Source organism: Lactuca serriola, chromosome 5, assembly GCF_051521515.1.
Source record: "Lactuca serriola cultivar US96UC23 chromosome 5, Lser_US96UC23_V15, whole genome shotgun sequence".
In the NCBI taxonomy this organism is placed as follows: Eukaryota; Viridiplantae; Streptophyta; class Magnoliopsida; order Asterales; family Asteraceae; genus Lactuca; species Lactuca serriola.
Genome location: NC_136412.1, coordinates 272,169,622 through 272,241,710, shown reverse-complemented (window position 1 = coordinate 272,241,710; position 72,089 = coordinate 272,169,622). Strand labels below are relative to the sequence as shown.

Sequence of the window (72,089 nt, the reverse complement as noted above, 5' to 3'; positions counted from 1 at the left end):
GAGACCGTTGTATTCTTTAGCAATGCCAATCATCTTCCCCGAAGACTGCTCCTGAAATTCACAATGTGTAGGGAAACAAGTTACTATACAATTTTGATCTTTAAGAAGTTTAACGACTGAAATTAAATTAAACCGGAGATTTGGCACATATAAAACTGAATTTAGTTTTAAATCATCATAGATAGCATTCCCTATTCCGGTAACACAAGAGACTTTTCCATCAGCAACTGTTACAGTAATGTAATTGGTGCTTGGTTTAAAGTCTTTTAGTAAATTCTTACTCCCAGTCATATGGTCAGAAGCACCAGTATCAACAATCCATGCTTCAAATGATCCATTTTTTAACAGAAAAGAAGGTATTTGTTTACCTTGTTGTGCCCCATTACCTAATGGAGTGGAGGATAAACTGGTGGATTGTAAGAGTGACCTGAGTACTTCCATTTGATCTGCTGTAAAAGGGCTGGGAGAGGAACTATTTTCTTGTGAAGTCTTTGCAACATGTGCAGATGCGGTTTTGGATTGTACCCTTCGAGGAGTCCAGTTTGTGGGCTTTCCGTGAAGGCCCCAACATTGGTCCTTTGTATGATACGGCTTCTTGCAGTGTTCACACCAGACTTTGGCGTTTGAAGACTTAGAATTCTTTTGTCCTTCTGATCTGTAGGCAGCAAGGGCAGAACCTTCAACATCGATACTTGTTGGGGTATGTAGCATCACCTTCTTGCGACTTTCTTCTCGTCGAACTTCTGCAAATACTTCTCGAAGAGTGGGAAGTGGTTTGGTGGCAAGGATTCTGCCCCTAACCTCGTCTAGTTCTTTGTAGAGACCTTGAAGGAAATCAAAGATTCTATCTTTTTCAAGCATTTTTTCATGAAGAGTACCGTCTTGAGGACATGACCAGTTTATGTTGTAAAACACATCCATCTCCTGCCACGGTTCTGTTAGAACATTGTAATGTTCAGTAACCGATCGTCCTCCTTGGTTGGTACTCCGAAGAGCTGAACGAATCTCAAAACACTGTGAGGTATTTTCAAGATCGGAATACATCTCTTGGACAGCTTTCCAGATTTCATGAGCTGTGTTATAATAGAGATAGGTTCTTCCGATATTCGGGTTCATAGAATTAACCAACCATGCCATAACAATGGAGTTTTCTGCCTCGCATACTTTGTAGTGAGTATCCTTTTTGTTCGGGGCTTTAGTTTCACCGGTAAGGTACTCGGTCTTCCCTTTCCCTCTGATGACAAGAAGAACCGATTGAAACCATTCACGGAAATTCAATCCATTAAGTTTATGTTGGGTAATTTGAAGAGAGGGATTGATATCAGATGGTGGAAAAAGAGATGAATTTGGGTTTGAAGATTCAACAGAGCCCGACATTATGGTGGTAAAAAAAATCAAGAATAAGATGATCACAAATGGTTATTTGGCACCAACAACTTTAGCCGGCAGAGGTTGCACAGCTCTGATACCATGAAAACAAGGAGAATTTGAAATTTAAACTGAAAACTGCATCTGTATTACATTCAAGGCTACAATTTATAGACAAGAATAAACATGGAAAGAGCTCTAATCTAGGCAAGCTAGCTATACAAATAATCACATTAAAAATAAAGATCCCCTTTGAAAATTTTTAGGGATCAATCATGATTCTGATTTAACTTTCCATTCCAACAATTTAAGCCTAATACGCTTTGTTGGATTTGATCCAATAAGCCCAATAAGCCCATCAACTCATGAACAGTCAAGAACTCAAGTGAAAAAGGATTTGTCATTAAATTAGGAGATGTTGACTTTTTCTTTTTTGAACTACATTAAGAAGGAAAAAATAATGGATATAAATATTATGCAATATAATATGATATATATATATATATACATATATATATATATATATATATATATATATATATATATATATATATATATATATATATATATATATATATATATATGCGCTTATAAGAATACTTTCTCGTATGCATTGAATCTGTTGTCGACTTCATGATTTGTATCGTATATGTACAACTGACAAAATTTTGATAATTCGCCCTCCTCTGGTTGTAAGTTGTCTGCAATATAATGATTTTGTCCATGCATTCGATAAACATAAGGACCACCTCCAGAGTTAATAGCATGATCAATCTTACCAACCATAGATGTAAATGCAAACATCATATTGTATCAACGAATATTTTGTATAAAGTTTTGACTTTTTTCAGTAACGTCGCTATATAAATCAATCAACAGGTGAGGTGGGTGAATAAGAGTGGGTAATTCTACTTTTCCATTGTAACAACAAATGGAATAAAAAGTTTTCTTTAAATCTTTATCTCTTCTAATTGTTTCTCCCTTCTAAACCTTACCTTTACATACCGACCAAACATATACCGCATCACCAGAATCCAAATAATCTATAAAGAAAAAAAAAACTCATCAGATTAGATATACTATATGCCTAAAATAAAAAAAAGGGTAGAGAAATTTTTAAAGTATTTTCCTAATCGGATAACCAAAATCATAAATTTTAATTATAAAGAAATAATATCTTTGCTTATTCCAAAATATTTAGTCTGATTGTCAACCGTTACATCATTTTAAGTAATTTAAGTATAAGGCACATATGTTTGTCTCTTTTCTTTTGTAGAAGGATTAATAGTAATCTTGAATGATCCACATAATCTTCATTCAAATAAAAAAATGAATATCTTTTGTATTGAACTGTTTCCGTTTCCCTCTTATGGATTTAGTTGTGTTATTTTCTTGAAATGTATCACATTTGTTGGAAACAACTAAATCATTAGATAAGGTCAATGAATGTATTGGAAATGTTTGTGGAGTAATTTTGAAAGCCGAGAAAAGCTTTAAAGTAAAATATAGCGAACATAGATGTATGATCAAATAAAAAATAATATGTATTAATTAATAATGAAAGAATATGAAATCTATGACCATAGTTCAGATGGGCTTGCATGCATTTAAAGTCGTTGAATTTTGAATTTTTTGGTCATTTGAAGTTGGCAAAGTACTTGAACCATTTACAACTGTTCATTGGTTATTTTAAAAGTTAATAAATACTGAAATTATAAATGTTTTTATATGATTTACATTGTGGAGTTAAACATAATATAAAAGTAATTATGAAATATTTACCGTGACCAATTATTTATGAGAGTGGCGACCTTGATGAAATAAATGAATGTTGCATACTCGGGTGTATAAGTTATGAGGGGATAACGTTGAAAGTGATTTGATAACTTTCTGAGTAACTCGACAATTGGGTGGTATAAAGAAATTATTTTTTGGAAAAAAAATTGTATTGTAAAAGACAGGAAAAATATCAATATGTAATAATAAAGTATATATATTGAGAGTAAATTTATCATCAATAAAAGAAAAAGATATAATAAATAGTAATATAAGAATAGTAAACCTAATACCAGAGTTGTGATGCATCCTAACAACCTTGAAACTTGTGTCATTTTGATTTGTTCAGTCATTTGAAGAGGGTGATGTAGAAGAACCGTTTACAACTGTTACTTAGTTACCATAACAATTAAAAATTTTGGAAATTATAATAGTCGTTATATGATTTTCAATGGCATTGTAAAAATAATATAAAAGTAATTATTAAAAATTTAATCTTATTTGCTATTTGTGAAAGTTGCGACCTTGAAGAAATTGTTATAGGTTGCACATTCGGGTGTACGATGTTATGAGATGATGGCTTTGAAGGTAATTCTATACATTTTTGAGTAACTAGATGATTAGATGGTATGTAGAAGTTATTTTATTAAAAAAAATTAATTATGATAAAGTTGGAGGAAAATATAAATAAAATTAATACGATAGAATTATATAATGAGACTAGTTAAATTAGAAGTTTACCGTTTGTGATGTCCGACAGTGTCGTGCAAGGGGATGCTTTTGATTTGGTTATTCCATCGTTCGAAGTCATATACATTGGACTCTATAAGACGTAAGATGAACTACGTTTAAAACATTATTTACACCATCTGTTTAATTGTTTTAATATTTTCTCAGTTGATAATGTATAAAAATTACTTCTTTATTAGTCAATTTGAATTACATTTGTGCTTTATGGTTATAAAGAAAAAGATTGATACTTATACAACACTTGTATGAATTTTACCATTTTGCCTTGTTACTTCATTACTATTTTGGAGCATAACCAAAACCATGAACTTGCATTATGAGGGAACTGTTTGGTTTTAGCTAAATGGAGGGTAAAATGGTAAAGAAAACCTGAAAGAATACTTTGAGGTTCTCTGATTCCTTCTTAGTTCCAAACAAAAAAATCATCAATTTTACAATGGTAATCAATTGAATACTATTACATTATAACAAAAAAATAGGATGCTATTATAGAAAAATGTAATTTTACAGTAAGTTACTTGTCTTTTACTAAATAAAAAATCAAAATTTTACTAGAGATTATGTTGTAAATACTAATAAAACTCCAATAATGAAAACAATAACTCAAACAAAAATCTAATCCTATGATTAAAATATGGAATAGAAACAGTAAGAAGAACATGAAGAAGATGAATCATTGAAGTGAGAAGGATGGGGTAGGTTATGAAAATAATCTATGTAGATGGTATATATGTAACATTTCTATAGTAAATCATATGCAAATAATCTAAAAGGTTCAAAAGATACGAATTATTAGTTGGTAGGTTATGCATTTAAGTTGATTACGGATTATTAGATGGAAAATGTTGTTTATAATTAATTCGATGCACCAAATCCAAGTAATTTGGTTATATTTAACTTACTTTTATCATTATCCTTTTTAGTCAGAAACATATTTGTCCAGTTTATGGTAAGTTGCATATATATATATATATATATATATATATATATATATATATATATATATATATATATATATATATATATATATATATATATATATTTACTAATGTTATATTATTTTGTCTCTTAAAGAACAAAAATCCAAGTTAAAGAGTGAAAATATAATTTGTCAATTTTAAGAAATATTAGCAATAAAATAAGTCGCTTTGTTTTGGAAAAAGAGAATCTGGTTGTTATATCTTGCAAACTAACATTTATATTATACCATAATATTTTAAATTTATGAAATTTTGTTAGATACACAATTTTGCAAGTTCTTTGTTAGATATTTGTGATTTGAGGGATATAATGGTAAATTTATCAAAATGATCAAATTTAATGACTAAAAATCCATTCTTTGAAAACATAACATATTAAATTAACTCAATAATACGTTTCATTATACTTCATTTGTACATCCAAAACACAGTTGCAGTGTAGAATACATACATCCAAAAGTTTAATCTGGATTTTGATTGTAATTATTTGTTGTTAGTTAGATTAACATTTGTCAAAAAGTACGCTAATATAGTTTAGAAGCTAAAATAAGCTGAAAAAACGTAGTAGGGATATAATGGTAAAAATAACAACCTGATCAAAACAAATATCTAAAATGAAAATATTTAAACAGAAAAACATATACTTAATATAATTTTACCATTCATTCAGCTTCATTTAAACATCCAAAAGACAATTCTAGTGATAAACTGTATACATCCAAAAGAAAGCCCATAGCATGGACTTTAAAGCAAAAGAATATTTACATACGAAAAACAAGGAAAAGTAGATTGACTAAGGATACTGATGAATAGGACTTATGGCTAGTCTTCAGGGAGGCTCTTCAACAGGTCCTTGTAATGCTTGATCCTTTTCCGGTAGCCTTCGATAATGGATGATAGGTTGTTCCCGAAAGAGAGGTCGTGATAAATCCCCTCTACGAGGGTTTTCTCTGTAATGAGGAAGTTGTGGTAGTATTGACGGCATTCCATGGCGGATTCAAGCTTGAACATCATTGGTGTGCCCTCGTCAATTTTGCTTTAAAGTGCTTGAATGATTTCAATGACTATGTGGAAGTGGATGATCTGGTTGTAGAACATGGATTCAAATTCTTGGCTTTTCATGGTGGTAGTGAGAGTGTTTCAAAAGTAAATGGTTGGGTGTGTGTGTTTATCGAATGAGTAGAAGATGTTTTATAGGGTGATGACTGGACTTGGTAGTTGTGGCAATTTATTATTGCATTTAAGCTAGTAACATCTGAATTTAGATTGCAGTCGGCGATTGATATGGTTTTAAATGGTATAGATTGATTGCTTTCATTAATCCTTTCACTTTCCATTTAGATGTTTATTTATTTTTATTTATTTTTTCAAAATTGAATATTTAATAACTTGGAAACAGGATCATGGACGATCTTTTAAAGTTCTAAACCACTCATTATATTCTTAATCTATAGAAAGTAAACGTATATTAATCGCCAATAGAAACTATGTATACATGTATTTTATTTTTCCTATTTAAAATATGTTAATGTGTTATATTAATAGTATTGTGATTTAATAATACATGTGCTATTGGATGACATATTATATATGATTTCGATTGGATCTTTCATTAAAATATCATGGATTATTTAAATATTATTTATTTATTTATTTAATTTTGAAGTATACTTTGTTATTTTAGGGTTATGAACAAAAGCTATGTACTATCGATTTTTATTTTAGGGTTATGTCCTGAAATATATAATTTCATTAAGTTCTAGAAACTATAAAAAAAACTTATTAACAAAAAATAGTAATAGTAACCATTTATGTTATTTATAGAAACATACTTTAAGAGTATGTTGTTATTTTTGCTCATTTATGTTATGAACATATGTATTACACATATTTGAACCTATAAATGGATCTTAAGATTATATTATGTTCTATGAGGCATAAATTATATCACATATTAAAATAAAAGTATATATTACTTTTAAATAATCAATATAACAGTCTAAACAAAACTTACATCTTATTACTTTTAATGAGTGCATCTGTAATTGTCACGTTTGTCTAATGTGATATGTTAATAAATCAAAAGTAAAATAATAAATTAAAATATTAGTTTATTTTAATTTAGTAAAATTCTTACCTATTGGTCCATTAAAATCATATCCAAGCTGCACACCATGTATGAGTTGTTTTTGTAAGTATGCTTCCAAAGCATGACTACCTGGACACGAATATTTCATGTTTCCTTCGACGCATCAATGTCAACAAGACTATCAAAGACGATTTCATTGCCACTGTTATGTCTCATTCCACCTTCTGCAAATACATAATATAAGTGTATTTATGATTCAAAAGTACACTGCTATAAGGGCATAATAGTCGGATCACTTTGAAGAACAATTGAAAGTAGGATGTTATTTTCTCACATGTCATCATGGTTTAAAATGGTCCCTTTAAACTATTATATAAAAATTAAAAAAATGGTTCATGTAAACTGAATTGTTTAAAAATAATAATTTATCAAATCAAATGATTAACAAAAAACACAAACAAACACGTAATAACATTATTATTTAAACAAATGGTCATGTAAATTCAAATTTAAAACAATGGTCCTTAGTTCTGTTAATAGCATTGTAATCATAATAATTACATAAATAATCCTTATAAATCATAAAATATAAATGCACAAATTCAAAACATTAAAGATTAAAGTCAAAGTATATTGCTATTAACTTAATCTGTTAAAAACAAAATAGAAACTACAATCCACTTTATAAGAAGCAAAAGATGTAACACTTAATAGTCGTATAATTAAGTCATTATAAGTATGAAATTGTCTAAAACAACACGAATACCGTCGTGTTTAAACCAAATGAAAACAAACATAAAATTCAAAAACAAAACATATGACTTGTCACACAAATCCATAAGCAAACAAATTCAAAATCTCAAAAGAAGTCTTTAAAGTAAAATGTCCAATAATGATGAATGGGTTAAACTTACTCCAACTTTTCCATTTTTGAGATCTTCAAGATAGGAGTAGCAACACCATCTTTAGAAGAAGATCATTTAAAATATTTGGTGGTGGTAACAATCTCAGAAGGCCGCTTGACGGAAGTAGTTGTTGGTGTGACCGCATCAAGATCAACAACATCAATATTGTCACCATCAACCGAAACACTCTTATCCTGTAAAAAAAATAATATAACAAAATACTTTTATTACCAATGTTTAAATTTAAACTTATATGTAGTGAAGTTTTACCGTAACACGTTTGTTAATAGGAGTACCATCGGAATGAATATTGTTTTGTTCATATGCAGGTGAACTTTTGAAAACTACACCAACTACACCTTCATCATCACTCATCTTATGAATAGTGTAGGCAAGATAATTGTTCTGGAGATTAAACTTTGAAATCTAAGCTTTAAAAACAAACTTTCTATTTAGAAAGCTATTGAACTCATCATGGATATTTTGATGTCCTTGGTCCTAAATAAAAATATAATAAAACATTTGAACAATTAATACAACCTAATGAAAATAAAATGTAATAACAATATACAATTAACTTGTCGTATATACAAACTAAAAGAAATAATCACTAAATACATAAAAAAAAATAGATAGTTAATGTTTCCAATATCAAAAATGCAGAAAAAAAAATTAATGATGCATTTGATATCTTTTCCATCAACCAATGAATAGCGCGGTGAATAACATCTTTAACATGACGGTCAAACAATACAAAAGATGCATAACCAGTTTCATCTTGAACACGAAGTATGACCCTCACCCTAAAAATTATAAAATAACAATTTAATGAACACTAAAATAAACATGGAAACAATCTAATAAATTTTAATGTCACAATAAGTTTACACATGTAAAATTATGAACTTACTTGTCGTAAACATTAGAAATTCCATTGCAACCATCACAATTAAATGGTTCAACATTACTATCATCATCATTCTTATTTACTTTTTTCGAACAGTCACGACAATACAATAAATACCAGTTTTCGTCTAAAACAAAACCGATGACAGTATGGACAAACTTATTTCCTGGTTCAAAAATTGTAAAAAGAATATATAAAAAAATAATATCTTATATATATATATATATATATATATATATATATATATATATATATATATATATTTGTTGAGTTATGCGTTTATAAATTTTAACAATTAATGAAAAAAATATTAATAATGTTAAGTATAATTGAATTATAATCTGGAATATCATCAATATTGTTGATTGGAAAACAAATGTAGTAATCTTCTGTCTTGGCCACAACAGTATCGGTATTAAGCTGTGAAGTATTAATGGATGACTCAACATTCAAATTCATATCAGCAATACTACATATAAGAAGAAAAAAAAAAGTAAACAACATAAATAATTAATGATTAAGAATAATGAAAAACAAACCATTAAGCTATTATTTATTGATAGAAGACATACGCTTTTTTGAATTCTAAAATGTGAGGCATATCATCATTAATATGCAATCTCGACCCAAACAAACAGTTACCAACTTGAGGTTGGCCTGGAAATAAAAATTAAACTAATAAATTAATTTATCTTATTAAAAAAATATTAATGTAATGAAATGGACATATAAAATAAAAAATATTCTTACCACCCCAAGTCTTGAGCTTTCCCATACATAGTAGGATGATAACGAGGGCATTATCATTTTGATGTTCCAATATATAGTTGTTTAACTTCAATACAAAACCATCCCACAAAGCAACTTGAATTTTCATACTACTATATAAATGAATGATTGGGTTATATGGAGATAAATATTAAACATGATAAATAAATATTAAAGGAGATGTGAAAAGTACTTTAGATCTTGAGAAACTATATTCGTTAACCTTTTTTAACTTCCTTTGTCCATGATCACTCTCATGGGATCAGTAGAAACAAATTAACCAATAAAATCTACAAAAGGTAATATGTAAGGAAATATATTATTATTATATTACAAAATTGTTCTAAAAGTAATATATAATATATATATACATGTAAAGATGTTAAGAGAAAAAACTTACCAAAACGCAACACGAGGGTCAAAATTTATGGCAGTCAAATCTTGGAAAGTCACCAAATTGAAAGGATCGATCATATCAATAAAAGGAGTTGATACACGAACTGTCGTTGTTTTATAGAAATTTACCGTATGCCTGTGACCAACCAACATGTAATCTCCTTTGTGACAATCGTCAATTTTTGTCACACAAAGTCAACAAAAGTCAACTAGGTCAACTCACCTCGTATTAGAATTTTAGGAGAAATGTGCTATTCCCTAATGCTACTAATGCACTATTGGCAAGTTATAATTCAAAGTACCTCTCTTTTTACCAATTATTGAATATAAACCCAAATTAGGGTTAGTAACATAAAAAAAAATCGATAATTCAATTATATATTATTTAGGTATAAATAATATTCGTAACACAATGTAGTTGAGTACATAAACGGTATACTACATGACAAATTCATAAAAAATGTTACATATTCAGATTTTTGGTGAATTCGTCACCAAATGCGACAGATTCTATATCCGGCTTAAACACTCAAACTTTAACGAAAAGAATTCGGAATCATCCTAACTTTCGTGTAATGTGTTATTATTTTTTATGATAATGATTTTTTTTAATAATTTGAATTTAGATGATTCAAATTAAGCAATTATACATCATTTTTACCACATTTTTTATAAAAATCACAAATTCTTATAAAAATTGCCCACTTTTTTTATACAAATACACCACATGGTGATTAAACCTTTTATAAAGAATTGTTATTTCAAATCCGAGTCACCAATTGCGGTCAGACTCGACGAGTTTAGGCGCCAACTCGTCGAGTCTCCCTCAATATATCAAAATAAATATTTCAATTATGATACCTAAAAATCCGGATGTTACAGCATATGTTATGAAACTAGTTATAAATACCAAGGATTGGTTTTACAAAAAGAAAACCTAAAAATCCACCATTTTTATGTAAAGTTATGGTTTTCTAGCAAAAATGGTCATAACCAGGTTATGGTACCATTTTTGTGAGATTTGACCTAAAATATGTTGTTTTAAACATATAAGGTTAGCTTGACTTAAACCTCACAAAAAGGTAAAAATAAATTTTACAAGGTGTATAATTCAATATTTACTGTTTGGTGACGTAAAAAAGATCAAAAACTAGAAAATTGACTTTATCGTACTAAAAGTTCATATACTTGTGTTAGATGTATAATATATGTTATTTATGAACATCTGAACATGTTAACTTTTATATATATATATATATATATATATATATATATATATATATATATATATATATATATAGGTACAACAAAACATTTATAATAAACTATAATAGATATAGTTTATGGGTCATTAACACAATTATGACATTTTGGGACAAGACGAATAATTATATAAATATATATAATTTTTATACACTATATTAATACTATGGAAAAGTGATATTTACACTTACAAGGGTTTTCATTACACAAAACGTAAACTTGTTGAAACAATTATGTGAGACAAAGTCTTCACCGTACCTACCAGAGTACACACTAAAGTCTTGAATTATAACCAGAATATCGGTAAGAGAGTGTGATACTTGTATATAGATCTATACAAAACTGACAATCTCTCACCTAAGTTGTTAGCTATAGCTAGACCGGCAGGTCTGGGGTGACAAATGTCAAACATTCCGACGCCTGAAGAATGTCACGACACGCCAACTTCGGTTTTAGCATGGTTGTAATAACTCACATGGGAAATCAACAATACATTTAGTTTACGGGATAACATGCGTTCAAAAGGTTTTATATAAGAATAAAACTACATAATAATATTTTAAGTATAGAAAAACTTAGACATTTTTGGTCTTAGGGTTTTTAAGACTACAACTCGTTTTTAAGAAAATATTGGATTTTCTACGAACAAACACTATCATTTTACAAGGAAAGAGTTACAGATATTTCACATACAAAACTCTTATGAAATCACCAACTTAATTGATGACATTTTTCAAAACTACTTGTATTCTTAGGAAACCGTTAAACAAGTAGTTACAAGGCTTTTGAGGATGGGACATTACGGCGTCGTACTATTCATCTTTTTCATCATAATCTTGTCGACACGTTTCTTTGAGTATGGGAAACCATTAAACAGGTAGTCACAATTCTTTGATTCTTTAAATTTCAGCGACGATATCCCTTAATCTTGTAAATATGTTTCATATGATAGATATGAATTATTAAAAGAATATAAGAAAGGTGAGTGCTAAGAATATGATTTTAATAAGGAATGAACGAAATTTACTTTAAAAAATTATTATGAGGTTTAAATGAGTTGAATATATTCCTTTTATAAATGATGTTAACATTAAATCAGTTAGACAAACTTTCAAATTTAATGAATATTAATTTTATTTTATTATATATTAACAGAAAAACGAAAAAAGGATGATTTTCCAAGTATAATAAAAGTAAATGTGACAAAAAATACAGTTTTAAACTTCTCTAGATTAAATTCGTTTATAAAATGCATCCATTTAATATTGAATAAAAGATAAATACAAAAAAAGTAGGATGCTAACATGTGTGTATAATAAAGTAGGATGCTAACATGGTCCCTTTGAAAAATATAATTCCAGAAATGGTTCATGATTTTACAAACAGCACCTGAAATAAACATAGAGTCGATAAACTTCTTTTGACTCCCAAAAACCATTTTAATATCCATTAATAGTAATATAAAATCATTGACATGACATGAGGGTTGTATTATTCTAAAAGATGATTGTCGAAATGATTTTGAGTGAACATTATAGAAAGAAATCAAATATGATTGTGATAAGAGTCATAAAATACAAAAAAAAGTTATACATGAGACATTCATATTGACCTTTAAATAATCATAACAAGCATAAACATTTCTTAGTTATAATTTAACATAATGATATAAATGTAATAAAACATGTAACAGAAGTACAATAAAAAAACATAAGGGTTTTTTTGTCAAATTTGTAACTTTTCTTGCAAATTACAAAATACTAAAAAATTAAAATACAATATATCACGATAAACCTGTCTTGCTAATTTTTTTAGAGATTCTTGATCCATCAAAATGGTTATAAGTTGAGTTTTTGACAACACCATGTGCCTCTTCCTTATTCTTCTTGATAACAACTCATTTTACTAGCAAAACTTTCCCAATATAAAAATATTGGTAATACCTTCTTAGCTAATTCTTATGATATAACTACAAATTAAAAACACAAAGTATGTTGGAATCGCTTTAGATTATGAACTATCTGTTCTAAAATTTTAAAAAAACATTTAAGTATGTATTCTGAAACAAAGATTTTCCCCCAAAAAAAAAAGCCTTTTGAAAGAAAGCTATGATTTTCTTATATAAAATTAAAGCCTTTTATAGTCTTAAAGTCGCACCATCTTAAAAAATACAAATTAAATAAAATAACAGCTATAAAATTTTATAATATTACAACTATTAACACACAATCAAAGCACAACATCTAAGAGATTCTATAAAAATATCTTCATTTAGTGACCTCCCTACAAAAATCAAACAAAAAATCAAGGGCAGCTTCTATGAAAGTATATTGCAATTTCTTGCATTTAACCCAAAAGCTTGTACAAAAGTTTTTTTTTTGAACGGCGAAAATTTTATTAGAAACTAGCAAGGTGCTAGAAAAGAAACCATTACAATAAAATAGTAGCAGAAGAAGGACTATGTAACCAAGAAGTACGACTTATTTTTTCTTTGATGCACCTATTGGAAATTAAAAAAAAAAGCCCTATGAACAATATCATCAAAAATGTTAGACTTCCTAGGAAGAGCCATTCCAAAAACCACAGAATTACGAAAACTCCATAAAGCTGTAAAAATTACTGCTTCAAAAGCTTTTCGTTGGCCGCCCCTCAAAGAAGTCGATTCTGACCAAGAGATAATAGACTGCGCCGAGAAATGATTTGGAGTCTGGATATTCCACCAAATGGAAATACGAGACCAAATATCTACAAGCTCTTGACAAGAAGCAAAAATATGATCAACCAGTTCAATCGTGAGAAAACAAACAGGGCACATAATCGAATCCACCAAAATACCTCTATGAGAAAGTCTCTCTCTGGTGGGAATACTCTGTAACCAAATCCTTCAAACAAGAATGTTGATTTTTAAGGGAACCCAATCATTCCAACGTGTTTCACTACCACTAGAAAACAACATACCACCATCTAAATAAGCTCTAACAGAAGAGATAGAGAAAGTATCTGACACATCTAGGAGCCATCCCAATCTATCTGGAACCAAAGTATGATGAAATTCCTGCAACAAAGAGAGTAAAGTATGACACTGAGTTTGCTCAATGCCAGCATGAAGAGGTCATCTAAGAGAGTCAACATGCCAACCCACATCAATCTGATCTCTGACTGTATGATTTTTGTGGTTATCCAAAGCTAGGATCCTGTGAAAAGTAACTGACAAAGGAAAATCTCCCATCCAAACATCATGCCAAAAAGAAGTGAATCTCCCATCTCCCACCCTGATAAGATACATGGACTGAAGATCGTAACCTTTTTCTCTCAACTGGCTCAACATACAAATAATACCATTCCAAGGACCCGACCAAGATCTTCTAACGATATTAGAACCATACCCACCATTTGTACCATAAATAGATTTTATCACCCGGACCCACAATAAGTTAGGACAATGAAAGAACCTCCATCGCCATCGAAAAAGCATACCTCTGTTTAAGGAGAATAGAGAACCAACTCCCAAACCACCCTCTTATAGAGAAGCAAGAAATATATCCCAACGCACCCAATGCATACGTCTGTCAACCATATTAGCACCCAGAAGAAATTTGCTCACAAAGCCTCTAAGGAATTGATAATAGAAATTGGGGTCAAGAACATCGACATCAAATAACTCCCTAAAGAGCCGAGGATAGACTTGATCAAGGTTAGACGACCTCCAAAATAAAGGCCCTTAGCCTTCCAACCCGAAAGCTTGGACCGAAAGCGATTCAAAATAGGAGACCAAGCGGAAATCTTAGACATATTCTGACCAACCGGGATACCAAGATGAGTGAAAGGAAGATAAGTTGGGGCACACCCCATCATTCTAGCGACACACTCCACCTGGTTAAAAGAAACTCCAACTCCAATCAATTTGCTTTTGTACAAATTGATTCTAAGCCCCGAAGCCATCAAAAACATCTAAGAATGCAGATAATACGGTTGGCATTTTTAGGATCCCAAGGAGAAATCATAATAGCATCGTCTGCACAAAAACGATTAGATATCTCAATGCCAGAAACAGAAATCCCCTTGAACACACTAGCTTCCTTAGCCCTAAGAAGAGCAACATGGAGACCTTCCATAGACAAAATGAATAAAAAGGGAGACAATGGATCACCCTGTCGGAGACCTATCTGTATCTGAAACTCACGAGTAGGGGAACCATTAACCAAAACCAAGGCTTTAGCAGATCTCAAAAGCTCCATAATCTACCCACACCAAAGAGAACCAAATCCCATAATCTTCATAATCTCATAAAGATAATCCCACAATAGAGAGTCAAAGGCTTTCTCAAAATCCACTTTGAACAACATAAGAGGGTTCCCAGAGGCCTTGCTCCAAGAAATCACCTCATTCAGAAGAAACAGACCATCTAAAATTTGTCTACCTTTGATAAAGGTAAATTTCTTCGGAATCACAACACTGTTAATAACACCCACTAACCTATTAGCCAAAAGTTTATCAATAATCTTGTATTGGCAACCAATAAGGCTAATAGATCTAAAATCCTTTATTATTTTTGGGTCTCTAACTTTTGTAATCACAGTAAAAAAAGACGCATTGCACCCCTTTGGAATGGAGGGGTGTTGGTAAAAGTGTATAATAAAAGCCACCACATCATCTTCAATTAGATCCCAAAACTGATTAAGGAATCCAAAAGAGAAACCATCAGGACCCGAAGCCTTATTTGAACTACAATCCCAAACATCCCTTTTAATCTCATCACAAAAAAAGAGCCTCAATTTGTTGAACCTGCTGCCTGGAAAGTGTACTAAAATATTTACCATCAGCCTTGGGACGACGCCCCTTATCCTACGAAAATAAAGACTCATAATATCTCTGAAACTCCTCTTTAACATAACTAGGCTCATCCACCCAAACTCCATCAACCATCACCCTATGAATAGCAAGTTGACGCAGTCTACGGTTAAGAACACCATGAAAAAAACCTGAGTTTTCATCACCTTCTATGCTCCAATGAATCCTGGCTTTTTGCAGCATCATTAGGTGATATTTGTGATCTAGATCCTCTAAATCTTTCAAAAGGGTGACTTGTTGTTCTCTGAGAGTAGACGATCCATCATCCTCCATGAGGCGCACATCCCGAGACTCGATCATATCCTATAAAATTTTCTTTTTCAAATACAAATGATCACGTGTATTAGAACTCCAGACCTTCGGGTTAGATTTAAGATGTTGAAGTTTTTTCTTAAAAATAATCCAAGGATTACTCTCCTTTAAACCGGTATTCAAAAGAGACCAAGAGGTATGGACGATCCTATCAAAATCTTCCAACTCAAACCAAAAATTAAAAATCCAAAATGGAGTCTGACCATAATTAACATGATACTATGTGAAGTTCATCAGAGTTTACAACATTCAAAACACCTTTGAATCAATAAACACCCATGTCATGTTTCTTTTTCCAAAGAATCTCCTCAAACCATAAATGCACCTATACAATACAAAATCTATAAAAATAATAATAATAATAATAATAATAATAATAATAATAATAATAAACTATAAACTATAAACAATTACATATTTTGAGGTTATATAGTGATACAAATACCAAGATTAAGTTGCTATGAATCACAAATACACATAGACCTCACGCCACTATCATGAAGATCTTTTGTAGTTAGTGATTTATTTTCTTCTAGTAATTGTTCCAGATGTGCAACATGTTGTGATCTAATAGATTTTGGGGGTAAAAATATCAAATTGGTATGATATTATTGAGAATAAAAATGTTTATTTAATGAAAAGGAATGATAAATTACTAACCAAAGCATCATACGCTTTGCAATCTAATACTATAGACATATCTACTTGGCAGCTCACAGAATGAATTATATTAGCAAGTGAATTAATGCTATAAATATCTTTTTCCAATTCTTGTAGAGCATGTGGAGAAACCAGATCAACCTTGTTAAGAATTACAACATCCTACAAGAAATGATAATAGAAAAATGAGCATATGAAATTATTAAAATAATAATAATAATATCACTTACTACAAATGCTATTTGTAAGAAGGCTTCAAGAAATGTGGAAGAAGCTTGATGCTTTTGAGCTGAAAACAGAGATTTTTGGCATCTATAACCTCCATGAATAAAGTTTAGTAATTTAAAGATTTTAGTTTCATCATTCGATATAATGGAAACCCCCTTTCTTAGCCTATCTCACCAAAGAAATCAAAGAAACCAAGGTTAAAAATGTTATAGCCAATGCTATTTGTAAGAAGGCTTCAAGAAATGTGGAAGAATCTTGATGCTTTTTGAGTTGAAAACGGAGATTTTTGGCATCTATAACCTGTCCATGAATAAAGTTTAGTAATTTAAAGATTTTAGTTTCATCATTCGATATAATGGAAAACCCCTTTCATAGCCTATCTCAACAAAGAAATCAAAGAAACTAAGGTTAAAAATGTTATAGCCAATGCATCAAGCACAACAAATACAATCTGGTCCAAGAAACACAAATTGATTTAGGGCTAAAAATGGAAACCCAAATAAAAAATCAACCCTGGTTTTAAAAGTTTTAGTTTAGGGCATCGCTCATGTTTATATACATTAAAAGAATCGATAGAGATAATTGCTACCATATAAATCCATTGAAAACTACCATTGGTAGCTGTTGATTAGTTGTTGATTAGGAAAGATGCTCTTGTTCACAATTTCTTACATTTTGAATGGAAATCCATATATCGTTACTGTTGATTTCGAGGGATGGTGATGATCACAATTGATTTTGATATGAGGAAGCATTCGATTATAGACATATCGATAGAACATGGGGTGGAGGCATCGGTAGAAGAGGCATAATGGAATCCATTTAATCATTGAAATATTGGGATCATATGTAATCCGAGTATGGAAACTATGGACATGTTATAGAGGCGCATATGTATTGTTCAAAAGAAACAACGTTTGAATTTTCATGATGTCATCATTTTGATCTAATTTGATCTAAGGGTGGAAAAGTTAGAAGTTAAACACAATCAATGGTCTTGATTGTTGAAGGTGAGTCGTAAGGTTTCTTTTTTAATATATAGAGAGATCATCTAATTTATGAAATAATAGCAACTATAAATATTTTATCTAAACATGGACGGTATTGGCTCAGGAAGAATCGATTGGTGTGAAGTACCTAAGGGAACACCACCTTGGGTATCCCAGTATGAAGCTTTTGAGCCCTCTTCAGATTGTGCTTTCAGGCTTCCTTCTCTATTTTCTTCTTTTTCATCTTTTACTTTGTGTTTCTTTTTTTGTACCAAAATAATATGGATTAAAAGAATGAAAAAAATTGTCATTTCCATGAGTTTAATGACACGGCGGATGTAATAGGAAGATAGAGAAAAGATGTTTTCATGACGATTTGGTGTAAAGTGTAAAGGGTTGAATGCATGAGAATGATTGGTGGATATTTACCATCCTAATTAAGACATAACTATTTAAGAAAGATAACTCTAGACAACATAATTTTAAGTTTTTAACAATAAAATAATCATAATTATTAAAAAAAAAAGTTTCCTTGAAATACCTTGCATCATCTCTCCTACTAAAACACACATCATCGAATGTTTGTCTGTAATGCCTCTTATATACGTTTCCAAATGGCAAAAACTTCCAAACTTTAAAACTAATTCAAGTATACTAAACATGAAAGCCCTCGCGATCAAATATGCTACCAATGTACTCATCATTTGATTCGATTTTAATTTCTCGAGTAGCCTTAGGGAGAAGATCAATTTAAAAGAATATATAAAGCATTTGAAAACTTAATGTAGACATTATAGGACATGGTTCCTGTAATGATCGAAATTTAAAGATAAAACTTGATTTTTAACACCCACTTCCTTTTCAAGAGTCACATTCATCACTGATGTCGTAGACGAGTCTCATGACATAATTAGAGTCGATGTCTCAAAATGAAATAGTCTCATCTTCATCCTTCTCGTCACAGATGATTAGTTTGGATTCAAACAAACTCGGGAGGTACACCAATAGAGGATAACCATCTTCCTCCCCTTCGTCCTGGACGATCAAGTTACATTTGGCCTCCTACGTGTGTGACATTGATTTGGGTGTTGTGGACTTCCCAAAACACACTTTTGTTTGGAGTTCGGATCAATTATTTGATTTTGTGCTTTTTTTCGTTTAATTGGTTTTGTTTTATGAATCATAACACTAGTAGAGATTGAAATGGGACAATCAAAATCCACTCATGAATTAATTATTTTTGTTTCTTTTGCTAGCTCCTAGCTAGTTATTATAATGTTCCACGGTTCCAAAAAGAAAATAAGAGATAATATAAATCCAAAATAATTTTTTTAATTACGAGTAACTATTAAAAAAGATAAATCTCAACAAAATAACTTTAACAATAAAATGTAACATCCCAAAAATACGATCCAAAAATTTCGTTTTCAAAACATGTACTTAACAAAACATTTAGAAATAAATCATTCAATAACCAATTCATTTCACAAAAAGATGTTGCATGTGAGAAAACATGGTAATAACCATAAAAATATCAAAGTGCAATCTCCCAGATAGAGGTCAAAATGCGGAATACAAGCAGGTGTGTGTGTGTGATGTACCGTCTCCCGGGTATCCATAACATACGCGACGTACCCCGCGCATCCCTGCTGAAGGTAGCGCCTAGCTCTCGCTGCTGAACATACTACAGGCCCACGCTGTGGCCTCTCACCGTGGATCACCAACTCTCCCCCACTCGGGGTCCGGATCCGCACTAGCTGTTGTGCGCAATCTATCACCGCCCCATTAGGGCTCAACCAATCCATGTCTATAATTACCTTGTTCCCCCGCAACGGGATGGGAACTAAATCCACCAAATAGCGCTCCTCGAAAAGCCTCAGGACACAATCCCATAATACTGATGACGCTCGCACCGATCGATCATCGACAATCTCCACCTCTAAAGGGCAATCCAACATGCCCAAAGACTCAGTAAACCTCTTGCTAAGCGCAAGGGAAACAAATGATCGGGTGGCACCTGAGTCGAACAACACCTGGACAGGAATACCTTTCACATGGAACGATCCTAATGCATATACACAGAGCACATATCAATATCATAACATCATAAAAATAAAGTAGAGGGAAAGAATCATACCCGTCACCACATCGGGTGCGGCGCGTGCCTCCTCTGCCGTCAGCTGAAACGCCCGGCTCCTCACCACTGGAGCCTCTGCCTTACCCTGCCGGCCATCTGTAATCCGCAGGGTAGCTGGAGCTGGCGCCATAACCGGCGCTGATGCTGTCAACTGTGGGCAATTGGCCTTCTTGTGGCCCCTCTGGTTGCAGTGGAAACACAGCAACTCAGATGTCTGAATAGCCGAGACAGGAGTAGCACAATCTTTGCTAAAGTGCCCTGCCTTGCCGCACTTGTAGCAGCCTACTGATCCCATCCTACATGCTCCCTCATGCGTCCTGTCGCATTTCCCGCAGCAGCCCGGTCCTCCTTGGCCTTTCGGCCTCCCATCTGATCCTTTGCGCTTCTTCCCCGAAGCCCCAACCACTTGCCCCGCCTATGCTTTCCTCTTCCGAATGTGCTCTAAATCAATCTCCCTTTCCCTCGCCCTGGCAATCATGGACTCCAGGGTAGGGCAAGCTGTAAAGCTAAGATGCTCCCGGATGTCAGCCCGTAGCATGTCATGATAACGGGTCCTCCTCATATCCTCATCACCCACATACTGGGGCACCAACAATTCCCTCTCCCGGAACTTGGCGGTGATCTCCGCCACAGTCTCCGTCGTCTGCCTCATATCCAAGAACTCCCTGGCCAGCTGCTGAAGCTCGACAGCCGGCGCGAACTCTGCCATGAACCTGGTCGCAAATTCCGACCAAGTCATAGCCTCGACAGTCGAGGCTCCCAATGAGTCCCCTACAGACTCCCACCAATCCCTAGCTCGATCTCGTAGACACCCTGCTGTGAACCTCACCTTCGACCCCTCAGGGCAGAAGCTAATCATCTGTGCAGACTCAATGTCTGCAATCCATCGTCTGGCCGCTATGGGGTCCTTTGCCCCATGAAAATCTGGCGCACCACTGCCCCGAAAGTCCTTGAAGGACAGCGTGCGAGATCCCGACTAGCCAGATGCCATGTCGCTCCTGAATGCCCGGAGACGATCCTCCATCAACTCCAATATCCCCTCCTTGATCGACCCGAAGATGATGGGGGTCGACTAAAGGATGCCTCTGGTGATCTCAGACGCGATGAACTAGCGTAGCCCCTCATCTACTGGATCGGAACCTGATCCCAAACCCAATCCCTCTCCTGTACTGCCTATTGTTGGCCTCGATCGTAGTACCACAATTCTAAAATACAAAAGAAATAACTGTTAGCGATATTGATACCTCTGGAGGAATCACACTCACTACAAGTTCCCTGGTCTTATCTTGGCATTCCTCGATTCGGGTACGGATCCTCTGCTTTCAGTAGTACAGGCCCATACTGATGGGTTTTAGCCATAAGAACTTTCCTATGTGCGCATGCAAAACCCTAATGCTTGGATCTAGGCTTTCTAATAAACATGCTTTGAATCCAAGACTTCTAATTACTAATTAGGTTAAATAACAACATTAAAACAGATCTAGAATCATACCTTTGAGTTCCTTGTTGATCTTGAGGTCTTGGAGCTTCTAGAGTCACAAATGTCACTCCTCTAATGGCTTACAAACACCAAAGCAAGGAGGATGATTTGGGAGAGAGGAGAGGGGAGGAATTTCGACCAGAGTTCTCTTACTTAATCAGAGGTGTCGAATTCCCTATGCCATGGGGTCTATTTATACTTGTAGACTCCTTAAGGGTTACAACCTAAACCCTAATTGGATAATCTTCTCTTAAGGCTATCCAAATCCATTCCTAGATAACTCTAATGGACGATTTTAGCTATCCTAATCCTCTTAGAATTCGTCCATAGTATATCCAAATGGATTTACAGTCTAAAGCTTAACTATCAAACAATTGACAGTTTATACCCCTTTATTTAATTAATCTCTTTAAGTCACCAAATTAATTCTAATTAATTCTATGACTTATATTAATCAAATAACAATATATATTATTCATTATATTATTCCCATAATATATTAATAATATTTATTCTCTCTTAATAAATCATCCTATCAAGTTGCTATGGTGAAGGCAACCCAAAAGGACCATGCACAACCGGATATAGTTACAGCCTTAGACACTATTCCAACAGTCTCCCACTTGGATAAGTCTAGTAACTATACAAGTACAATTCGGTTTGCAATCGTAGCTCTCAAAGACGCTGTCAACTCTGATCTAATCAATCTTGTCCTTTAGATAAGGGAACGTACAGTCCTCTGTTAGATATCATGCTGACAATCCTATGGAATGGTTAGTCAAGCATTTAGGTTTCTCGATCTCTGATTTATTTGACATAGAACTTAATCGAACACATCAATTCAGTTCTGACCGGGCCCGGCACATAAGTCAAATCAAATCATCGAGCGGCCGAGATATCGCTTTTACCTTCTTAGATAAAAGTTACAGATAAACTTCGACTTATATGCATTTACTTATTCATTTACCAACTATACACAACAATACGTTTTATAACATCAAGTTACTGATGCGTTTTCGTATTATCAATGTACAATCAATTAACAAATAATAAACCATATATCTAGGTTTTAAGACTATATGATATTATCGTCTTGCGATCACCTTTTATATCTTATTCCATAAGGTGATTCCAGCAAGCGCGGGTTTATTCCAATGCTCAAAACTAGTTCATAAGCACTCATGAACGTTGCAGCAATCCTTTGCTATGTCTAACACCATTTAGACATTCTACACACCAATTCATGACAATCTTCTTTCATATCTACTTCCAATATATGAATGATTGTGGACCATTTGAACAATTCTATTATTCCTAATAATTTCAATTATTCTGGAAGTCAAAACATGCAAAGTGAAACAATAGCTAAACAATTAACATAAGATAGTAACATTACTCATAAATAAAACTCCTTTATTTAATCATCAAATGTCAATTACATTTATCTATTACACGTTTCTAATACTATCTAATCTATGCTAATATCATCCTTCAGCCCAATACTCCTAGCATGCTGCAAGTGCTTAACCCTACTCAGTCCCTTCGTAAGCGGATCTGCTGGGTTATCTTCTGATGATATCCTCTTAACTACGAGTTGTCCTTCTTCTACACGATGTCTAATAAAGTGATACTTTCTGTCGATATGTCTTGATCTACCATGATCCCTCGGTTCCTTGGTTAAGGCAACCGCACCTTCGTTATCACAGAAAATCTCCATTGGCTCCTTTATGGCAGGTACGACTCCAAGATCACCGATGAAGTTCTTTAGCCATATTGCCTCCTTCGACGCTTCGCTCGCTGCAATGTAATCTGATTCGCACGTTGAATCAGCTACGGTTTCCTGCTTGGAACTTTTCCATATCACTGCTCCTCCATTTAGGGTAAAGACCCAGCCCGACTGTGAACGGTAGTTGTCCCTGTCGGTTTGAAAACTGGCGTCACTATACCCTCGCACCTTCAAGTCATCACTTCCTCCGAGGACTAAGAACCATTCCTTCGTCCTCCGAAGGTACTTAAGGATATTCTTCACCGCAATCCAATGTGCTTTGCCAGGATTCCCTTGATATCTGCTAACCATGCTCAAAGCGAAGGCTACATCAGGTCGAGTACAAGTCATAGCGTACATGATTGAGCCAACTGCGGAAGCGTATGGTACTCGGCTCATTTCTGCTATCTCAGCTTCGGTACTCGGACTTTGAGTCTTACTCAACTTGGCTTTACTTTGTATCGGTAGTTCTCCCTTCTTTGAGTTTTCCATACTAAAACGTTTTAGTACCTTCTCTAAGTAAGTATTCTGACTAAGTCCAATTAGTCTCTTACTTCTTTCTCTTATTATCCTAATTCCCAAAATGTAAGAAGCCTCTCTGAGGTCCTTCATAGCGAAACACTTCCCGAGCCAGGACTTTACCTCCTGCAGAGTCGGAATGTCGTTTCCTATGAGTAATATGTCATCGACATATAGAACGAGGAAGCTTACTATACTCCCACTGGCTTTGACATATACACAAGATTCGTCTTCGCTTCGTACAAATCCAAACTCTTTGACTTTCTCATCGAAACAAAGATTCCATCTGCGAGATGCTTGCTTAAGTCCATAAATGGACTTCTCAAGCTTACACACTCTATCCGGATGCTTCGGATCCACAAACCCCTCTGGCTGAGCCATGTAAACATCCTCAGCCAACTTTCCGTTAAGGAAAGCGGTCTTGACATCCATTTGCCAAATCTCATAATCATGAAATGCGGCAATTGCTAACATCACTCTAATAGATTTAATCTTCGCAACTGGTGAGAAGGTCTCATCATAGTCTACTCCGGGAGTTTGAGTAAAGCCCTTCGCGACCAATCGCGCTTTATATGTGTGTACGTTCCCATCCACGTCGGTCTTCTTCTTGAAGATCCATTTGCACCCAACGGTCTTACGTCCGGGCACGTAATCAACCAAATTCCAAACTTGGTTATCATACATGGATTGGATCTCGCTATCCATTGCCTCTTTCCACTTTAAAGACTCCGGGCCTGCCATGGCTTCCTTGTAGCTATTAGGTTCATCAAGATTTACTAGTGTACCATCACTAATATACGTGTCCCCTTCGGTAGTAATATGAAAGCCATAAAACTGGGGATGAACTCTAACTCTATCGGAACGTCTAAGAGGTAAGGATTCGTCAATTGGTTCAACCGGAGTTTCCTCCTCGGGTTGAGTGCCAGCGGTAGAGGTTCCTTCATCCATCGACTCTTGAATCTCTTCAAGTTCGATTTGCCTCCCACTGTCTCCTTGGCTTATGAGTTCTCGCTCTCAGAAAACTCCTCTCCTCGCAACGAAGACAACATTGTCCTTCGGTCTATAGAAGAGATATCCAAAGGATGTCTGCGGGTAGCCGATGAAAATACATTGCTCACTTCGAGGTTCAAGCTTGTCGTGAGTATCTCGTCTTATGAAAGCCTCGCAACCCCAAACCTTGATATGTGCCAACGAGGGAGCTTTCCCTGTCCACATCTCGTGAGGTGTTTTGGCAACCTTCTTAGTAGGGACTCGGTTAAGGATATGGGCGGCAGTCTCTAAGGCATACCCCCAAAAAGAGATTGGTAGTGAAGCACGACTCATCATAGAGCGAACCATATCCAATAAGGTTCGATTACGCCTTTCTGCCACACCATTCAACTGCGGTGTCCTAGGAGGCGTCAATTGCGAAACTATTCCACACTCCTTGAGATAATCGTGGAATTCAAGACTTAGGTACTCTCCTCCTCGATCGGATCGAAGCATCTTGATTTTCCTGCCCAATTGATTCTCCACTTCATTCTTGAACTCTTTGAACTTTTCAAAGGTGTCTGACTTTTGCTTGATTAAGTAGATATACCCATATCTACTATAGTCATCGGTAAAAGTCACATAGAAGCGGTTCCCATCCTTCGTGGTTGATCTAAACGGTCCACATACATCGGTATGTATTAAGTCCAATAGACCATCGCCCCTTTCACAAGTACTCGTGAAGGGCGACTTAGTCATCTTTCCAAGCAAACAAGACTCGCATGTGTCATCTTCCCTAAGGTCGAATGACTCCAACACTCCATCCTTTTGGAGTTGGGCTATGCGTTTCTTGTTGACATGTCCAAGACGACAATGCCACAAGGATGCTTTATCCATACTAGTGGAAGAATCAATATTCAAAACATCATTTCCAAAGTCATCAACAATCATAACAGTTTCATATATTCCATTACATGGTATAGCTTCAAAGTAAAAGACACCATTTAGATAAGCCAAAATAGAACCATTCTCATTATTAAAAGAAAATCTAAATCCTTGTCTAAATAAACCATGAAATGAAATGATGTTTCTTGCCATTTCTGGCGAATAGCAACAATTGTTCAAATCTAAAACTAAACTATTCCTAAGCACTAAGGAATACACTCCAATCTTGGTTACAGGCGACGATCTTCTGTTCCCCATGATTAGATTGATCCTTCCTTGCTCCACATCCCTACTTCTTCTTAGTCCCTGCAAATTAGAACAAATGTGATAACCACAACCGGTATCAAGAACCCAAGAAATAGCATGATTAGAATCGTTAGATTTGATTGTATATATACCTGCGAAAGATGGCTTGATCTTTCCTTCTTTGATTGCTTGCAGGTAATCCGGGCAGCTTCTCTTCCAATGTCCTATCTTGTGGCAGTGGTGGCACTCTGCCTCCTTCGGGTTAGAGCAGGGCTTGGCGGGATCAACTTTGGTCCCACTAGAAGAGGCACCATCTCGGGCTTTCACCTTGCGATAGTTCTTCGATGAAGCTTTCCTCTTCTTTCCCTTCCCTTGTCCAATAGCCAAGACAGGAGCAGCGGGCGGATTGGGAGTAGGTGCAACAGACTTGTCTTTGAAGTTGCTCTCAGCAACCCTCAAGAGACCTTGGAGCTTGCTTAGGGTGACCTCTTCTTTGTTCATGTGGTAGGTCATCCTAAATTGGTTGTACATCGGAGGTAAAGAGTGAAGCACCATGTCGATCGCCAAATCCTCACCGAAGTCAACATTTAACTTGCGAAGGCGGTCGACATACCTTTGCATCTTTTGCAAGTGCACGGTAAGAGATTCTCCATGACCCATCTTCGCGGAAATCATGTTAGTGAAAATCTCGTACCTCTCTTGTCTCGCGTTTTGGTGGTACCTCTCCAATAGGTCTTGGTGCATCTCGTACGGGTACATGTCCTCGTAGGACTTTTGGAATTCGGAGTTCATGGTGACGATCATGATGCAATGTACCTTCGTTGCATCTCGCTCATGAGTTTCAAAGGCGGTGATTTCGGCTGGAGTAGCGATTTCGGTATTGATTTTCTCGAGCTTCTCATCAAGGACATACTCTTTGTCCTCATAGCGAGCAATGGTGCGAATGTATCTTATCCATTCGCTAAAGTTCGTTCCATCGAAGGTGACCTTTTGGCAAAGGCTCATCAACGTGAAAGAACTAGCAGCAGCGTTGTTTGCGTTTGACATCTACAATTAGAAAAGGACAAAGATAGATTAGAATAAGAATCCCTAATTATCACCCAATAAGAAAATTAGGGCTAGGATCCAACAATAACATTTACATACTAGAAAAGGGATGTCGTAATCTAACATGCAAATAAATTGAAGGTAAGTGAATGACGATTCACTAATTCTCCATTACGAAACTTAAACTATTAGTCCTAAGTGTTTTTGAGAATTCCTAGGTTCGGACGAGATTCATTGAAACTATTCAATGGCATGTTTAAATCTCGATATGCCCCTCTTGTTTGTGACTGGGATGCCGAGGATCACAAAGCGGGTGTGAATTACCATGCAAATTCACATGGCGCCTTCATTGTAACAATCACCTATTCGATGTGCCGGTAAACCACACACGCTCCATTGAACTATGATAAACAACGAATCACCCTTTGCCACCTTCGCTTAGAACCAATTAGTGTGCCGGTAAACCACACACGCTCCACCAACATCTTAGCAAGGTGCAAAGTGTAATTTCATGGGATTGCATCAATTCACTTTTCCTAAAGTAACTAGGATTGGGAAATTTTAAAATATGTGTAGTTACTTTGTATTTCTTATTATACTTTTAATAAGAGGATGAGGTTGCCCTATCCTACCCGTTCGGCTAACGACCCTCCACCAATCAAGCAAGCGGTGGGTGTGAGTGTACACCCATTAAGCGCCATTTTATAGGCCGCAACCTTATACCCACCTTATAGATCGGCTTCGTGAATGAGGCCTACTAACGGTAAGACTAGCATTTAGTTATGCATATATATATATTATTCTAGTAATATCATATTAGTATAGGGTTGTATTTTAAAACTTTTAAAATCTAGGGCTTGAAATTTAAGTTGTCTAAATTAAAGCTTTTAATCACAAAAGTAAATTTCAAAACATGAGGGTAGGTTTTAAACATTTAAAACATGGAGGATCAAATAACAAATAATTCCAATTAACAATTAATATCCTAATTATCTATATTTGATTTATTCAAGATTTCTTTTTAAGATAATTACCAAAATAATCAAAATAATCAATTAATTATCATATAAGGAAATTAAATATTTAATTAGTTGAAAATTACCTTTAACTAGATCAAGATAATAGTTATATTTATCAGAAAAACGAATTAATATTGATCTAATTAGTTTATGGTAAGTTAAGATAAGATAAACACAAAGAAATCCCGAATCTGGCCATTCCTGACGCCTGGACTCGCCGAGTGCACAAAGGGACTCGCCGAGTCAGGCCTACTCGCCGAGTCCACTTTGAGACTCGCCGAGTCCATGACTCAGAAACCAAAAAATCGAATTTTGCAGGTTTGTTTCAGTTAATCAAGCAACAATTTACAGAAAACCAAGCTAGGCTCTGATACCACTGATGGGTTTTAGCCATAAGAACTTTCCTATGTGCGCATGCAAAACCCTAATGCTTGGATCTAGGCTTTCTAATAAACATGCTTTGAATCCAAGACTTCTAATTACTAATTAGGTTAAATAACAACATTAAAACAGATCTAGAATCATACCTTTGAGTTCCTTGTTGATCTTGAGGTCTTGGAGCTTCTAGAGTCACAAATGTCACTCCTCTAATGGCTTACAAACACCAAAGCAAGGAGGATGATTTGGGAGAGAGGAGAGGGGAGGAATTTCGACCAGAGTTCTCTTACTTAATCAGAGGTGTCGAATTCCCTATGCCATGGGGTCTATTTATACTTGTAGACTCCTTAAGGGTTACAACCTAAACCCTAATTGGATAATCTTCTCTTAAGGCTATCCAAATCCATTCCTAGATAACTCTAATGGACGATTTTAGCTATCCTAATCCTCTTAGAATTCGTCCATAGTATATCCAAATGGATTTACAGTCTAAAGCTTAACTATCAAACAATTGACAGTTTATACCCCTTTATTTAATTAATCTCTTTAAGTCACCAAATTAATTCTAATTAATTCTATGACTTATATTAATCAAATAACAATATATATTATTCATTATATTATTCCCATAATATATTAATAATATTTATTCTCTCTTAATAAATCATCCTATCAAGTTGCTATGGTGAAGGCAACCCAAAAGGACCATGCACAACCGGATATAGTTACAGCCTTAGACACTATTCCAACACATACTACCTTCCACATCTATTTGTACCTTCTCCAAGGACTGCCTTGACTCCACCAGGTCCCTTCACTACCGCTGATCTCTGCTACTCCTATCCTAGGCTTACCCTAGGAAACCTCTTACTCCATTCAACCCAGTCCTCAGCTGATGAAGGCCTCTTGGTGATGCCAATTAGCTATTACCTGAATACAATCACATGTGACGAGGCTCGGATAATCCTTCGAGTAAGGGACTCATACCTACCACGGTTAGGACTCAAACAAGAGCTACGCAATAGGGTCAAATCCAACACTCTGAGATTATTCAACCTTGATCACATGTGACTTTAACGTATTCACCTAACAGCTAACTCCCATCACTTCAAAGCCCACATAGCACAAAGCAAACAACATTTGGACCTAAAGAAAACAATCTCAAGCAACTCTATCCTCGTAGGGAAAAACGGAACTAGCATACAATGCTAAACTCGCACTATCAGGAATTATCTAAACAGGCCATCCTACTGATGTCTACTCAATTCTAGCATGCAACTTTTCACACACTGAAGCACATAAAGCAGGCACATAAGGCATCACTCTTAGATCCTTAGTCCTATTCTAGCATGTTGTTCTACTGAAACTGATAAGCATAACATAAGCTTGTATGGGTACTTTGGGGAATACTTACTTGAGCTTGGCCGGTCACGCACATCACACACTTCGTTCTTTTCTTAGAACCCTATACTAGCTTTTTAGAAAACATTTTCCTTTTTTTCCAAAATCTTTTAATCCCTCGATTTGAGCTCAAACACTCCCGAAGGTGTGTTCGAATCCCTCAAACCAGGGCTCTGATACCAACTTGTAACATCCCAAAAATACGAGCCAAAAATTTCGTTTTTAAAACATGTACTTAACAAAACATTTAGAAATAAATCATTCAATAACCAATTCATTTCACAAAAAGATGTTGCATGTCAGAAAACATGGTAATAACCATAAAAATATTAGAGTGCAATCTCCCAGGTAGAGGTCATAATGCGGAATACAAGCAGGTGTGTGTGTGTGTGATGTACCGCTACCGCGCCAGCTCCTTCCCCTTCGACGAAGAGGTACCTAAAACCAAAACAGAAAACTGTAAGCACGAAGCTTAGTGAGTTCCCCCATAATACCTCATACCATGCAAGCATACAACGTACAACTAGGAGATACGGGCCTCGCCCACACTCAGGAAAATGCGGGCCTTGCCCACACTCCGCTAGTCGGGAGATACGGGCCTCGCCCACACTCCACTATCTTGGAGATACGGGCCTTGCCCACACTCCACTCTCGGAGAGATACGGGCGTCGCCCACACTCAGCCGCTATCCCATAATATACAAGTATCACACAGACAACGAGTATAGACATCTCTATCATACTGGCATATATCATAATCAACTCAACCAAGAGATACGGGCTCGGCCCACACTCTAATACTAACATCTCGTCTATATGGGCCGGCCTTGGCGCCTTAGACCCGTTACTACTGGAAGGAAACTCACCTCAAAGTCCCTACCAATCTGTGTGGGGAACCGACTGTCTGCTGCTATTGCCGCTCCGGAAATCCTCCGACTATAATTCCCACAAAACCCTTAGTCAAATACTGCTAACCGACTTCAGGGTAAATTGACCATTTTCCCTTACAAATCAAGAGTCAAGTCACAGTCAACTGCCAGTTGACCAGACTCGCCGAGTTGGCTTGTCAACTCGCCGAGTCCCTTTCCCATAGTCTGACCATAAATTTGTCTCTACTCGTCGAGTTAGACGTAGACTCGACGAGTTTTCCTTCTATACCCAAGGCCAATAGTCCTTCATCCTACTCGCCGAGTTGTATGAACAACTCGCCGAGTTCATCTTCATTCGATGAACACTTTATGCTATGACTCGCCGAGTTGTATGAACAACTCGTCGAGTCTGTTCTTGATCTAAGAAGGTTGCCTTGAACTCATCGAGTCATGGCATTGACTCGCTGAGTGACTTCATGAGTGAGTCTAGCTTCCGACCCACTGAGTCACACCTAATGACTCATTACTCCCAACCCACAATTGTGAAAAGGGAGGAAACTCGAGGACTCGCGACTCGACTCGCCGAGTCAGATGAACGACTCGCCGATTCGGCCACATGCAAAAACTATACACGCGATTCTGCTTGGATTCAGCTCATGCCATTCATAGATCTGGGTTCTTAGGGCAGGATTTTCACGTAAAGTTTCCAACTTTACGTGTAGAAATGCATAGAATAGGGATTAAGGGCGAAATAAGGGCTAAGAAGCTAGATCTAGGACATTCAAGCAATTTACTCCCATAAAGGTTATAGATCTGAGCTTCTGGAGCTCAACCGTGACTTGATCTAGTGGATAATCAACCTATTACGAATTCTACTTCATGCACAGGCTTGGAAAAAGGTTCAAGAAGAGCTCAAAGGTGCTCTAATGGGGTTATAAGCATACAAACAGAATGGAGTAGAGATATACCTCAGAGAACTCTGAAATATCACCAAGATATCTGGTCTCCTTCTCTTCTTATTGCTCCACTCTCCTTCTTCTCCCAAAAACTTCAAGGAATCACTCTAATAACTTCAATCTCACAAGAAACGAGTTAGGGTTTGATGTAGGGCGCTCTGAGGGTGAAAGGGGGCGAGCTTGGGCCGCACAAGCTAGCTTAAATAGGGGGCAAACCCTTGGAATTAGGGTTTCATCAGACAGCGGTGACTCACCGAGTCCGGAATATGGACTCGCCGAGTCGCCAACTTAAACACGCTCCGGATCCCGTCTCTACTCGGCGAGTCGGACCCACAACTTGCCGAGTCCAAGGCTAAAAATGAAAAATGCAAAGATAAATTTTACGTACCAGAAGCAGGTGCTACATAAAATGATATTAGGGGGGTGTGTGGATTTCTTAATTGAAGTGTTTGTTAAGTTAATAGTGTTTGACATGGATAATAAGTTATTTTAGGTGTTTGGATATAAGAATAAGTTATTTTAGGCATTCCGTCATTAACTATTGACTTATATATATATATATATATATATATATATATATATATATATATATATATATATATATATATATATATATATATATATATATTAACTATTGACTTTATATATATATATATAGAGAGAGAGAGAGAGAGAGGTAGAGATTCATTTGAGACCACCTATATTTTGTGAGACATGGGGACCAAATCTGAGCCTTTGATCAAAACTGATCTTGTGGCTCATACGAAAACGTGATTAACACTAATTAATCTAAAAGATTAGTTAATTAGGGGTAGATTATTCACTAGGTTAAATTTTAGATCATCAGATTTGTTATCTTCACATTATCACGAAACCCAACTACTTCGATTCTTTCTACCAATTCACACTAATCGATCAACATTCCTTCATCTTCGATTCACGCTAATCAATCTTCTATTTGCTTTTATTTGAGTGATTGAGGTTTATGTTCATCTATCGACATCAATAGTTCATTACGATATTTTTATCTATTTTAGCTCTGTGATCATCGATTTCATCCAAGGTAGAAGTTCAAGTGTTCGGTCGATTTCTGCTAATCTTCATCTTCAAAAATTGCTAATGATCTTTCAAGCTGTGCTTTTTACTCTACATCATGATTTCATCAATTGATCAAGGTTTGAGTTTTATTCCCCTGAGCTTTCATCGGTTTCAAATCAACGATTTTTAGCCATTCATCAACATGGGTAATCAATCATCAACTGATATCGATTTCCATCAGATTGATGCTTCGAGTTTACTATCAAATTAGGTGTTTTATCAATTTAACTTCATCTTAAATCTATTATCATTTCAAGTATTTGATTTCAGCCATCTATTATCAATTTCAAGCTTTTGGTTTTTTCTGTGCATTCGAGCACATATTAAATGAAGATAAGCAAGCAAAAATAACCTATCTTCGTGTTATTTTGGGCTCATTCTATAAAATCAATGAGGTATGTACATAATTATTATTGTTCTTGATCCAATTATCTTACATTATACGCACACTCTACCTGTTTGATGAAAGTCTTGAATGAATAAAGAGTTTGAGGTAGAGGCTGATATATCACTCCTTCCTTCCCACCCTTAAACTTTGTTACTCTTTAATGATATTGACCCCAAATTCCAAGTTGATTTTTCTTAACTTAGTGATGACTGGTGTACTTCTTCTTTTTTTCGATGATTAAAGGACATACAACTATCATCAATGCAAATGTTCAATGCATATGTTGGTGTTGGATTAGATTTCTAAGCCCATAACTATTATTGGTATGTACTTGACTCGAGAGTAGCATAGTCCATTTGGGTTGCATATCATCAGGACATTTTGTTACGATGGACTTTAGAGAGAAGGTGTTATATATGATTTATTAATATATTATAAGTTATAATATATTAATATGAAATCATATGAGTTAATTAGTATTGATCAAGAATTAATTTGGAATTAGTTTAGTGATCAATAGAGGCTAATTAAATCTATGGGGACTAATTATATTAATTAGTTATATTTATGTGTGTTGGGCTTATGATCCATGTTGGACTAACTTTATGTATGGATACATAAAGAGTTGGGCCACATGAACCATGGATCATAAGACCCATGGGTATGGATTTGGGTTATATCCATGACCCTAGAAATCCCACATATAAATACATACTTCATTGCTCAAAATCGCCACTTGATAATTCTTGGAGTTCATGGTGGTTTTAGAGTGCATGGAGATTCTCTCTCAAGTCCTACCTTTGTCCTTGATGTGTTGTGACTTCATTTGAGGCTTCCACACTATTGGGGCTAATTTCTTAAGGCCAAATACATCAAGACCTCCAGCCACACAAAAAGGTATGTTACATTATCTAATATATTATGTAGTTTGTATGACAATTTCATGCTAGCTATAGGTTCAATACCTTGGAAACCATTTGCATGTATAATTAGTGAAAACATAGATCCAAGGTATTTAGGGTTGTATGTGCACCATAGGATGTTGTATTATACCAAAACCCAATAGTTGGAAGAATCATATCATCCATATCTTGCCACCATTAATTAATGATGAGAACTTCAAGAAGCATATTGCCATGTTGGTTTCAATGGTGCTTGGTCCATAAAGAGTTAAAGTGGCTATAAAGTTGATGGATGATGAGGACTTGGTTCATCTTTAGAATCAAAATCTATAATGAGGATGTTGGTTTAATTTACTCTCTGCACTCTCTTTATTTCTTTCTTGATGAAAATTTTCTCTACATTTGTGCAACTTTAAACATTGTTATTGCAGCAGATATGTATCCTAATACCCATCAAACCCCTTTCACAGTGTAAAGTGGTACATACAGTTATGAAATTAGATAGAACGTTCATTTTTTTCTATCATTACAACTTTTTAGGTAAGTCTTGAATGGAACTGTAGAGAATGTAGCTCAATAATAATTTCCTGGAGTGTCTCATTCAATGTAGTGGGATGTTGTAAATTTGCTTATATTTTTTTGTTTGGTTTCAAGTGATGTATTTGAGGTAATTGAATAAAACGATAACACCCCTTTCACAGTGTAAAGTGGTGTGATTCTCTACTAGTGTATATTATTCTGATAGACTAACTTAATTCTATCATTGAAATGTTATGAATATAATTTTGTAAATCTTAATCCATCTAAAGTTTGAATCACTTGTAAAAACATAGTATTTATTTTAATCCATATCTATTCTAAAAATTCGTTCATTTTTGTTGCAGAGAAATTTAGTTAATGAAGCCCAGCTCGAAAGGAACTTGAATGTTTCAAATTAGAAGTTCTTACGTCTTACGACATATGTTGAGATTAAAGATTATGTAATATCTTAGTGAAAGGTTCAAGTTAGTCATAGTCCTCTTTGTCAGTTGGATGTTAAGTAAAAGATGCATTGACTAGTTTTGCATGAAGTGGAACAGGTTCAGGTTAGTCATAATCCTCCTTATCATGTAATTTTTTACTCTATTCATTAAAACATGACTGAACCTATAATGTTGATACCATATGTTAAATATATCTTATAGTATTAACCATAACTAGAATATTATGCTACAAACTAGAATATTACACCACGAAGTAGAATTTATAACTTTGTTTCAATAATAATTGACATCGTTACCGTGTTTAATGTTATACATTTGTCTTTTATCTGGTTTTCTATAGAAACCAACTCTTTAATACAATGAAATGGTTTTTTTTATTTCAAACAAAAAAAGATTAAAGTTTTTTTTTAGCATAAATTTGTTTAAATATATATAGCACTACATATTTTCATAATTAGAACAATCCTATGTTTAGTGTTTTTATGTTAAGTATTGGTGATTCAGATATTCTCCATAATGAGGAAAATCAATCGAAAACCCAATGTAATTTTGTTACCAATATCAATTATTCTTATAGAATATTGATCATAGATTTATAAATTCCAATTATCAACACCGTGTTGCTGATTAGTTCATGTTACTGCATATTTACTTATAGAATATTGAACATACATTTATGATTAAAGTCATATGAATGCACATTATTTTTATTATATGTTAATATGGTGGTATACTATTTTTTGTAGTTCTAAGTGACAAGGTTGGAGCATAATATGGCTCTTGCAAACAAATCATTTGACCATATGGTTATTTCTTTTGGATTCCAGAAGTTGAAAGGAAGTTGAATTTTTGAAGCTAGACTTTTTCAACTATAAGTATAGAGATTAATGGATATGTAATAGATTTTATATGTCACAAACATGTAATAGATTTTTTATGTTTTTTGGTACATTGTTATCTAACTATAACTTGATAAGACTTTTTGAGATTCATATTCATCCTTTTGTCTAACAAGGTAACCATATGATGGAGATTTATGATACTATCTTGAAATGTTGTTTTCAAAATTATCAATGGTTTTCTAATCATTGAGATTCTTTGTTTTAGTTTCATCGACTTTTGGCTTTTGATTTTGCCATTTATTCAATTCATGTACATAAACAAAATTAATATAGATACTCAAGATTCAACAATATTATGAAAAATATCTCTTTATAAACAACACATTAATAAATAAACTAACAACATTCTTGTAACATTAACTATTAATTCTATAATATTACATATTTTAAAATTAGAATATGACACATAATTTTAGAATACGACACATTACCTCAGTATTAATAAAGTGCTATCACAATACTTTACAAAGAGGTTCAAAACAAATTGTTTCCAAAGGAAAGCAAAATGTATAAAATCATATATTACATACTATTTAACAAAATATTCGAATACATAACACAAATTGAATATCAACATTTATAGATCTTATATACTAAAATTACAACTATATTGTCATATATATTTGTTTCGTATTCTGTTGATCCGTCTTCGATCAGTTGACGATCTATCAGACGAGGTACCGTGAACTAATACGTTTTTTCCTTATCTACTTTTGATGATAAACATTGTTGTACATTCTTTCCTTTAGGACAAAAACTCATTTTGCCTTAAATTTGGTAATTTCTTCATTTCCCTGCATCAAAAAATAAAACATGCTTTTGTTAAAACAACAAAACTATGATATAAAGAAGAAATTTATTCTCAAACAAGACAATTATGTTCCGAACCTATTATAAAATAAAATGTAATGATACAATATTCATAAAATTCTAAGAATTTAAAATAATGAAAAATCATTTAACAAACAATTTACAATTAAGGAATTGCATGTTGTTATTTCTAGGTACGGTCACAATATTTTAAAATACTTCACAAAAGGTTCAAAACATCTTATTTCCAAAAAAATATAAAGTCTAACATCATATATTACACATTACTTAACAAAAAGGTTCAAAGCAAGTTGTTTCCAACAGAATCAGAAATGTTTAAAATTGTATATTACACAATACTTAACAAAAATGTTGAAAGCATGTTGTTTCCAACAAAATCAGAATGTTGAAAATTCGAATATGACACAAAATTTTAGAATATTTCACATAAGTTGATACTATATCAAATATTATCATAATATTATACATTACTTCACCAAAAGGTTCAAAGAAAGTAGTTTCTAACAAAATATTAATGTCTAGAATACTTTATCCATACTTGGTTTGTTTATTAATACTGAATTTATCCGTCCAGCCTTACAATTATATTTTCGTTAAGCCTTTGGCTATACCTAACTCATTATTGGTTTCCAACAAGATCAAAATGTCTAGAATATTTATACAACAATACCTATATCACTATATTTTTACCACATCATTTAATTAAACAACAAAATGTCTCGAAAATTTCATAAATAATATCATAATCTTACAAAATCAGAATACATAATGCCTAGATTTTTCTAATAATACTTGTCAACATGATACTATTGTGTTAAAGTTTATACTTTTTCCTTGAAGTTTGTGTTCTAATGACATGTTAGATTTAGAAGTTAAATCATTCTTATTTGTTGGGTTTTTTTGCTTTTAATTTCTTCATTATTTTACTTTTATCAACATCAATAAATTATTGTTAATGTAAATAATTCCATAATTTTAAGAATATGGATTCATATTAAAAGTTACAACTACACGTCAATGAAAACTAAAACAAACTAATATACTATGTTGCTAAATCAATTAAAACTAAAGTAAAATATCTGAATACTAACATAAATTGATTACTTATATCAAATGTTATTAATACTCTAAGAGCAATTAGGATTACAGACCAAAATAGAATATCATAATACTAGTGTTGTTATAAACCTAGACATATATTGAAACTTAACATTATATAACATCAATGATATCCAATTAGTCTTGTTATAGATTTTGTTCTAGAATATTTGATACATAATTTGATGTTATTCTTCAACAATTATATATAAATGTTTGGTTTAAACTTTTCTGAAATACTAACTCTAATTTCAAGGAATCAAAATAATAACTTTAAAATTTAATGAAACGATGAATAATTAGTTAGATTATCATAACAATTTTGTTGATTTTGAGTTTTCATAAGAACTCAAAATCTTTAATTAGAACACTTTTGAGTTACCCGTAGAGTTAAAACCTAGATGTAAATCTCTTAGGATTTTATATATTCTAGATGTAAATCTCTTTATGATTTCATATATTCTACATAAATATTCTATAAATATTTATAAGCATAAAAATTGAATATATAACAAGTAATATATTATGTTGTTAAATCAATCATATCTGAAAACAAACAAACTTAAATTAATCACAAACATCAAACATTAGTAAAATTTACAACTTTACAACATACAAGAGATTCCATTAGCTACCAAATCAAAAAAATAAAACCAATAATCAATGAATTTATTGGATTCAGAATCATATAACAATGTCTATAATATTATATCAAACCCTATTTTACTAACTTAGCACTAGATCATGTCATTAATTAACATATTAGCATCTCAAATTAAAATTACATATCATCAATAAACAAACTGAAGACTATTAAGAATTTTTTTTAAAAAAAAAAAAGATAAATCTAATTTATCAATTACTGAAACCTAAAATACCTACAATAGTTTTAACTTCTTCATGTTTTGGATCTTTTAATTTATCAACATCAAACATTCTCCTAATAACATATAAAGAGTTCTTCTTCGAATAATACATAAAGTTATGATAAAAGAAAATGTAAAATATTAGAATGTTCTACATATATACATTAACTTTACACAATAAAGTCATTGGTGTATGAATTAATTTTACTTATCAAAGTAAGCAGTAACATTTGGTTAATCAATAAAATAACATCTGAAATCAAATTAATGAAGTAACACCTAGCTTAACAAATAAAAATACCAAGAATATTAAGTTATCAAAGACTATTTTACTAATATTTTTACTAGATCATCTAACTAATCAAACAAAGTAACGTTTGAATCAAATTAAGAAGTGTCATATGAATTATCAAATCAGAATACTTTGAATATAAAGTTATCCAACAATATTTCACTAATTTTTTACTAGATAATCCAATTACTCAAACAAAATAACATCTAAAATCAATTTAAGAAGTAAGTTATGTCTTATGAAATTAAATTCATATAGAGATAAATTCAAAGATTGTAACACATTAACTCAAAATCACGCACTAAGATAAAACTGTGAAGAGATTATAGTATTATACATTACCTAGAATAACTCTAGATGCAAAATCTAAATCCAATTATCTAGAATAAGCCATTTGCTGGAATAACAAGCTTTAATTTCTTTTATTTAGGAATGGTTGATGATCCAAAACTTGATATGCATGGTTTCAGAATCAGAATCAAAAGGTTTAAAATCCAAATGAGAAGGAATCATAAATTGTGTTAAATCAAAATGCCTAGAATAGTTATGTATTAAGCCTTATTTCAATGTATGTGTACTGCATTATCTAATAAATCAACAAAATGACATAAGAACTTAAATTTTATTAATCATAATACTAAGAATATTATATATTTTAAATTAGAATATGATATATAGTTTTAGAATATATGTCATTACTTCTTTATTTTGACTAAAAACTATTCTATAATCAGAAGACAAAGCTTTATAGAATATTTTATAGATGAATACATTAACTCAAAATCATACAGAGAGACAAATTCGCCGATTATATCATAGTAACTCAAAATCACACGCTAAGATAAAACCATGAATAGATTAGAGTATTATATGTCACCTAGAATAACTTTAGATGCAAAATTTGAATCTGATTGTGTTGAATAAGCCGTTTGTTGGAATAACAAACTTTAGTTTCTTTTATTTAGGAATGGTTGATGATCTGAATCTTGATATGGTTTCAGAATCAGAATCTCAATGTTGAAAATTCGAATGATAAGGAATTAGAAATTATGTTACATCATTTTGCCTATAATATTAATGTATTAAATTTTATTTCCATGTATGTACTGCATTATCTAATTAATCAACAAAATAACATTAGAACTCAAATTTTACTAATAATAATACTTAGAATATTACATATTTTAAATCAGAATATGACACAGAATTTCAGAATATATGACATCGCTTCATTATTAATCAAGAACTATCACAATACTTCATTAAAAGGTTCAAAGAAAAGTTGTTTCCAACAAAAGAAGAATGTCTAAAATCAGATATTACATATCATTTAACAAAAAGGTTCAAATCAAGTTGTTTCCAACAAAATCATAATGTCTATAGCCATAATATGACACATAATTTAAAAATAGTTCACATTAATTCATAGTAAAAGGTTTAAAGAAAGTAGTTTCTAACAAAATAACATCTAAAATCAAAATACGAAGCAAGACCTGACTTATCAAATCAAAACATGTATAATATCAAGTTAGCTAGCACAAATTTACTTATCTTTCACCAGATCATCTAATTAATCAAACAAAATAACTTCTAAAATCAAATTATATTTAAAATACCTGCAATCTAAAATGTGCGATTTGGTTCAATCTTCTCCCCAAAATATGATTCAGTTGAACCATCGATAATCTATGATGAACGTGTGAATTCTGATGTTCTTCACTGCTAAAACTTGAATAAAAGGCTAGGGTTTTTCAATCCTATGGTTTTGTCGATGCTAGGGGTTTTTTGAATACTGGTCCATTCGTTTTGTTGATGATGAGTGCGATTATTAGGGGATTTGGTGGAAAAACTATTGGATGAAGATTGACGAATGATTTTGATCGAGAAGAATTTGAAGGGGGAGAAGGATATGAATGAACTCAAAGAAATTGGGGAGAAGAACGATGTGAATGCTGAAGTGATCAGATCTAATCTATTGATGCTCGAGCAATTTCACAATCAAAATCAGAATGAAAGGTTGATAAAACCAGAGCTTTCAAATCCGAATCTGAAAGAAACAAAAGATATTGATGATTGAGATTGAATCAAACGAGTTTTAGTGTTTGTCTCGAGCGTTTTTAGGGTTTTATGAATCAAAATGAAGAAGATTTAGAAGAATACCAAGTGTTTTTGCGATCTGAATGAAATAGAATGTAAAATTCCATTACCGCCCCTCCATGCCTTATTCTAATCCCAAAGTTCCATTTAATCACAAAGATTTAGAAGAATACCGAGTGATTTTGATTTGTATAAATCAAAATCATATACAAATCAGAATCATATAAGAACATTTGGAATACTAACATATTAATCCATATTATACAGATTTAGTACCAGGTCATGTCATTAATCAACAAATCTACTTCTAAAATCAAAACTATATTTCATCAAATAAGCAAATCCAATATTATTAAGACATTACAAGGAGATAAAACCTAATTTATCAATTATTGAAACCTAAAATACCTGCAATAGATGTAATTTCCACATGTTATGGATCTTTTAAGTCATCAGGGGAAGTTTTTTGTATGAAAACTTAGATTTGAAGCCTTTGATTGAGAATCAACTACTTCTGGCGGATCATCACACAAACCAGAGCTAGAATTAGAATCAATTTTAGCAAAATGAGCCACGATTAATGCTCGATTAGAAAACAAATCTTCAAATTGCTGTACCCGAGCTTTGATTTGGTTGAATGAAATCGTAGATTTTAGGATAAGAATCAGAATCAATTTCTTTGTGTTTTTATTGAGAGATTGGAAACAAAGTTTAATCATGAACGAACTTTGAATCGATGAAAGCAAAATGTAATCATGATTCAACATCAAAATATGAATCAGAACATTGAAAATCAAAATGATAGTGAATCATAATCGATTTTTTGGGTTTTAATGATAAGAAATTAGAATATTTTAACTCAAAATCACTCACAGATATAAAATCAAGAAGAGATTATAGTATTATACATCACCTAGATTAACTCTAGATGCAAAATCTGAATTCAATTCTGAATGACCCATTTGTTGTAAAACCAAGCTTCGATTTCGTTTGATTCAGGAATGTTGATGCTCGAGAACTTGATCCGATTTTATGATTAATCCGAAACAAATTTGTGAAGGAAGCAGAAGATGTCGATGATCGAGATTTGTATCAAATGGGTTTTAGTGTTCGTATCTAGGGTTTTTAGGAAGAATACCGAGTATTTTTGTGTGTTGAATGAAAATGAATGTAAAATCTAATTCCTGCCCCTCGGTGTCTTGATCTAATCCCAAAGTTCCATTTATTTACAAAAATGCCACCGCCTGTTTTATGGTTTAATCTAAATTAATATCAGCCTTTGATTATTCAAGATGAGTGATCAAGACTTGGTCTCCCCGTCTCACAATATATATATATATATATATATATATATATATATATATATACACACACACACACTAGCCGTTTGCCCGCGCAAAGCGGCGGCAACGAATAGTTTCTTTCAAGCAATTAGTTCCATTCGGAGACATGTTATATTTCTAAGAACACTTGCACCGTTATTGATCGGTTTCACAAAAATAAAAAGTGCAATGTCAAAACCAATTAGCTCTTCAGAAAAAAAATGAAATGAAAATGCAATGTTGTTTAAAAAAAATGAAAATGTATTGCTATAACTGGTTAATTTTTCAAAAAGATTGAACATTAGTACAATAACTGGTTAGTTTTTATGAAAACTTAAAAATTGTTAGTTTTTTACAGAAAAGAAAAAGGAAAATGCAATGCTATTATTGGTTAATTGTTCAAGAAATTTGAGAGTGCAATGTTAAAACTGGTTATGCAAGGGTTTGCTTTTGGCGATTAAACTTGTTGTTTTGTTTAACTTTTTTGGTTAGAGATATAAATATGATGTTTTGTTTAAAAAATAGGAATAAATTTTTTTTTTGAGTTAAATTAAGAAGTTGGTCGCCATTTTTTATTAAATATTTGTACATCGATTTTAAAAATACATTGTAATTGTTTCATGGTATTTGAATTGCAAATATGATAAGTGAGTGTATATTTGTGGTTTGAGATGTTCATTTAATCAACAATATATTGTCAAGCAATAAAAAAAATTAAGTGATTAAACGCATAAATTTCAAACTGCATTGTAATTTATAGAATAAATGTTATATGTAATGATTTTCTAAAAAAATCAATGTCTTAATGTTCAAATAAGAGAAATAATTTTTCTACAGTAAGACTGAAAAGGTTTCAAAATGAAGCAATATTTATATATATTGGCATTGTTTGAAGATGTAATCTCAAATAATAATTTCTATAGGCGTTTGAATTTTAACTATTTAAGAAGTTAATATCAACACATTGCATTTTTTCATTGTTATAATTCCATAGGTTTAGGTAACTATTTTTTCATAAAAACGAAATTAAAAATATAATGCTATAAATATCTGAACTTACATTGGCATTCTTGCATTTGAAATATTATAAATTACAATGTTTTGAAAGAAATAAATAAAAGTATGATGTTATACGACACTAACGAAATTACATTGGCATTCTTGCATTTAGGCCTTTATATTACTTTTGTTGTGATTTTTCTTCTATTTTCTTTCGTTTTTCACCATATTTACGTATCGTCGTTCTTGCATTTAGGCCTTTATATTACTTTCATTGTATTTTTCTTCTCTCTTTTTTTCTTTTTTTCACCATATTTGCTTTGGGTCACTTGTTTACCTCTTATGGTTATCTGCAAGCTGATTGTTTACACATACATTTAGTAAAAAAGTGTTTCTTATAAACGATTTATTTTATATTTATTGGACCTGCAATCACTTATTTCGGTAGATAATAACAGAAACTTAGGAAATTTGACATGTGAAGTATAAGCAAATCTTTAGGATATTTGAGCAACATTACAATCTACTATGATATAGGGTATTTAGATTCGGAAGGAGAGACCCCTTAGAAATGAGCATCAAATACAAAATGAAATAATTAGTTGTATTATATGAAAATACCTCAAAATTTGTAGGTTTGGCTTTTACTTTGTATTTTTTATTTTAGGTGTTGCACCTGTAATGTTAAAAGGGAAAACATGATAGTTGGATGCTATTATCAACAACCCAATGAAAGTACATTGACATTTCTTGCTTTAACCTAATATTTTAAACATGTAATTAATTGCACCAATGGTCTTTTCCACAACATTTTCCCAAATAAACTTGTATTGTGTTTTATTGGGTTAAACAGAAATGAAATAATAATGTACTTTCATCTGTTAGTTTATTATAACATCAGGTCCCAAGAGAATTGGCCATGTGAGTGTATGTGTGTATGTGTAGAGAAAGAGAGAGAGAGAGAGAGAGAGAGAGAGAGAGAGAGAGAGATACTGTGAATGGTGGCCATGGAGGCAACTGATGGTGGTGTCAACTTCAGTGATGACAGTCAATGGTGGTGGTATTGCTGACGGCTATGGTTCCCAACCATAAAAAATACAAAAATGGTTTTTATGGATGAATTTCTATTAACAAATATATACAATAAGTAAACACACTCAAAATCCTCACCAATCGAATCACTTATTGCACTTTAGGCATCCTATCAAATAGATACCAGAATAAATGATAGTCAGAACCAAAAAGGGGAATGAGAAGAGGCAATAGAGTAGTTATAGTTACCTCAAAGGAGAACAGTGAGGGGGATCCATAAATGATGGTCATCTACAAATATCATGTTTGTCATAAAAAAATAGATTTCATTTGTCGTTATATTTAATACCACAACCTATCATATTAAAATAAAGAATTTTACAATTAAATGCAAGTGAATTAGTATTAACAGGTCTAACAGCATGATGACGGGTACATTACCCAAGAAAATATTAAATTGGTTTAATACAGGAAAGAATACCAACAATATTATCATGAGGATCCTCAAGACCAACTTAGTTTGTCCAGTTCTTTAATCTGAAAATAAAAACATGAACATGATCAGGTTACATAGCTGATTCCAGTAAAAAACAGACACCAGCATTGAATCTTATAACGTGACATGATTGACCTTGAAAACATTAGAATACACATGATCCATATATGATTTAAATATGATAACTATATCATTTATGAAAACAATACCTAACTGAAGAACTCAGCAAGCACGGATCTCTGGACTTCTTTTGAGGTCCAACTTTAACCAATTGACCAAAGTTTTCACACTAAAAGACATGAAAGATGAACCCAAAATTGGCATATGAGTCATTCCTTTGGAAGTGATGATGGTGTTCCCACTAAAAATCGAAGCTGTCATATTAGAAAGACCTGAAAGATAACCCACAAGAAGCAACATTACCATAAATAAAATTTTACATCTTTCAGTTATTATGCACAATGTGTATGTGTGTTAGAGAAATGTCAAATAAGAGTTTAGCAAAGACTAAACTAACCTTGCCAACACCTGGTGCTTCCTGGGCACTGTTAGTTGTTCTTCTTGATAAAAAAAAACATTGAGTCAATAATTTGTTATTTTGATAAAAAAAAAAAAAAGATTTAAACATCGATTTGCCACACATCGCAACCCATTCAAATCCAAAATCGGTATGAAAATGGTGATGGAGTAACGTCTAGGTTGATAGAGACAGGAGGGGAAGGAGGGTGAGGAAAAAGGTGGAATCAAAAGAGAGAGGAAGAGAGCGTACCTAAAGTGGAAAAGCTAATCTATTTTAAAGTCGATCATGAGAGAGAGAGGTGGCATCTATAGAAGTGGTGCAAGAGCAAGGTTAAAAACATGAGTCGGTTTGAAGATCTGTAAATCGAGATCTAATCGAGATCTAGTGGTGGCCTCGCATAGACGAAATCTCGGAAAAAAAAACTTTGATCCTTTTGAACGATTCTTCTCATTTTTTGGATGGTGACCTTTCATAGATAAAAGAGGAACCGGGTGAACACTCACAAAGAAGAGAGGTGGGAGATAGCAGTGAGTTTTAAAGGCCAAAAAATATTGTAGTGGTGGATTCCATGGAGGAAAAGGAGATGAAGATTTGAATTAGTCTCCAGTCAACTATATTTTATGCAAAAAAATTAGGGAACTCCAATTTGAATGAGCTTTTAAATTTCAAACGATTTGTCGAAAAGAAGTGTTTCAGATTTTGAATGCACCAGATACCAGAGAAGAGATATTTTAGAAGTGCAAGTTGGGTCAAAATTGATGAAAATACTAATTCAATCCCTAAAAATAAGGAAATACTAATTTAAATGTGTTTTTAATACTTGTATCCCTAAAATTATCATTTGTAAGATATATATTATAATATTATTATATTGATAATTGGTTGTATTTTAAGCTTAAAGACTTGAACGTCTTAAAAAAATATTATTATTATATTGATTATATTTATAGAAATAGTAAGATTTCTTTTATATGGTAGTGTATATATATATATATATATATATATATATATATATGTTCTATGGAAAACAAAAAATCCTAAAAAAAAACCCCTAAAAATCATAAAAATGCATTAAAAAATACTTAGAGGTCACAAAACTTTTTTTTGAATTTTTTAATGAAAAAATCGCTACTTTTACTATAGATTCGCTGAAAAAAGTTTGAAAAAAAACAATTTTTTTTTATAAAAAAAATGATTTTTTTTCAGCGATTTTGTTAAAAAAGTAACGATTTTTTCATAAAAAAAATTAAAAAAAAAAAAAAATTTGTGACCTCTAAGTATTTTTTTATGCATTTTTATGATTTTTAGGGTTTTTTTTGTTTTCCAAATAACCTTATATATATATATATATATATATATATATATATATATATATATATATATATATATATATATATATATATATATATATATATAGGTGGGTTCAATTGATAAAATAAAAAAGGTTGAAAATGGGGGAATCATTCTCAGCCACTCATTTAATCTAAGCATAAAAGACACGGTGGCAAACTTATAAATATCGTAATAACATTCAATCTCAAATACGTAACTATAGAGAATTCGATAACTGTTCGTTCATCATCAAAAATTTTCCTCCAACCTTCAATAATCATCCAAATTTCTTCAATTAAACCGGAATTTCTTCGTTGTTCATGAAATTGGAATCGGAGTTCTGGACTCGCAGTCACAGTCGACATTGAGGGACTTGGAATCGGTACTCACAGGTTCCTAATCGGATTTTCGAAAATCAAAATCAAATTGAGAAATCAATCAGAGATAGGATGTCGCATCTGAAGTCGAAATAGGAAGTATATGATGATTTGGAATTGATAACTTGATGTTTTTAACATTTTTAAAATAGTTAACTTGTTTGCACTCCAACTGTTTGATGAAATGCATAAACTAAATTACCACATTATATTCACATATGAATATGTTTTCTCACCTGAATCAGTATATGATTATTAAAAACACAAAACAAATATGCAAGTCTATATGTTATTCATATGTGAATAACATATAAAAATTATATATATTTGTCAAAATACCTTCAATATTCATAAGTGAATATACCTTGTAATATTCATATGTGAATATACTGTGTAATATTCATAAGTGAATATATCATCTAATATTCACAAGTGAATATATTCTGTAATATTCACATGTGATATACCATTTAATACTATGTAATATTAACATATGAAATATCATTTAATACTCATAAGTGAATATATCATCTAATATTCACAAGTGAATATACGATGTTAATATTCACAAGTGAATTTATCGTCCAATATTAAAATATGAATATACTATGTTTATTATATCTTATGTTCATATATGAATGATACTTAAATTGTTAAAAAAAAAAAAAAAAAAAAAAAAAAAAAAAAAAAAAAAAAAAAAAAATCATACTTTTTATTCATAAGTGAATAACGAATGTACTGTAATAAAACCTGATGCATTGTTACTCATTTATGAATAACGATAGTTGAACGTATAAAAAAAATAAATTTTTTATTTTATCTTAAAACTATATCAATATGGTTGTCTATTTGTAGAAAATAAAAAATCATGAATTTTGGTATATTTAAAATCATTTTTGATAAAAATAGCTTATAAAAATTAACAAAAAACAAAAAACAAAAAAAAAAAAAAAAAAAAAAAAAAAAAAAAAAAACTATGTTTTTGTATATATTAAGGTAATGATTAGCACAATTTAAGGAAATATGTTATGTTGGAAAACACATGTGCATTCGTTTCCCATTTTCGTCGGTACGTTGGAGGCTTTTGCGGCAAAAATAAATGATTGGCTGAGAATGATTCCCCCATTCTCAACCTTTTTTTTTCTTAATTGAACTCTCCCCTATATATATATATATATATATATATATATATATATATATATATATATATATATATATATATATATATATATATATATATATATATATGTGGGAAAAGTGAATATACCCTTAAGGGTATATAAGCTTAGGTACCCAAATCCACTATAATATAATGTTTTGTTTGATATATTCATTATAATGTTCTTAAACTTCAACCCCTAACTTGACTTACTTTCAACATTTCCAAAATTTCACCATTATCTTTCTCTTACATTACATCTTTTTGTCGAACACTACTAGGCTATATATATTATAGTTAAAAATAAAAATTATGTAAGAAGACAATAAATGTGAAATTTATAAAAATGTTCGAAGTAAATCAAGTTAGAAGTTGAATTATAAGAACATTAAACAATTACAATGTATATATATGCTACAAAATGACGTAATATAATGTGTTTGGGTACCTAAGCTTATCTACCCTTAAGGGTATATTCACTTTTCCCTATATATATATATATATATATATATATATATATATATATATATATATATATATATATATATATATATATATATATATATATATATATATATATATATATATACCATTTCATTACATGTATAAACAAAATTTTGTCAAATATTAAAAAGTAATTTATCATTTTATTACGTTTTTGGTATCGAATAAGTTTAAAGACACTTTTAACTTCGTTTGAAACCGCGATAAACTAGTGAATACTTGTAAAAAACACATAAGTTTGTTTTAAACATCCCTAATTATTAAAAAGACATCGTTGACGTTGATCGTGCGTAATTAATATACAGTTATTGATTAAACATTTCACTGGACTAACAAAGTCGGATTGTATCGGATATGAATATTTTACTCTTTGTGGGTTGTTTCATGTCTCTAATATATATACCCATGCATCGTGTTTTAAAATTTAAAATTTATTTTGTTTCGAATATATATTGACCAGGCCCGGCCTTGACATTTCGGAGGCCTTGTGCAAAAACTAAAATTAGGCCCCACAAAAATTTCTTGTAAATATTATTAACTACATTTGTTACCACTAATTCAAAACATAAAGTTGCTAAAAAACATCTCATAAATTCACTACCACAAAATAATGTCTTCATCACTAATTAGTAATCAAATAAAACTGTTATAAACAACTTTTCAACAAAAAAAAAACAACGCATTACTATTTTCTAAACATTGACCTTCTAGCATTTTTATAAGAAAATTCATCTATGAGAGTTTCATAATCAATATTCTCAAGAAACTCGTTCTCAATCGAAATCAATGTCAAAGCGTTTAATCTCTCTTGAGACATGGTCGAGCGCAAATAAGATTTTAAAAGCTTTAATTCTGAAAAACTTTTTTCCGTTGATGCAACTGTAATAGGAACAGTCAACAATATTCTGTATGCTAGACAAGAAACTGGATAAGTGTTCATCATTTTTAGGAAATTTAGTATTTCGTTAACTGTGTTGTGTTCAACCGGTAAATGTTTTTGTAACAACTTCAGTTTGTTGAATAAATCATCAGCATTAATGTCTGAGATATGACCATTTTGCAGCCTATTTTCCAGATTTTTGCAACATGACTTTAACTCGCTAGTATTCATTGACTTCAACTTTTCTATTGTGAATAAGAAACCAAAAATGTCTTCATATTGTTTGTATCATTCAAACCTTCGCTCGAATGAACCAATAGCTTGATCAACTATGTACACAAAATATTGAATCCTAAATGACTCTTGAGGTGAAAGTTCATGTACCGCTCTGATGACCCAATGTCATTCTCATCAAAATGTCTTTTTTTAACAATTTTTCTTTTATTATTTTTCTCAATGAACACCGGATAAATTTCCAAATCATAAGCTATAGCTCTCGCACAATCCAAAGCCTTCCCAAACCCATTCTCTCAATAGTCTTTAAAAAACTCAACAAGTGCTCCCACACTACTCATTGCCTCATCAATACGCATACTCTCAGACTGAAGTTGTTAGCTCAGGTTATTTACTTTAACCAATATATGATATCATATAACCATACCTGTTATAAAGTTAAATCTGTCAAGTTCATACTCTGCTAGACAAGTAGCTTCACTTATGATTTTTATGTATATCTCTTCTTCAACAAGTTTATGCAGCGCTTTTACTATTTCAGGAGCTTGAGTAACTATTGTTTTCACCCTTTTAATCCTACTTTCCCACCTTGTAGTTGACAATGATTTTAAAGTGAGACTTTGTTTCGGTAATTCAAATGCATCGGAGGCCAAATGTTAAAACGCATCTAAAATTGGAACCAAAAGTTATCGGGCTAATTTTATTTATTGATAAAACATAAAAATAGATTTTACAAAAATAACAATACTATAACTATAAATTATCCTAAAAATTGGAGGCCCCCTAAAATCGGAGGCCTGGTACGACCGCACCGCCGGCACCACCCCAGGCCGCCACTTATATTGACCATGCTTTTTTATCCAACCGAACCCCAACGATAATTAGAAAGATGCCCGCCATGAAATTTTAAAAGGTTATATACATTGTATTTTGATAATGATATGATTCATCCTATGAAATTCCTCTAGATAATGATCATGAGTTTTTTACTTTTTTTAGTTATGAACTTTGAACTACAATTTATACGTAGGGGTCTCCTATCACACACACTCGACATGAAGAAAAAAGAAGTTAAAAAACACATCTAAATTTGTTTTTACCAATATCATTTGAATCTCTAGTCTCTTTTTCAACAGTAAAGTAACTCGGCCACAAGCTGAGCCCACCATGATCAGGCCCACTTGTATATATACACCTCAACATTATCCTTTCTTTTTTAAACAGATTATCCAAGATTGTTATTTATTCGTCACTAGTTTTATTAGATGTTTAATGATACATACACCTTGTCTCATTAAGCCTGGGTTAACAAGGAATTAAGTTAGAGATAATCCATTACACTGTGTTCTAGGCATAAAACATAATGTAGCGGTTCTGAAAGTATACATATTGTTCAGTTTCGTAAGAGCCAAAAACTAGAGTATAGTCTTTATTTATTTATACCCACGAATCATGAACCGGATAAGGATGACAAATCACCATGACATATCTCTCTGACACTGTTTATTCCGATTACATCACTTATCCTTTGTTTTTTTTCAACCTTCACAATTGAGGTTTTACAGTTACAGGTCGAATATATTATTAATTGGGATTTATATTTATTTTGCACCTTAGGACGACCGGAGTGGGTATCAACCCATACCGCGGTATATGATGTGTCGCCGTGATGATAACGTCTGGTTACGAGAGGTGCGGTAATGCCACCGCACAAGAAAGATATATCGCACTTTTTTTTTTCTTAATGTTGCTTGACCGTTTTCTAATGGACATTTCTCAATATTTTTGTTTTTTTCCTCTTATTATAAATAAACATTTATACTTCACATTTTAAACCACCAAACAAACATCAAATACTTTTATATATTTTATAGATAAAATTACAAAGTTGTCCATATGTTTAGTCAAAAATTGTCCAAATAATTTGAAAAAACATCATAAATGGTCCCTATGTTTTCCCAGATTCTGAAGTTTAGTCCTCGTGGTTTAAAAATCTCATAAATGGTCCCTGTGCTTTCAAAACTTTTGACAGATGGTCCTTATTGCTAACTCCGTTAACTTTTGTCCATTAATTGAGGGGCATTTTCGTCATTTCACACCATAGGGACCATTTATGATCTTTTCAGTTATTTTTTTTTAAAAAGAAAAAACTAAATATAATTATTTAATATATAAAATCTCTCTCTCTCTCTCTCTCTCTCTCTAAAGCAACAACCAACTTCTGTGTTCGTATGCCTCTTTTTTTTTATTCAAACACATCAACAAAACTCTCATTGTTCAATTGAAGAACTACCACAAGTCGCCTTTTTTTCAAGACCTACAAACCAAACAACAACTTCTCTACAAGGTTGTTAATGACAGTGTTCCAATGAAATTTATCAATAAACTCGAATCAGAAGTCATTAATTTCTTTTCTTTTTCTCTTTCACGCCAAAATCGACCCAATCATAAAATCCTACGCTCTGCATTTTTAAAGAACACCCTGAGAAAGGGGGTTGGCGACATAGATCTGAGAGGGGCGAAGATTAATTAGCTGCACAGGACCTGAAGAAAACACAAAGATTAATTAGGTCAAGAAAACACCAATTGAACTGCAATCGGAGGATACTATGATTTCTTTTTATACTTGTGGAGATCCCACAACTGAGGATGCAGACGTTGTCAAGAGGAGCAAGAGGGTTGATTTTGGCGAGACAGCCAACATGAACGACGGTGTATTCACTGAATGTTGAAGTTCCTACGAAATGGAAAAGGGGTTTTCCGTTGATGGAAAATCGATATTTTTGATCGTTAATCATGACTCCTCTATCGGTGTTGATTCTCAAAAGGTCGCACATGTTGCTCTCTTCGGATTTACAGTGGGCGCACTCTTTGAATTCTCCGGTGAAAACAGGGAGGACATGATCTCCGGGCTGAAGCTTAGTCACTCCTTCCCCAACACTCTCCACGACCCTGTTCAAGTTTAAAAACTTATTAGATTATTTTCAGATCAAAGATTAGAAGAAACCCTTTTCCGATTTTAACAAGAATCAAACATACCCTCCAGCTTCATGTCCAAAAATTCGAGGAAACAAAGCATTCTGACCCTGAAAAGTTCGAAAACAAAGATTTATGATTTTAATTTTGGGTTTTTACAAGATCGAAACAGGGAATAATAGGTTACCTTGGCTTCCCAGAAGTAAACATCGGTGTGACACAAGGAGGTGAAGAGGATTTTGATTGTCTGTATATGTGTTCAGAGAGAGAGAGAGATTTTATATATTAAATAATTATATTTAGTTTTCTCTTTTTAAAAAAAATAACTGAAAAAATCATAAATGGTCCCTGTGGTGTGAAATGACGAAAATGTCCCTCAATTAACGGACAAAAGTTAACGGAGTTAGCAATAAGGACCATCTGTCAAAAGTTTTGAAAGCACAGGGACCATTTATGAGATTTTTAAACCACGAGGACTAAACTTCAGAATCTGGGAAAACACACGGACCATTTATGATGTTTTTTCAAAAAAATTTAAATTAACACCACTTGTTCAAAATAAAGTTTTTATTGTAGTTTTAGTCCAAAACATTCTGAAAACAATCAAAGTGATATATTAACCTTTATAATTTTCTTTTTATTACACCAATTAAAAAAACTAAAATAAAAAACCACCTAACCCCACACCACCCATCCCTCCCTCCAAGTGTCTGGAGCACCATCTCTCCCTCCGCATCATGTGAGCCAGCTAGAGCACCACTATCTCGTCATTCACCTCACCTCGCTCTTACCTATCTCGTCGAAGCCCCACTATCTCAATTTTGTCTTCTCCAGTTAGAGTGCTCGTAGTATGTGGACTTTGTCTTATTCGATTTTCCAGCAATGATAAAACCCTTGATTTTCCAAGGACGAAAAAAAAATACTACCACAACCTTCTTTCTCTCTTAAAGTGACACATACCTTCGATTCAGGGTTTGTTGTAACGTCCCAACAAATCCATTTTTAAATTAATAAAACAAGTATCCCAAAAACATCATCATACAAATCCAGATAAAACAAATGTATCAATCATCATATCGCATCAAAGTAAATCAAGAAAATGTGGAACGAGGTGGTGTGTGCTCTGCAATCATCTCGTGCTCTTCCCTTTGGAATTGGAAGTACCTGAAACATAAACTGAAAACTGTCAGCTCAAAGTTTAATGAATTCCCCAAAATACCATGGGACCCGCCAATCATATGGCCTCGCCCAGCATCAAGCCCCGCTCGGTATACACATCGCGCCTCGCTCGGTATACAGATCGCGCCTCGCTCGGCATACATATAAACATATATCATATAAACACATACACATGAAATAATCACAAAGATGCATACATACAAGATGGTCACCGGGCCCCGCCCAGTAAGCATACAAGTGCATAACACATGCAAGAGTCACGCAGACATCTAGCATCCTAACATAACATAATCATGGGTCGGCATTGGTGCCTTTGGCCTGCTAAACACAGTGAGGAAACTTACCTCGAACTGCTGGATCACACTGATAAATCTATGGTTGCTGGTCCGACAAATCCCCTAGCTATCAATACCAAATAACATCCAATTAATAATTGGATTCCAATCCATAACCATCAGTCCAAAATTAGGGTAAAAATATCATTTTACCCTTTACCTATTTTGGTCCAAGACTAAGGCCCAAACCTACAACCCTAAAAGGCCCAATTACCAAAATAATCATCCAAGGCCCAATCATAGACCAATTTTCCAAATTGGGTCCAAATCCCTTTCATGGGCCTTTTCCAAGAAAACCATAAATGGGCATCAGCCCAAGAACTTGATGGCCTAACAAGGCCCTAAGCATCTAAGTCCAAATATGCCCCAAACTAAAGCCTAAAATATTTGATGCCCAACTGGTTGAGTACGCGGTGTGTACTCACTCGTACGTGCGGCGTACTTTCCTTAGGGCTTGTACGTTAAGCATACCTGCTTGTATTCCCAACGCACTCCCTCATTCAGCCAACTTTCATTTCCAGCTCTTAATTGATTAAGACATCGCTGCAAAATTTAGATCTGACTTCCTTGGGCTGGTTTATAAAGTTCCTCACTTTACGTGTATGCATGGCTTAACGAAGCTCTTAAAGATCAAAAGGACTTAATAGATGACTTAATGCATGCATGAGACCATCAACACCATAAAGTATTTACCTTTAATCTTAAGAAACTCATAATATACCCATATCTAAAAGGATAAGCCCCACAAACAACTTAACTCATCAAACTAACCCAAAAGGGACCAAAAGCATAAAAACCATGACATGAAGAGATCTAATCATACAAGGATCAAGGTTGGGACTTTATATCTCAAAAGTCACCAAGAGATGGAGGTAAATCTGGATCTCTAAGCTTCTTTCCAAAGAATGAGTCCACCAACTTCTTCTTCTTTTACTTCAAGGAGCATAAACCACCAAAATCAATACCAAGGATCAAGAACACTCAAAGAAGCTATTAGGGTTCGAGATTAGGATTTTAGGGTAATGGAGGCTGATAAAGAGGTCAGTCCTAGGGACTTAAGGACCTTATATAGGGTGCAACGCCCCAAATTAGGGTTTTCTTATCCTCCTCGTGTGTCATGCGTAGCTGTGACATCCCCATTTTCTCGGCCAGAAAAGACCGATTTTGTTTATGCTTTATAAAAATCAGAGTACCTCTTGTAATAAAAATGTTTGCGGAATTTGTTCCCAGTAAAACATGATAAATACGTTATCAAAGCATTTCCGAATAAAAGTATTTTTATTCATTTAAAAACATTTGGGATGTTATCGTCAATACAGAAACATAAGCATAAACAGAACTTACATTCATTATCACTAGTGATTTATATCTCCTTAATCTCTCAGTGTAATGTGACTTCATATCAAGACCTGTGATATAAATAAACTGAGTGGGTCAGGTTGGGAAACCTGGTGAGTACATAGGGATTTCAATCCCACAATGTTATATCATATATATAATTTAGAACTCACAAAATATACAATTTCACCATATATGTATAAACAACTCTTATCCCACCCCGTCGATCCTCACAATGAGACTATCCATACTCTCAAACCCAAGATTAACCGTTTTACCTAATCCATACTCTCATATTAATGACGAATGGTTATGCCTAATCCATACTCTTGGACTAGGGACGAATGACTAATCCATACTCTCAGATTAATGACGAATGATTATGCCTAATCCATAATCTCGGACTAGGGACGAATGACTATGTCTTAATCCATACTCCCGGACTAAGGACAACTGGCTATGTCTTAATCCATACCCCCGAATTAATGACAGTTGACTATGTTAAATCCATACTCTCGGACTAGGGACAATGATTGTGTCTAATCCACGCTCCCGGATAAATGACATATACTAAAGTTCTATTTTCTGGGTATAAATCACTTGTACTCGTAAGAAAATACTACCCAATATTCCTCATAATTAATTTAGGTCTACTCATTATCCTAAATCATCATATATAATCAGGTATGTTCTTTAACACGTACTTCAGGCAACATCAATTAACTCACACATAAACATATAATTAATACTTCAATCAATACTTGTATTAAAATCATGTTCATGAAAGGGACTATGCACTCACTTGATACGGTGGTGATTCCGAACTCAGACAGTGCTTTGTTATCTCAAAATAATTTTTCTCGACAAAACCTAGTATCAATACCACTAGGGTTTAGTTTTAACGTTAACCGCGACTAATTAACAGTCTAGTTGTTATTATTATTATATAAGCATTAAATAACACTCAATATAACTCATAATAATAGCTCAAATAATTATTTTAAGATCCTAATAATGTTACTATAATTAAATAAAAGGTATATTAAATATAGTATAGGCGTAGCTCACTTACAACGGGTTTTTATTAAAAACCGGGTTTCGCTGGAGCAGCGTTTTCGAGCCGAAAGTTTTTCTTCTCGGAGCCGTCGGACGCTCCGGGGCTTTCTTCTCGTGCTAGGGAGGTTCCCTAGACTTCGGAGGGGTTCAGGGAGGCTAGAGAGAAGTTAGAGAGAGAAAGAGAGGCTTATGGTGTGAAGAAATTATGAAGAATTCATCTCTTATTTATAAGAATTTTATAGTAAAGTAGTCTTCAAGCATCGTCCGTATCTTTCGCGTACGAGCTCCGTTTTCTACGTTCTTTATATACACGCATTAGTATTTACGAGTACTACAACTCTCATTTAGACCCCGTCGGCTAATTCTCCTTCTATCTCATATTTACAAAAACTGTATCGAATTCGCCGCGCTCGAAAAGTAGAGACTAAGCTTCGTCCATAAATTTCGCATATGATCTCCATTTTTGTCGATATTTATATCCACGCGTTCGTATTTACGGGTACTACAACTTTCATTTAGACCTCGTTGGCTAATTCTCAATCTATCTCGGATTTACAAAACTGTATCGAATTTGCCACGCTCGAAAAGTAGAGACTAAGCTTCGTCCATAACTTTCGCATACGAGCTTCATTTTTGACGTTATTTATATCCATGCGTAGGTAAAAATAAAATCTACAACTTTCCTTTTTACTCCATTGGCTAATTCTCGACCGATCTTAAATTTAACAGTAGGAGGTGATTACACTGTTAAATGTCCGCGTAAAATTCATAACTTTTACATACGGACTCCGTTTTCGTCTGTCTTTTTGTCGTTGAGTTCCTATTAATGAGATATTAAACTCTCATTTAGGTCGCGTAATCCAAAAACCGCTCGAACTAAAATTCGAGTTTCGGGCCATGCACCGCTATGCCAAATCTTAGAAAAATCATAACTTCCTCATACAAAGTCAGATTTGGGCGTTCTTTTTATGGACACTCTCGGTTTAACATTTTCTACGACTTTTGTTTAGATCGCTAAGGCTAACAGTCACTCTATCGTAAATTCACTATTTACACTTCCCGGTGTCGTGCCGGTTCCGTCTCGAAACTTCGACGGGTCATAACTTATTCGTTATAACTCGGATTTCGGCGCTCCTTATATGTACGGAAACCTTGTAACATTTACTAAAACTTGGTTAAGATTATTTATTCTAAATAATCTTTTGCCAAAAAGTCATTTTCGACCCCTATATCTCTAAATTGACTAGCCCGGGTCTATGGGCGTTACAGTAACCTTCGTACGCCCAGTGTACGAGGCTTCGAACCCGCGACCAACTTCCACTAGTATGCTAAACGTACACATATGTTATGCCCCACATACTAGCTTCTCAGCTTGTACGCTAAGTGTACCCTATTGTACGCCCCACGTACTAATTACAAGGGCCAAAATGCAATTAATAAAATATGAAGGAAAAAAAGGAAGCATACTCATAACAAGCGCTACATTTGTAGAACTTGAGGGTTTGAGCATGTAAATCGAACTCTAGAACGTCGATGTCGTTGTCGCAGATCCGAAGCGTCGGTGAGATCTCCAACAACGTCATCGGTGGGATCTCTAAAAGCTTCGTCACTGGAAAATGCTAGGGTTCTGTTGAATTCGATTTAACAGAGGTGGTGGTGGTGGTGAAAAATAGAGGTTTTGTTTTTGTCTTCTCTTGAAAATTAAGGGTTTTCAGATCGGAGGTTTTCCAAGAGGTGGTGGTGGTGGTGGTGGTATAGATCGGTGGTGGCCTCCAACAGTTTGCAAGGGATGTCTGTAGTAGATGCAATGAATGATGTCTCAAAAACCCCTATAATAAACCTAGCATCGCTGTCTCTCTCATTCTTCATCGAGTGGTGGTCATCATTTTATCTCTCTCTCTCCTTTCCTCGCTAGTCGTCGATGAACTTCATCGAAGTCAAATGTCTGGTGATGATGAACATCTGGTTTGCTGGTTTAAAATACTAGTGATGTAGAGAGAAGGGGAGGGAGTAGGGGATAAACACTATTTATTTTTGTTTCTTTTAATTATTATAATAAAAAAAGAGTAAACTACAAATTTGGTCTCTATGGCTGACAATTTTATGTAGATTGGGTCCCTTAACTTTAAAAATTACATAGAACGACCTAATCAGCAGGTTTCATTGTGGATTTAGTTCCTGCAAAACTTGAAATGTCTATTTTATCCTTTTAATTTCCTTTTCATAATATTTAATTCTTTTACCATTTCATTATTAAAAATAAAAATGAACCCACCCCCAAACTTCATAATCTTCTTCTAAAAAAAAAAAAAATACTACCACCAACCCATCAGGCACCCCTACTACCACCGTAATTGGACCCTGCCTCTCCCATATCTCTTCGTCTTCTGTTATCCTTGCTTCCTTTCTTTTCTTCCACAACCACCACCTGTCGACGAAATTTCTTATTTCCGCCTCTATCATCCCATAAATGATGTGTAAATTCATCTTTAATATCTGAAATCAGACATGTACACAATCAAAACCAAAAATCAGACATATACTCAATCAAAATCGAAACCGTACTCAATCAAAACAAAAATAAGACCTACATTCAATCAAAATTATACATGTACTTATCAAAAACCAAAAACCAATTTGAACAATTACAAAAAAATTAGGCATGTCCACAATCAAAACCAAAATACAGGCTTGCAATCAAAATAAAATAAAAAAAATAGACCTGCCACTAAACACATACAATCAAACATGTAACCAAAAATCAAACCAAGATGAGGGAATGATTTTTGATGTGGTATATCGATAATGTTTTAGTGTGAATGACTTTAGACATGGTATGAAGTAAATGGAATTGCTACAGATCTAATCTGATCTGGTCGATATAGCTCTAATTTCTAGATTTTGGTTGAACGGAGTAGAAGGGCGAATGTTCTTTATCATCAAAAGTGTTTGTCATCGAAGGTGTTCATTATTGAAGCAAAAGGGAGAAGTGCTTCACAGGAGGGTTTTTTTAGTTTTTAGGAGATATAGAAGGAATTGATGTATAACGTATGATAGGATATGGTTGGGTGGGTGACAATTTTTGACAAACCACAAGGACCTTTTTTGCATTTATGTCTACTTTATATTTACAATTCGAAAATTTCTTCATTGTCATCCACTTTGCCGGATACGTTGGCATCATAGGAGTTAGCAGTTATCGGGGACGTTATGCAAACATAATAAAGCTGAAAGTTCGCGTTCAAAAATTATAAATCCTCATTTACAGAGAAATCATGAAGCCGAACACAACGTACTTGGGAATGGCTACTTTATGATGATGCAGGCTACACTTAAAAATTCAAACGTCAATTCCAGATGAGGAAAGAATTATTTTTACGCATTGTTGATGACATAAAAAATCGATTGCCATATTTTCAGCACATGATTAATGCAAGAGGTCAGAAAGGTTTCTCTACAATTCAAAAATGTACAACTGCAATTCATCAGTAGCATTCAACATGGGAACGAACTCATGGGATGAGTATTTGAGGATGTCAAAGTGAACAACACGGGAATTTCTATACAAGATTGCAAAACTTGTGATTATCCTCTATCGTGGTCGTTATTTACGCAAGCCTACAATTAGCAATATCCAGTAACTGTATACGACACATGAAAACAAACAGAGTTCCCTAGAATGTTTGGTAGTATCGATTGTATGCATGTGGTTAATGTGTCCTAATGTGTGGTGTTGTCAATTTATACGAGGTGATCATAAATAGTCGACAATAATTTTAGAAGCATTGGCGCCCTATGATATTTGGATATGACATGCGTTTTCTAGTGCAATGGGTTCCAACAACGATATCAATGTTCTAGACCAATCACCGATATTCAACGACATCTACCGTGGGAAGTTGTATGATGTGTCATTTCAAGCAAATAGGACATCATACAAACGTATGTATTATCTTACTGATAGGATATATCCCGAGTTAGTTGCATTTGTGAAATCATTCTCATGTTCAAACAATGAAAAGTGAATAAAATTTAGGTCGGTCTTGTAAAGAATATCAAGTAAGCCTTTGGTGTTCTAGAGAGAATTTGGCATGATCAATCGAGCAAAAAAAAAGTAATTTGATGTACGCATGCATCATATTGCATAATATAATTATAGAAAACAAGGAGAATGCGGTTTGTTAGTAAAATGAAAATAAGAATTTACCAATATTCAAAGGAATAGGTCATTGTACGTCGAAGTTTATGGGGGAACAAAAAGAAAGTATACAACCTGGTTGGACACAACTTTCACTTTGATTTGGTGGAATGTCTTCAATGCTCAAGTGAATTCAATTATCAACAATTTTGAGAACAAGTTGTTCAACGATACAAAAGACAAATCAGACATGTTTGTAAATGATTCAGACAAAGATTATGATGTCATTACAACCGATGGTAACTTTTTTTTGCCTTTCTTTCATTACTTTTATATAATTACATTTATTTAATTAAAAAAATATATGTTAAGATGTGGTACCTTTCATAACAGCTTTGTGGGGTGAGATGAAAATATTATACCACTGACATGCTAGACACAAAATGTGGTAGTGTGTGATACCACACCGGTAGTCTTAAAAAAACAAAAACCCAAGCAAATGGAAAATAACTGAAAAACCAGGTTTCTCAACTATTACTCATAGTTTTGTATACAAACTAATCATTGTACTTTCTAAAACAAGAAAACCCCATTGACATAAACCATAGCATATGACTTCAACAATCATTCTAGTTCCATACCAAATAGCCATCCAAAATCATTTAAAACTCCTCACCCTCACATTCTCCAGTATTCTGTTCACAATTTAGCAAGTTTGAAATCCAGTTCAAATGCTATTTCACATAGTTAAGCAGACAAAATGTATATCAGAAAAGAAAATTAGAAAGAAAAAGAAAAAGAGTAAATTATCTCATATACTCGATAGAACACAAAGATATGATGGTAGGAAGTGAACAACATTGATAGTTTAGGGACTAACAGAGCAGAATCATATTCAAGTTCTCAATTTTCAAATTTCAAGACCTAATCAAAGTACATTGTTATTTCTTTGCGGGACCCACATCTCCATTAGGCACCACTAGCATACAATCGGGTCCACTCCTTTGCTGCAAAAATAGGAACCATTTCAACACTTTATGTATACTTGTTTCAACAAACTACATTGTAATTTATTTATTATGGTATTATATACCTGTTTCAACAGCTTCAGCTTCATTGGATTTCCAGTGTTTTGCTATGTTCTCAGAGAGTGGATCATCTGGATTTGGAGCACTTAGAAGTGCTTGAATGCTTACATTTGAAAAAAAACAAAAAAAAAATGTCAAGTGATTGCAGGAATAAATAGATTATGATTCTTAAACAAAAATATTGAATGATTTTCTGAATTTCTGTTTGTATACTAATCAAAGTTATATGTAAATCAAATATGTTTGGTATGATGGAATTAGGGAGGGAGTGGAATGGTTCATATTAGAACTCATTCCATTCGGCAGTGAATCAAACATAATCATGGAATGTAATCATTCATTCCACTTCTTTATAATTTCATTCCATCAAACAGATCCTTAATAATGAAATTATGGAGAATTAATTATTAGTTTACTTTATTACCTAAGGAGTACAGTGCGAATCTGAAGAGCAGGACTCCATTTGTCTTTAAGGATATCAAGACAAATCCTACCAAGCTGCATACAAAAAGAACACTCGTGCTAAAAAACCAAAAAAAAAAAAAAGGAAGATCATAAAACTAAAAAGATGAAATTGTAAGGAAAGACAAACCTTGTCAATGTTGGGGTGGTAAATTTTTGTAAGAAATCGAACCTGTTAGATTATGAAATATATTATTTGTATCCAAAATTTGATGATAAAGATAAACAAAACAAATTTTCATATTTAAAGTGTGCATTTGTATTGTAAAGTTCAGAAGTATTACAATTAAATCTTTAAATCTTTTGCATATCTTGGCTAGAAAACATGTATACCTTGGGAGCAGCCATTGGATATTCTTCTGGCAAAAATAACTCCAACTTGAAAACTCCTCCTGTAGTTCAATCAGAGTGAGAAGCATAAATAAATAATAATTTGTTTCCCTCTGATCATAAAAGATAAACAAATAAGATAAAGTTTGACTTTGATAAGTAAAAATGTTTATTTTAAAAGTCAACTATGTTTGTGATTTGAGAGAATTATTGAGGAGGTGAGATCCAGTGAGGTTAAAATAGTTGCAAAACCAAGATCAAATTTGTATTTAGTAAATACTAGGATTGACATCAGATACTTGTAATGTAGCTCTTGCTTTTAAGATCAATGACTAACAAGTACAACTTGATGAGAAATTAGTTCAAGAGAGACAGTTTCTTCAATGTTAAACATCCTAAACATAATTCTGGATGAAAGATCTCATTCTTTTGCTAAGCCCCTTTTCTAATGAATAAGAACAATAGAAACAGTTAATGGGCTTAGATTGGTGTAGAGAAGAGTAGTAGGAGTAAAATAGGCATTAATAAGTTAAATTACCTTCATAAGGAGACTGTGTTGGACCAAGGATCATGACATTGAAATACCTCATGTTATCTTCCGATGGCGATGCGCTTATCCCCGGAGCTACACCAACAAAATCAGAAACGGTAAACGAAACACCAATTGAATATTTCATTGCGCTTTCCAAATGACAATAAGCCAAACTTTTCTTGATCCAAATCCTCATGCAATAACTCAAATTCCCGAACATATTCACAAATTGAAATGAACTTCCGTATAATAATTAACAAAAAAAAATAACTTGATGAAATAAAGTTCAAGTTTACCTGGTTCGCTAAGTAAGCGCTGAGTTTCCTGGATCATAACAACAAAGTCAAAATCTAAGTTAGGGTTTTCAGATATACATAAACCACGCTAATCGATAAAATACTCTGAAACAGGATTAGAACATGCATACAAACATATACCTATTCTAACGACAAAAGAAATGAAATCGAGGAATTGACAAAGGGATCAGATGAGGAAGATCACGAATTGTTTGTTTTAATACCTTGATAATTCTTCGAGGTAGATTGCTGTTCGCCATGGAAGGGGAAGATTTACGCTAAGGGGGCTTTTGCTTTTTTAGAGAGAGAGAGAGAGAGAGAGAGAGAGAGAAAGGGGGGTTTCTGGAGATAGAAAGAGAAGGGCTGATTATTGATTCGAGACTTCCTTCTCTAGCCGCGAGCCAGGCTTCGAAAGAAGAGTTCGGTGGTATTTATTCCCCGATTTGTAAATTGAGGCTAAATTTTTGTAAAGTTGTCAATTTCAGCTGCCTATCAATTGAGTAAAGCGACGTGTAAATTTATGCTATATGCCCTTCAACTTTGAGTTATTCCACTCCACCCCAATTCTATTTCCAAAACTTTTCTTTGGCCACGTGAAAGAGGTTGTTTTGTCCTTGGAGAAAGGGTCATGTGGGTCAAATGAATACTTAAGGTCGTTTGATAGTTGTTAATTGGGTTAAAGTTGATTGGGTTAGAGGTTTGGACCGGGTTAGAAGCAAAAAAGGAATAACAAACATGTGGATTGAGGACCGAGTCCAAGGAAGGGTCAGGAGGGAAAACAATGGGGACCAAGTCTAATGGTGTATGGGTATCAGCCCATACATAAAAGCAAGTTTGCAAGACAAGAAACAAACTAGATAGTGTCAGCAAAGCCCAAATACATAAACAGGTCGGCACGTAACTTAACCCAGTTTAATCATGTCGGGCATCGATAAAATATAAAGGAGATCTGTTGTATGGCAATATCTCGGAGAGAGCAATCTTTCTTGCAATCTCAATCGACATCTGACTTAAGCATCAAAGAGCAGTATTGGGGTCCAACCCTCGGAATGGCTTTCTAACCTAGATCTTGTCTATCTTATGCAGCATGACTTCCTGAGTGTTCACTACAAGAAGCCTCAAAGGGCCAACTATCAACTTATTCGAAAACTATGTATGAACATTGGCGCCATCCGTCTATAAACACAATGCAAGATAAAGCACAAGCCACATGTGTCAACTCACGCCTCACTCTCATTAACTTAATCACATCATTTGCCCCACTTACCATAATGACGTAAAACACAACACCAACAATGATTGTTTTTGTCCCAGTAAACGGAACAGACGTCAGTCCGAGCACACGTTTAAGAAGAAGGAGAGCCACAACGGAAATCATCAGCAAAAGGAAATAAAACAAGACGAGCAGGCTCGATGACGGTCACATCAGATAGTAGTTCCAACACTGGCAGACCAACTACACTAATCGGACAACTTAAGAATACCCTAAGGAACAACGAGTTGACCGTACAAGTCCTACCCCCATCATTGCAACAACATTTGACAACTACCATGGCTTTGGCACAACAAAATGCACCACCATCCATTCCATTGCCACCATCATTCCCGTATACGCATTATCATGCATATTGGCCCCCACAGGGCCAACAAGCTTACTCCACACAATACATCCTCGGAGATCAAGCAATGTCATGTCTTGAGATCGAACAACTCACCCTTTAGTAGGAGTATACGCAAGTATCAGTTACCAGCTAGAGAAAATATACCAGAAATCTCAAAATACGGCGAATCAGGCGATCCTAACGATCATATTGAAAACTACAAGTGGACAATGGACGCTTATTACCTAGACGAGAATTAATGGTGCATCTTCTTCCCCACCGCCCTGTTAGGACCAACGCGGTCATTTAGTACAACAAATGAGATACACATCGGATGCCCAAGCAATCCTAGGATGCAGACAACATAAGGACGACATTTAGCACTTTCGTCTATCGTTTTAACAAAGCCACACTTAACGCCCCATAAAGAGCAGATAACATGGTAATAGTTGCGTTCACCTATGGCTTGTGATGTAACATCCCCCTCTGGCACGTATCACAATATTGTCCGCTTTGGGCCACTCGGCACGAGGACTTCCCATGGGGTCACCCATCCTGGTACTACTCCCTCCCGAGCACGCTTAACTGCAGAGTTCTTATGGGATCTGTTGCCCTCACGACTTTAAAACGCGTTGTGATAGGGAAGGTATCCACACCCTTTATAAGGAATGCTTAGTTCTCATTCCCAGCCGATGTGGGATCAGATCTAACCCACTTTCACCCCCCCCCCCCCCATTATAGGTTTCGACGTCCCCGTCGAACATATCGACATGTGCCCTGGCTCTGATACCATTTGTAACATCCCCCTCTGGCACGTATCACAATATTGTCCGCTTTGGGCCACTCGGCACGAGGACTTCCCAGGAGATCACCCATCCTGGTGCTACTCCTGCCCGAGCACGCTTAACTGCAGAGTTCTTATGGGATCTGCTGCCCTCACGGCTTTAAAACGCGTTGTGATAGGGAAGGTATCCACACCCCTTATAAGGAATGCTTAGTTCTCCTTCCCAGCCGATGTGGGATTAGATCTAACCCACTTTCACCCAATTGTAACGCCCGGGTTTCGGGGCTAAGCATTTTTAGACAATGTAATAGTCTAGGTCAACTATTGAAACTCTTTTTGATGTAATAAAGATGAAATATTTTAATTCTATGTGAATTATGTGTATTTGTGTGCTTATTACTTTATTATAAATATATATTTAATAAAGAATAAAAATAAGCGTCAAAATTAAAGTGTAAGATAATTCCGATATCTTTACATAAATTTGTAGTGGTCGAAACAAGGATTCCGGGAATATAAAGAGCGCCGAAATCCGAGTTATAACGAAGAAGTTATGGCTCGCCGAAGTTTTACGGCAAAACCGGCACGACACCGGGAGACGTAAATAGTGAATTTACGATGGAGGACTTTTTAGCCTTAGTGATCTAAACGAAATTCATAGAATATGTTAAACCGAGAAAATCCATAAAAAGAACGCCCAAATCTGACTTCGTATGAAGAAGTTATGATTTTTCTAAGATTCGGCTTAGTAGTGCACGGCCCGAAACTCGAATTTTAGTTCGAGCGGTTTTTGGCTTACGTGACCTAAATGAGAGTTGAAGATCTTATTAATAGGAACTCAACGGTAAAAAGATAGATGAAAACGGAGTCCGTATGAAGGAGTTACGAATTCTTCGCGGTCATTTAACAGTTTAAACGCCTCTTACTGTTAAATTTGAGATCGGTCGATAATTAGCCGACGGAGTCTAAATGAAAGTTGTAGATCTTGATTTTACCTACGCATTGAAAAAAAGAACGTTGAAAACGGAGCTTGTATGCGAGAGTTATGATTTTTCTAAGTTTGAAGGCTGATACGCGATAAGGGGTGACGTGGCACCACCAGAATTGGACACGTGGCACCACCAGAAGGCCACCACATGCACCAACTCGGCGAGTAGGTCCCCCTACTCGGCAAGTCCATCATATATTTTCACTATAAATAGAGGTGTCGGATCTAGCCTCTTCTTCACACCTCTCAAACCTTCTTTCTCTCTCTACACTCTCTCTCTCTAAGCTCCCTAACCCCCCTAAAAGCCTAGGTAAACCCCCTAGCACCCGAAGGAAGCCCCAAGGCTCCCGGAGTCCCGAGAAAAGAGCCTTTCGGCTCGGGAACGCTGCTCCGGCAGAGCCCGATTTCCAAGGAAACCCGCTGTAAGTGAGTTGTAAATAACCTATTTTTAGTATAGCTTATGTTTTAATATAGTAACATTATTAGGACCTTAAAATAATTATTTGGGCTATTATTATGAGTTATATAGAGTGTTGTTTAACACTTATATAATAATAATAATAGCTAGACTATTAATTAGTCACGGTTAACGCTATACTAAACCCTAGTGATATTGATACTAGGTTTTGTCGAGGGAAAAATTGTTTTGAGATAACGAAGTGTTGTCCGAGTACCGAGTCACCACCTAATCAAGTGAGTGCATAGTTACTTTCAGCTTACACAAAGATATGAAGTATTTTATATAAATTACATGCTATGTGTGCATATTATCTGAATACTTGCTATCTATGCTGGATGAACGTTTTTATACATGTTTTCAATGATTTAAATTGTATATGTATTTTATATCTATGAAAAATGTTAGGGTAAAACATGGGTAGATGTAATAGGTGATGTGTGATAAAACGATGAGAGGCCTCGATGTTGATGTTGTTGATTATGTCATCTAGCGGAGTATGGATGACGACCACAGACTCTTCTAGACAGTCCAGTGGAACACTAGCAGACTCGCAACCTGTAGGTGTTGTGAACGATGTGTTCACCGGTGTACTCCATACCCCACATGGTTGCCTTTAGGACATTTATTGCTGAGGAATCCCCTTAGCAGTAGTGTCCATCCCGATGAGGATCCTTAGGCTAGGTCCCTTATGATAGGTGTTTAGGGACGTAAAGTGAGGATAACGGGAACGGGTAATCGGGTTATTGTTGATTGATGAAATTAATAAACTTATTTATTGTGGGTTGAAAACCCTATGTGCTCACCAGGCTCCCCATCCTGACCCACTCAGTTTCTTATATTACAGGTAGTGGCGCATGAGCATAGATGTGATGTCCGGATGAGGGATTACGGATATAAGCCTATAGATACGAAATAATGTAGTAAGACTTATATTGTATTGTTTATGCTTTTGATCTGTATCGAACATGACATCCCAAGTCTTTTAATGAAATACATTTCCTTGGAAATGCTTTTGATAAATCTTTATCATATTTTGTTTTGGGACAAATTCTGCAACACTTTTATTTAAAATGTTACTCTGATTTTCAAACAAAGCATAAACAAAATCGGTCTTTTCTGGCCGTAAAAACGGGGATGTCACATGTGACAAGTGTTTTTGTTCAAAAAGTTAGTAGGAAAACTGCCAATATCAAGAAAATACATGATGGAAAGAGTTCATCATTACATGAAACAAGAAGAAGCGGCATCTGAGAAAATAAAAACTGAATAGGGGAAAAAACTTACACCCAAAGGGATAACCGAACACCTTACGTGAAAAGCCAAGTCCAAGATAATAATAAATACAACATCGTGTGACCATCCCGGTTAAATCGCTTCCCACACCACAATCGAAACCATCAAGTAGCAAGAGGTTATGGTAGAAATGACATAGCATCAACTAGTAAAAGTAAAAATAATAATGGCGAAAGAGTGGGAGAAACATTAGGAATCAAATATCATGAAAAATATTGTGAGTTTCACGAGTCCACTGGGCACGATACAATCGAATGCACCATGTGATGGAGATTAGTGTTCATAACCATAACAAAACCCGATAATATTACTATAAGTAACAATGTCCTTTTAGATTACACATAAAAACAAAAAGAAGTAGGTCTAAAAAGATATTTATCTGAAGGACTTGTTTTGTTAATTAATCAATAGTAAATAAATGGATATTCCATAATGATTTGAATACCATAGATAAATATAGTTATATTTGGTATATATCTCTAGAGTTTCAAATCACCTTCATAGAAATAGAGGGCTTGAATTTCGATTTTCAGAGATGAGATTTAAACCTCTAAGCAAAAAAAGTTCAGATTACTCAAGCCCTAAAGAAATCTTGAATCGTCATCTTCACGTCGTGACCATCTAGTTGTCACGTCGTGGCCGTAGAACAGAATCGTAGTTTGATTATGTTTGAGCTCGTAGTTCGAGGGTTACTTGGACCTAGTTTTTTTTGTGTCTTGGGTGCGATCACAAAAGAGGATCTCTCTTTTGGGTTGTCTGGTTCAATCCATTGGCTCAACAAAAGAAGAAACCAACTAAGAAATCAATGGTATATTTTCTTTGGAGTTCTACTGAGTTGCATAAACTAGAGAGTTTAGATCCTATAGATTTCGATTTTAGATCAATTTATTTATCGTTTCCACTGCCTTTTGATTGATCTAATGAGGCTCGAAACCCATCAGTGGTATCAGAGCCACGTTAACTCAAGTCTATTGCACTTAGACTTTGTCTTTTGAGTGTGTTAGGGTTTGTATATGTAGGGTCTCTGATTTGAATTGTTTAAAAGTTGAGAAATTTGCTTGATTGAAAATGAGTTGGGTAATACATTAAAAAAAATCGACGTTTTAGTCGATCTGCCTATTCGCCACAACGTAGCTGGTCCTCCACCACGTTTCAATATCTATCCGAATTGCAACTCACTTCGTCGTCACAATGTGATCATCTCATGTTTACCTCATGACTTGCAGCTGAGAACCTAAATAATAATTTATGTGAATCATGTACTTTATGAGTATCACGACGTGGCAATTCATTATCCACGTCGTGAAACCTGAAGTTCCAAACTTCTCTAAATTTGTTTTTATTTGCTGGTTACTCGTCTTTTTCAGTTTTAATCACATACAAACTAACATTTACACTAAAAGATAAAGTTACATTTGATTTAATTATAATATTGATTAAAGGACAAAAAATTAGAACTTTTATAATTTAATTGTTGATTTATTGTCAAAAAAAATTAAAAGACACATAAACCTTAATTATGTTATATATAATGTAAAATAATATTTATATGTATAACACCAAAATAAACATTGCGTTCTCGCATGTTTCATCTTAATGTGCGTTGTTAGTCTTACCGTGATTTGGTCCATCCACTTTATTAGTATAAGGATGGCTTAAAGTAGGTCTCATTGATTCCTAATTAGGTTTTTGAAGCTGTGTCACACAAGTGTGATCGCAGAAATAGCTTATGCAATCGCAGATTTGACTTGTTATCTTTCAGATGACTTTTTCGACCTTGCAAAACCTCTACATATTTATACGAACGTAAATGTCCAAATCTGCGATAGCAAATTTGACTTTTTGTCTCGTTTCGAACGCGTTTCTTCAGTTTAAGCATTCCAAGTCCTTCCTTAGCATCCTTTTACAGTTCTAACTCTAATTAGGCTCCAAATATGCATCTAGATGCTCCCAAAGTACCACTCCACTCGAATTATCTGAAAACGACACAAAAACGTTAGTAGACAGGGAATTTTGATAAAAGACTTGAGTTAAACATTATTTAAACTAAAGACATGCAAATGTACAAATTATGATGCAAAATGAAACGTCCCAAATATTTCAACAAATTTAAATTTTGAAAACGATCCTTTCACTAATAAAATGTTCACAAAAATAGTGTTCTCAAACATTATTTGAAAATCAGAGTTTCCCAAGATCCAATCTATTGTAAAACCAAGGATGTGTACGGTCATGCCTTCACCTTGCCATTTTGATCATCTGAAGAACCTGGAACCATAAACAAAACTATAAGCACAAAGCTTAGTGAGTTTCCTCCAAAATACCACCACGCAAACAAACATAAACACAAATACTCATGCCTGACCCAATCAGCCTCGGTCTGGAATACCAGGCATGTCCACGATGGGTCTGGTCATCCTCGGGATGGAATACCCTCATATCATAAGCATATTGGCCCAATCAGCCTCGGGCTGGAATACCAATATGTTGGGTCCAATGAACCATCTGGTTGGAATACCCAGGGTTTGTTGGCCTATTGCCTCAACCCTACCGCTCCTCCCAAGCCTCCGTGCCTACAGATTATAGTCGGCCCGTATCGGGTATCTTGGCCTACCGCACAAAGCAGGACCGCCTCAACCCAACCAAACACAATATGTCGACATATAAACAATCAAGATCAAGTAGGCACATAATACATGCAAACAACAATCATACAGCTCGCTACAACCTACTAATCCTCTCACAACATATAGTCATGCTACCAGCTAACCCCCATAGAATGTGTAACCATGAGTAACCAAAGGTGAGATAGCCACCCAAACAGATGGTCCTACTCTAGAGCCACAACCAAACAAGGAACAGGCAAGAGAGCCTAGACTAAGAGTTCTTAGGCTATCCTACATGACTACCGACAGTCCCTAAGGGCACTCCATAGATGATAACTAGCAA

At 33.8% G+C, this 72,089-nt stretch overlaps 3 protein-coding genes across 3 annotated transcripts in view; all 3 read right to left on the bottom strand.

The window, feature by feature from the left end:
- LOC145050498 (uncharacterized) overlaps window positions 1-1,377 on the bottom strand; it is a 3,634-nt gene extending 2,257 nt beyond the window's left edge. Inside the window, exon 1 of the mRNA XM_078998739.1 lies at window positions 1-1,377. This exon is cut by the window's left edge and continues 186 nt beyond it. Within this exon, the coding sequence (XP_078854865.1) occupies window positions 1-1,377 (1,377 nt within the window).
- Window positions 1,378-52,754: 51,377 nt separating this feature from the next.
- Window positions 52,755-59,655, bottom strand: LOC145050497 (alcohol dehydrogenase 1-like). The gene is made up of 5 exons (XM_078998738.1): window positions 59,488-59,655; window positions 53,448-53,507; window positions 53,324-53,370; window positions 52,911-53,236; window positions 52,755-52,828 (listed from the first exon to the last, which is right to left on the bottom strand). The coding sequence occupies exons 1-5, from the start codon at window positions 59,653-59,655 to the stop codon at window positions 52,755-52,757; spliced, it is 675 nt and encodes a 224-aa protein (XP_078854864.1).
- Window positions 59,656-62,086: 2,431 nt separating this feature from the next.
- LOC145054315 (ubiquitin-conjugating enzyme E2 35) lies at window positions 62,087-64,423 on the bottom strand. Its single transcript, XM_079002475.1, has 8 exons — window positions 64,239-64,423; window positions 64,015-64,042; window positions 63,725-63,811; window positions 63,190-63,248; window positions 62,987-63,028; window positions 62,819-62,892; window positions 62,400-62,497; window positions 62,087-62,313 (listed from the first exon to the last, which is right to left on the bottom strand). Exons 1-8 carry the CDS (start codon window positions 64,272-64,274, stop codon window positions 62,276-62,278), a joined length of 462 nt encoding a protein of 153 aa, XP_078858601.1. The 5' UTR covers window positions 64,275-64,423; the 3' UTR covers window positions 62,087-62,275.
- Window positions 64,424-72,089: the final 7,666 nt, after the last annotated feature.

Bases quoted from the DNA above. Each gene is read 5' to 3' on its own strand.
- LOC145050497 (XM_078998738.1), bottom strand. From the start codon at position 59,655: ATGAATTTACACATCATTTATGGGATGATAGAGGCGGAAATAAGAAAT. The intron at 53,371-53,447 runs GTAACCTATTAT...CGAACTTTTCAG, and splicing joins TTTACTTCTGGGAAGCCAAG to GGTCAGAATGCTTTGTTTCC. The intron at 52,829-52,910 runs GTATAAAAAGAA...TGTTTTCTTCAG, and splicing joins CAGTTGTGGGATCTCCACAA to GTCCTGTGCAGCTAATTAAT.
- LOC145054315 (XM_079002475.1), bottom strand. From the start codon at position 64,274: ATGGCGAACAGCAATCTACCTCGAAGAATTATCAAG. The intron at 62,893-62,986 runs GTTTGTCTTTCC...TTTTGTATGCAG, and splicing joins ACCACCCCAACATTGACAAG to CTTGGTAGGATTTGTCTTGA. The intron at 62,314-62,399 runs GTATATAATACC...CTATTTTTGCAG, and splicing joins AGCTGAAGCTGTTGAAACAG to CAAAGGAGTGGACCCGATTG.